Source organism: Miscanthus floridulus, chromosome 18 (assembly GCF_019320115.1).
Source record: "Miscanthus floridulus cultivar M001 chromosome 18, ASM1932011v1, whole genome shotgun sequence".
Lineage (NCBI taxonomy): Eukaryota > Viridiplantae > Streptophyta > Magnoliopsida > Poales > Poaceae > Miscanthus > Miscanthus floridulus.
Window position 1 is genome coordinate 123,880,929 of NC_089597.1, and position 72,089 is coordinate 123,953,017.

At 48.6% G+C, this 72,089-nt stretch overlaps 1 protein-coding gene, 1 long non-coding RNA gene and 3 pseudogenes across 4 annotated transcripts; 2 read left to right on the forward strand and 3 right to left on the reverse strand.

Moving 5' to 3' along the window:
- The first annotated feature begins 3,420 nt into the window (after window positions 1–3,420).
- LOC136521011 (uncharacterized) lies at window positions 3,421–6,657 on the forward strand (annotated as a pseudogene).
- Window positions 6,658–30,710: 24,053 nt separating this feature from the next.
- On the reverse strand, window positions 30,711–31,993 carry LOC136524575 (uncharacterized; annotated as a pseudogene).
- Window positions 31,994–32,052: 59 nt separating this feature from the next.
- On the forward strand, window positions 32,053–34,166 carry LOC136521882 (probable mediator of RNA polymerase II transcription subunit 26c). Of its 3 annotated transcripts, none has more exons than XM_066515652.1 (2): window positions 32,053–32,972; window positions 33,147–34,166. In XM_066515652.1, the coding sequence occupies exons 1-2, from the start codon at window positions 32,758–32,760 to the stop codon at window positions 33,979–33,981; spliced, it is 1,050 nt and encodes a 349-aa protein (XP_066371749.1). In that variant the 5' UTR covers window positions 32,053–32,757; the 3' UTR covers window positions 33,982–34,166. The 3 variants fall into 3 exon arrangements, with proteins under 3 accessions (XP_066371749.1, XP_066371750.1, XP_066371751.1); XM_066515653.1 differs by having other exon boundaries at window positions 32,054–32,982; XM_066515654.1 differs by having other exon boundaries at window positions 32,059–32,972; window positions 33,047–34,166.
- Window positions 34,143–40,293, reverse strand: LOC136524576 (pentatricopeptide repeat-containing protein At5g61990, mitochondrial-like; annotated as a pseudogene).
- A 421-nt stretch (window positions 40,294–40,714) lies between these two features.
- Window positions 40,715–42,192, reverse strand: LOC136522266 (uncharacterized). The gene is made up of 3 exons (XR_010775829.1): window positions 41,804–42,192; window positions 41,550–41,613; window positions 40,715–41,434 (listed from the first exon to the last, which is right to left on the reverse strand). It is a non-coding gene; the product is annotated as an uncharacterized lncRNA (long non-coding RNA).
- Window positions 42,193–72,089: the final 29,897 nt, after the last annotated feature.

Below are 72,089 nucleotides of genomic sequence, written 5' to 3' on the forward strand. Positions count from 1 at the left end.
GGTGGTTGGATGCGGGCTTGACGGTGGCTGCGATGCAGGTGCGGGAGGCTCAGGCGATTGGCGGCAGAGGTTGTAGATGCAAAGGCAAGTTGGCAAAGTACAAAACTCTGGGGGCGAACCCCTTAGTTTTATAGGGGTGACGGATGCTAGGAAGGCAACCGTCTACCTAGATCTCCTCACCTACCATGATATGCCACCACGTCACGTCGCGAGATATGTGCCCACAATCCTTATCCTTCCCCCCCAAAGTTGTGCCGAATGTTTCGCCTTCCTAGGCAGACCAGGACTCTTTTCCCGCAGAAGGGACATGGGTCAAAAAAGCGTTGCTTTGGCCCACCTAGGCTTAGGAGTTCGAGGGCTGGCCTAATGGTTTCGACGGCCATCCCAATGAAGGATGGGCCTGCGAGCGGCCAAAACTCAGGCACACAAACCTCAAGGGGGTCTCGATCCACCATCGAGTCTCAACTGGGCTGACCCTAGAGGAATCCCCATGAATAGGATACCAGGGTTCCCTTTAAACTATCCAGTTGATCAAAATGCCAAATCTCACAACCATACCCGCGGAGGGTCCGAATTACCCCCCGGGCGATTCTATTCGAATCACCTGGGGGCTCGGGGGCTACACCCGATGGGTGCGCTTGCGCGCACCGTCTAGCGAATCGAAACACCCCTAGGCTTTCTATCCGAATCACCTAGGGGCTCAGGGGCTACACCCGACGGGTGCGCTCAAGCGCACCCTCTGGCGAATCAAAACACCCCCGGGTGGTTCTATCCGAATCACCTGGGGGCTACACCCGTTGGGTGCGCTCACGCACACCCTCTGGCAAGTCAAATCACCCCTGGGTAATTCTGTCCAAATCACCCCCTAGGCGATTCTGTCCAAATCACCCGGGGCTCGGGGGCTACTGTCGGGGACCGAATACTGGGGTACCCAAAGAGGAGAAGCTAATAACCATCAAACATTGATGCTTCCGAACAGATAAGAATGCAACTACACTTCTTACCCAACGACCAAAGGATGGCTCCACCTCGCTCGACCCCTGGGGGAAGACTCTGCCTCACTTAAACGACTAAGGGTTGGCTCCACCTCGCCTGACCCTCGAGGGCTGGCTCCACGCTCACCCAACGTTCGAGGGCAGGCTCTGCCTCACCCAATGTCCGACGGCAGGCTCTGCCTCGCCCAACGTCCAGGGGCTAGGCTCTGCCTCGCCTAACATCTCAGGGCAGGCTCTGCCTCGCTCGACCCCCGAGGGCTGGCTCCGCCTCGCCCAACGTCCGAGGGCAGGCTCCGCCTCACCCAATGTGTTGGGGCGGGCTCTGCCTCACCCGATGTCTCAGGGCTGGCTTCGCCTCGCCCAACGTCTACACCCTGCTCCTTCATAATGATGAGTATAGGGTAAGACAACATACTCAAGTCAACCACAGTACCAAGGACCGTACCCTGCATGCCTATAGGAAAGTACTATCAGGATACGATAGGACAGACGCTTTAAGCCCTTCCAGGCATGACAGAGCCCGAACAGTGTTGTAGGTGCTGACTTTTGTCTTACAGTGTTGTGGGCGCCGCCATCAGCCCTCGGACACAGATCCTAACATAAGCATATGACAACGACTATGATCCAGGAGGGAACTCACATCATCTACAGTAATGAACATATGGTCACTTCCCCATCTACCCCCGTAGGGTCATGGCTCGGCACCCTAGTGCGTCGCGCCATCTGTCGGGGCAGGATAGGATGTGACCACTTGCTAAACAAAGCCAGAGCATGGCCCTATCAAGATCAGCAAACGTGCTATCCCTGGCACCGTCTGCCATGTCAGCGGGGCTGGCTTAGAGGAAAAGGAAGACCCAACACTTTCGAAGGACCTTCTTGGCCTCTGGTTTTTCTTCTTTCTCCCATCTATAACCCCTGCTCCCCCTTGATCTATAAAAGGGAAGGCAGGGCACCCCACTAAAGGGAGGGATCAATTCAACACACCATGCACCACAAAACACACAGCTGAGCAGCAACCGAGCTCTTAGTACTCGTTCGACCTTTCCATCAGAGACTTGGGACATGTCCCTCTCTCGACCGTTTGTACCCCCTACTACGAACCTTTTTTCAGTGCTAATAACATGAGCAGCAGCAAACTTGACGTAGGTACATTCTGCCCGAACCAGTATAAACCTTATGTCTTTTAGCACACCATCTAGGCCTAACGCGCAACAAATATAAATTTACTAGTTGGTGTTTATTCGAAACACCGACAGTAGTGCTCACTAGAGTTGGGGAAGATGGCGGTGGCAGGAGGGGGGAGGGAAGAAGGAGGCCACTGCTGGCGTAGTAGGGTCTCACTGAAGCTTTGCGGCCGCGGTGGTGGAGCTCCGGTGAGACCCTACCGCACGTGCGGTGGGGTGGTGGTCAGTGGGGGAGGGCGAGGGAGGAGCAGTCAGGCATAGGCGTAGGAGGATGGGCGGGGGTAGGCCGAGCATGGGAAAGAAGAAGCAGGAGCCAGTGCACCGGCGTCCGGGCGCAAGCGGCGTCGATAAATTTAATGAAGTGTGGTAACACTACACCTTTAAGTGTTTTTTTGCTACTTTTGCTTTTGTGTTCACTTCATAGAGCCATGCACTGTGCACCCACGCAAAATGTGTGTGTTGAACTGGATCTCTTCCTGGGGATACCCAAAAAGGAACCTTCTTCTCAGCGTTATATAATGAGAAAAACAAAACAAGAAAGTGATTTTTCTATAGAATAAAAGAACTTCTTACTCAACTTTCTAGCTATATAAAAATAGTAAGCAATATGAAACGAGTAACTACTAGCGATAAGAACTTTCACCTGGCTAGCACTTAGCAAGGTTAGTTTGCTTGGAGGGCGTCTGGATAACTGACAAGAGAAGTTGAGTGCCATCTAGCATGATGAACTGCTTGAGAAAGGCTTTGGGTCAAGTATGGAAGAAATCTTTCTTGGTATCAATCCCCTTGCCCCTCATTTTTTTAGAATCAGAAGGATCCTTTTCATTGTTGATGCTACATATTCATAGTTACGGTGCCATGGCTTTCTTCAACTTTGCTCAAATTTTGATAAAACTTTATCAAACTATAAATTTTTGACTAGTCAAAATAATTGACTGAATTTTCCAAAATCCGTCCATTTCTTGGCCACCAATTTTTTTTTACTTTTGATTAAATCCATCCGTGGTTCCTGCTTTAATCTATTCTTGGATCACAAATGAATGAGAGAGAAAAGAATACTACTCGCGCGTGTATCCGACTCGACCGTGCATCCGATTCTATTTTTTTGCGACAGCGTATCTAACTCGAACTCACATACTCATGGTCCTATAATCACTGCTCATGCTGCTCTCTCATCTCCCCATCTAATCCACCACCCATCCACGAGACCTTGCACGATGCATCCCACGCCCACCGCCGCCATGGCCAACGAGCAGAGCGGGAGCCCCCTCCGACACTAGAGCAGTCCCGGTGCTGAGTTTACTAGGACATAGAGTGACACTCTGAAATCGAGGCCCTTATTATGAATATCATATCAATAATACTCATATTTATGTAATAATGTTACCAATAAATATATGAAATATATACAAAAGCATTTTTATAAACTAGATTGAATAAAGTTGTTCCTCAATGCATGTAGTTGTCAACCATTTAATTTCTCTTGAGACAAATTTCTTGATTACGCGAGGAATTGAACAATTATTAACTGAAACTAACATAGTTGAAACAAGATTGTATTTGTTGGAAACTTGCGTTCCGAACATGTTAAGCGGGTAGAGAGAGGAGAGTTGGTGATTAGGATTTGCAAATGAGTGAGAGAGGAGAGTTTCTTATCGTCATGCTCTTGGCATTATATATAGGCAACGACATTTTGCAACCTAGTTTATAAGGGGGAGTTTGGCCTATATGAATATGGGCTCCCCTAACAGTAGCCCCTTAGCTACTAGGTTATGGCTGGTACTACATGACCTAGTAGATGCTCATACAAGAAGAGGCACAATACAACTCAACCTTGGTTGCAAGGATCGCCCTTCGTAACTTGCACGTGCGTGGCTCACTAAAAACTCCATTCAAAAACCCTATGGGAAAAAAGGGCATGGAGAAAAGAGCACGAGCACGACTCTAACTTATACATGCTCCAATTCCCAAGGCTTTGATTCTAGCTCCAAGCACCTTGATCTTCCGGACATCTTCATCTTTGGGCTTTGGCTCCTTCTGCTGTGTCTGTAACATGGTTCATCGGCTTCGCTCGGGGCGTAGGTCTTCATCTCTAGAACCTTCTCGATGTGCGGGCCTTCGTTTTTGAGGCCTTCACCTTGCTTCTTGCATACCAAATTGCCCACATAGTTACCAACACCCGAATAAGATCGGCATGGGACATTGTTTCAAACATGTTCGCCAACCAACCTCTTGAGCTTTCCTCCTGCATCTTGCTGGGGTATTCGACGATTTTCTCGCTCTCCAATGCCCATACACATCTCGCCATATTACACTCAAGCAAGGAATGTTTCCAAGAATCAAGGGCTCCACATAAAGCACATTGGTCATGTTCAGCCATATTTCTACAGCGAAGAATATCTGCTGATGGCAATGAGTGCTTTGCGAGCCACCAAATAAAAATTCATACCTTTGAAGGCACCATGACCTACCACAAGGACGGCCACTCCTTCTCTTCCTCTCTCCTATTAGACCTTGTTGCATTCTCTGACAAAGCACGCCGCATAATAAGCATTCTATATGCGAATCTCACTGTGAAAACTCTCGCCTTGTCATGATGCCAAGCCCGGAAACCCGGTTGGCTCTGATGACATAGAGGGATATTAAGAATCACATCAATATCAGTTTGTATGAATAATTCCTGAAGCTTTATTCGTTCCCAAGCTATCAATGTGCTGTCAATGTGCTCGCTCACAAGTTGTGGGCGAGCGCTGGGTACTGGCCGCCGCATACTATCACTCGGTAGCCAGTCCATATTCCAAACTAACCTAGCCAAACCTAAGTCGATTCTCCTGATCAGGCCGAGCTGAGGCAGTTCCCTGCCATCAAAAATTGATCACCAGATTTTAGAGGGGGCGGAGCCAAGATTGATCACCTTGTGGAAAATAAACCGTCTTTAAAATCCAGGCACTCAAAGATGTCGGTTCCTGAAGGATCCGCCAAACCTACTTCTCAAGCAAAGTAAGATTGAATAGCTCAATATCTTAGAAGCCCATTCCGCCAAGAAACTTTGGCATAATCATATCATCCCATGCCACCCAGCGTGTCTTCCTCTCTCCCGCCTATGTACCTCTACGTGCAACCTATCTACATTAAGTTCATCCACTTTTAGACAAATTAGAACCAAAAGCCATACAAAGTATAATATACATCCCTAGTGGGGACCTTTGGCGTGGAGCCATGGAGGGCCTTGAGCGGCCGCCCCGCTCGCCCTGCCCTAGGGCCGAGCCTGTGCCGGAGGCCGTTCTACAGCGCTTTCGGTGCCATTGACGAAGCAATCAAGGCAGCCGACCACCTACGCGCCGCGTTCCGAGAAGTGGGGGTCCGGATCGTCCAGCTCCTACATCGCGCCACGGACGACGACGTGGCCAAGTAGCTCTACGTCGCGCTTGATGATGTTATGGTGGAAGCGCTCGAGACTCTACGGCTGGCGCCTGTCCTACACAGCGCGTTGGCGTCCACTGACCTCGCAAGGGCCATCGGCGCCCTCGGGAACCACGGCTCGGCCTAGATCTGGACCCTCGCAGGCGACGTAGTGCACGGGTGGAAGGCGGCCAACATCGCCACAGCTACATCAGTGAAGGATGAGCTTGTCATGCTCTCTGTTGATCGGATCCCACGCCAGGGCATCTCTACAGCAATCAAGAAGGTTGTCGCTCAAAGTGAGAAGATGGAGGCCAAGAAGCCGATCCTCACTCAAAGCGAGAAGATGGAGGCCAAGAAGTCGATCGTCACCCAAAGCGAGAAGATGGAGGCCAAGAAGCCGGTTGCCGCTCAAAGCGAGAAGATGGAGGCTAAGAAGCCGGTCATCACTCAAAGCAAGAAGATGGAGAATACTAAACGGAAGCTACGGAAGCTACGTGAAGGTTACCAAGAAGCCGAGAAGGTGAAGCGTCAACACATGATTAAGAAGATCGAGGACAAGGGGGCGCCAAATGTTAGAAATGTGTCGAATATTTATTTGTATTAATGGGGTTATAGTGGATTTGTGTTGTAATTAGTAGTATATGGTTAAGTGAGTTAGGTATTGACTCTTGTAACTCAGCCCCTTTATAAAAGGAGGAGGAGGGTGCACTTGTAACCCACCACTTGAGAGTAGCAACACAAAGGTGACAGGCTCGAAAGGGGTGCCATGGTTTTGGCCGGCGCCTCGGGCGGCCAGTGTCGTGGTTTCGGGGAGCAGCGCCCGTAAGCAATGCCCTGGGGACGTAGGCTTCGGCTGAACCTTGTTACCAAACATCGAGTCTCCTACGTGGTGTGTGCGATCTCTCGGGAGCATCTCGCGGTAGATTCAAGCAATCGCTTCCGCATGAGACGCCAATATCACAACACCAAAGCATTTGGAGCAAAGCCAACGGAAGATGCATAGAGGCCCAGCAAGATGTAGGACCTCCTCAGGCGTTCGTCGTTCTTTGCTTCCCTCTCTTCAGTTGATATAGGGCTCGGTCTAGTTCTTTAATGACTATTACTAGTGTATTGACATCAGTTATGTCTATTTATGTATAATGAGGTGTAATCATCAATATTGGGAAAGAGCATTTTTTTTCCTGCTACATGTCGAAGCGAAACTGTATTGATGTAGTTATATCTGCTGTTTAGCCGTGCTCCATGTCACCCGCAAAGCGATTCTTTTTTCTTTTTGAAAGTAATGGCAGGAAGCTCGTCTTTCAATTAAGATAAATAGAATTGGCCTAGTTTATAAGAGGAAACCTATGGCTGAAAACTTTACAGTAGGCATAGATTAAAACAGCAGAAAATATCCACAACACCAGAACATCATAGCCCTAACGACTAACCACAAAGTGATTCTCGACCGAGTATTTAGCTCCAAATGTGCTACCCCTTCCCACCGACACCTGCCCATTCGGGCATCAGTGTCGACGAAAACATATTACTTCGATTTGGTTCTTTGCAGATCAAGATAGGATCGATATGATAATGTCAGCGACGTGGTCAGCCAAACTGACAGGCAAATCGGCATATTACTTCGATTTGGTTCCTTGCCTGTTGCCGTGGACCTCACCGATAAGATCACTAAAACAATTGTAGCTCTAGCACGAAGGCAGCTCGAATGCTCAATTATATGGACCACCGATGGAGCATGTTACTAGAGCAGACATGCATTACACAGGTGGTAGGATCAAAAGAAACGCCAACAGGACGTACCTTATTCCCTGCTAAACTCAATTCTCAAGTCTCAACGTCTCGGAGTGAGAGCATCTTAAGAAAAATTGAACATCATGACTATAGATTCAATAATCCACATGGAAGAAACCAGAGGCTACTGGTAGCAGTTTTCACTTTTCATTCGTGCCTCCACCACGGAAGCTCGTCAGGACAAGATAACCTTACCACCAAGCCCCAGCAGTCCAGCACAAGTAAATGAAGCACTGGACGGGGCATGTAGCTTTCCAGATTAGACAACTGTCTGAAGAGGCCAGGGGAGAAGTTTCAACTCGTGAACACAAAACAGACACGATTAAGCCCAAGACGGTGTGTCTTATCCGGTGTCTTCTCAGGAAAACACATACCACATCTGCAATGCACGGCTCAGAAGCCCTCATCTGAAGCACTACACAGCGAGACAGAAGTCTTGAAACAAAACCTTTAAGAGCGTACTGAAGTTATGTTTTCAAAAAAAAAAAAGAGCGTACTGAAGTTTGTTTCAGGTTTTTATGTAAAACTGTGCTACACCAAAGAAGCATTCCAAAAAGAACTTTGTTTTTTTTTTCTCGTATACGCAAAAGATTTACGTATCATTATATTAAAAAGAATAGTTTAAACATACAGACAACGCGCATCTACTGAGTGCCAAGGAGGTCGACCTAAAACAGCTGTAGCTGGACCATCATAGTAGAAGATCTCTAGTTTCAATATTACATAAAAGAAAACAACCACTATCGACGCAGCGGTGCGACCTAGGCCGAATTTTTTATTTTTAGCCTCTTTTTTGAAAAAATTTCACAAATATGTTCATGGAGGAAAGATTTTGAAATTTGGACTCTTAGCTTGGCGACATAGTTGCTGGCGCCGAGCTTACACGTCTCGGCGCCATTATTGCTGGTGCTGAGCACTTGGACTCGACGCTGACGTGAGGTAATTTGGCAAGCAGCTCGACACCGTAGATCTTAACACCGAGCTCGAGATCGTAGATCTTGACGTAAGGTCGGAGCCGTGGTTACCGGCGGCAAACCTTTTACGTTGGTGCAATTGTAGGATTAGAAGGCTGCATTCACTGCCGTCTCCGATGGGACTGTTCAGCTGGAAAAACACACAGCGCCCCGTGGCGTCGCGTCCACTGTCCACAGTGGCCATCGCTGCCGCGGGTGCCCATACCTCTGTGTGCCGTGCGGCCAAGCAAAAGCAAAAAGGCATCCTACCACATAGCTGCCGGCCTGCTTCTGACGTCTGCCACTCTGCCCTGCCCTCGTGGGTCGTGGGTGCGCCATCAGTGGCATTGCTGCGAGCCTGCCAGCCTGCAACGATGAAAACCGAGCCCTGCGTTCCCGGCTTCCCCAGGAAAAGCAAAGCAGTACTCTCTTGTCTCTCTGGTCTTTCATTAACTTGCATTGCTGTACTCCGCCTAATAAAGCTGTACTTATCCGGGCCTTGTTTAGATCACCTCCAAATTCTAAGTTTTTTCACTCTTTCTTTGTCACATCAATTTTTGGATGCATGAATGGAGCATTAAATGTAGGTAAAAAAAATAACTAATTGCACAGTTTGATTGTAAATCACGAGACGAATCTTTTAAGCCTAGTTAGTCCATGATCGAACAAAGTTTATCAAATACAAATAAAACGTGCTACAGTATCTATATTAAAAAATTTACAATCTAACCAAGGCCCTAGACCCAGTGATCACTCGTCGATCGAGCAGTACTCGTCATGTTTTGTTTTGTGGTATCGTCTCCCGAGTCTGGATGCATGGCATTTCCGCTTCAAAATTTGAATCCGGTTCTCGTTGTTCATAAACATATGCTGCACTTGGGGTGCTGTTTTACACTTTTACAACGTTCTTATATGAAATCTTTGCTGCCTGCTCAGCCTCCTGCTGTTCTGCTATGATGCTCAATTGAAATGCTGATTAAGCCCCCTCAAGAGCGTGCTGACAGTTCAAAAAGAAAAAAAAAAGCGTGCAGAACTCGGCATATATTACCACCAATTTGTCGCTGGACGGTTCGTCGCTCTACTCACGGTCTCAACTCTCTTTGGAGTGCTCGTGGGCAGTCGAGTTGGTAGCCGGCCCTGTTTGTTTGAACTTATCGGTCATGGACAGTGTTTTTCTTTCACAGCAAATCAGCGAATGGTACTTCTCGACGTAAAGAACATGGCCATAGCCTGCATACCACGACTCGTGTGCACATACATGGCATTTACACATACAAAGCTAAAGCACAGTGTAATCTAAATATATGGCGAGAAAAAAATATGCACTATTATGATTCTCGGTGAGTCATGTAATTTTAACTTTAACCAAATATATATATAAAAAATAAATACCCTAAAAAATTTAACTCTTATATACTCCTTATAAAAAGTCAAACAATTTTAACTCTCCTTTATAAAAAAGTATTAATAATTTTTGTATTAAATAAGCATCATTGATTGATCATGAAATATATTTTCGTAGTAAATGTATACAGAGACATACTTTTTTTTCTATGAAATAGGTCTGACCTAAGAAAGTTTGACTAGTCTCCAATCTAGAGTTACATTCTTTTTTGAAAGTATATAGGGTAAATATTTATGACATATAATAAGCATCGCCAAATTAGTTATGGAATATATTTTTCTATGATCGACTATTTAAAGATATAAACATTAATATCATTTTTATAAATCTATTCAAATTTGGAATGACTCATTGAAAAACGGAGGTTTTATTATAAAAAACCCCTTTAACGAATAGTATCTGTGGCAGACTGACGGTGTTACTTAACGCGCTTATTAATCGAAGAGCATTGAGCTGTAAAACATGTTTATTAGTACAGTATATATTCGTTCACGATGTCGACGAGGAGGGAGCCGAAATGGCATGGCAAGTTGGCAGTCGTGCGACGGGACAGCTCCGTAGACCGTAGCCCGTGAGCTTTGCTTTTCCTGGGGAAGCCGAGAACGCAGGGCTGTCCGACCGACGTGACGGGAGCTCCGTAGACCGATGCCCGCTGTGAACAGTGGATGCGACGCCACGCGACGGTGCGTGTTTTTCCTGCTGAACAGTCCCATCGGAGACGGCAGTGAGTGCAGCGTTCTACTCATACAGTTGCACCAACGTAAGAGGCTCGGCACCGGTGACCACGACACCGAGTTCGACGGCAAAATCTACGGTGTCGAGCTGTCTACTAAATCACCATCACATCAGCGTTGAGCCCAAGAGCTCGGCACCACCAACGATGACGCCAAGACGTGTAACCTCAGCGTCAGCAACGATGACGCCGAGCTAAGGGTCCAGATTTTAAAATCTTTCCTCCAGGGGCATATTTGTGAAAAAATTTCAAGAAAAAAGGCTAGAAAATAAAAAATTTGGCGACCTAGGAGGTACCCTTGCGTCTTCGCGGCTGGCTGGATGAGCCCTTTCCACTGTCCGAGAAAAGCGCGCCCAGCGCTTCGACATTGGATGCAGTCAAGTTGTCGTCGAAGATCTTGTCAAAGGCCTCCAGCTCCGACGCGGATAGCGCTGCTGGACACTCGGTGTAGCCCAAACGCTGCATGATCAGCACCTCACCTCGCTTGGAAGCAGGTACTCGAGAGAGCCCCCGAGCCACCAACCGTCTGCTCCGCCATGGCATCATCGGCTTAGCAGGAGGCTGCTTGGGAGGCTCACGAATAAGCGGAGAGTCGACCTTCTTCAGCACGCGCCTGGTGAAGCTCTCTTGAGGCGGCGCGCGGCGGAGCTACTGCTGACGTCGACCGTGCGGTCCTCCCGAGGCGGCATACTGAACATGTCAGCATCCACCGTGGCCTCGGGCAGACCAATGCCAAGTGGACCGCCCTCCTCATCCTCTGCAGGGGCAGCAACTCTTGAGGGGGTGTTCTGCGCCACCCAAAGTGGCGTGACCTAAGCCTGACCGTGTTCAGGCGGCCATGGAGCGAAGCCTATTGCTGTCTGAGCAGGGATACCAAGGCGGCCACTGGTGGCCATCCGACAGACCACGAGCGAGGCAGCAATCTCCTCCGTCATCGGGTCCTCTAAGATGTCGTGTGTGGTGTGCGTGGTGTCCGAGTACTTTGTGAGCAACATATCGAGCTCGAAAAGGCTCCATACCTCACTGGTGGGCTCAGATACAGCAGCGGTCGACGTAAGCATAGCTCCTCCTGGCTCACCGTGACTATCCTGGATAGCACTATCGTTGGCAGTGACAGTGTTGTTTGGCGCCGCAGCGTTGCCGTAATCTCTTGGTCATTCCCGACGCCTACGACGTCGTCGGTGTCAGCGTCTTTTGCCGCGTCGCCCTCTGGTGTCCGCCACGGCTTTGTCCGAGCCCCACGCACCTCCATCCGCGTGCAAGCCACATGTACCGCCGTGAGTGTGTGACTAGACGTGTCGATGGGGTGCACCCAACTCATCAGGCACGCTGGTCCTTGTCGAGCCTACTCGAGGCCTCTTGTAGTCGCATTCATGGTGGCGGAAGCCCCGGCAACGTAGGCAGCGCTAGGGTAGTCTGCAGGTCGACACCCTGTGCATGGAGGAGAGGCAATTGAGGCATTTCCTGAGCAGCTATGGTGGAAAACGGGGCACTGGGCGTGGTGGCAGAGCCTCATCGTGGCCTCCAGATGACCCACACGATAGGACCTTGCGCTAGCCTTCTGCGTCTGGAGCAAAGAAGTGCCGTCGGACGTCGAAAGTAGGTTGTGGTCCAAGCCTCCGATGGACCGGGCGTCGACACCACGCACGATCATGGGCACTATGGCTAGGCCCGCTTGTCCCTATCTTGGCCATGGACTGGGAGCCCATGGATGAGCCACGGACGTGGCTGGCGAGGGCGCTTGTGTCGCACACCGACAGCGTCGGCCCCCGCAGCATAGCCGCACTCGCCTCCGACGATGACTAAGCGTGGCTGGGCTTTCTCGGCTGGTGCGACCTCAGCCGTTGCTGGCCTCGATGAGCTGCATCGAGGTAGGTGGTTGGGGAGGAGGTTGATGTTCACTCCGCATCTGAGACATCGAGGAGGTCATCCTCATCCTCAGCCCAGTGATGAGCCTTGGAGCGTCCCCTAGAGCACTCCCGTGGGTGGAAGGGTTGGGCGAAGGGAGAGATCGAGGATGGCGAGGTTGCGGCAGGGCGTCCCGAGGCCACCTATGGCGCTAGGCTAAGCTCGCCACGAACTATGCCCATGATGGACGTTGACCCAGAGGCAGGGGGCCCTCCCTCATCATCGGGCCGCGTAGCCCTAGATCCGGGCCCGCCAGCCCTCGACAGCTGGACCGGAGGCGCGGATCCCACGGGTGGCGGCGCTGTTGGCCGCCCCACCGCTGGTGGAGGCGCAGACCCCGCAGGTGGCGGCACGGGTGGCGTTGTTGGTCGAGCAACCGTCCCATGGCCATCAACGCCAGCTTCTTCGCTCGGTGGTGCCGGGGCAACAGCGTCAAGGAGGGGGCACATCTGCGGCCTGGTGTAGGAGAGAAGGCAAGGCTTCTAGTGGGCGAGGAGGGAGTAGGGAGGGGGAGGGAGAGGGGGCCGCCGGTGCCTGGGTGGCTACCGGCAGTGGTGGTGGCTAGGGGAGGGGGGCGGCTGCTAGGGGCGTCGCCGGCCCATGATGGACGGTGACCTAGAGGCAGGGGACCCTCCCCTATCATCGGGCCGCGCAGCCCTAGATCTGGGCCCGCCAGCCCCCGACGGCTAGGTCGGAGGCGCGGATCCTAGGGGCGGCGCCGCCATTGGCTGCCCCGCTGCTAGTGGAGGCGCAGACCCCATAGGCAGCGTCGTGGGTGGCGCTATTGGCCAGGCAGCCGCCCCATGGCCATTAACGCTAGCTTCTTCGCTCGGCGGTGTCGGGGCGACGGCGTCAGGGAGGGGGCGCATCTGCGGCCTGGTGTAGGGGAGAAGGCGGGGCTTCTAGTGGGCGAGGAGGGAGTAGGGAGGGAGAGGGGGCTGCCGGGCGGTGGTGGCGGCTGGGGAAGGGGGCGGCCGCTAGGGGCATCGCTAGCCCTATCCCTAGATCCAAGTCGGGTTCAGGATGTCAACATCCTAATAGATGGGTGCTAAATGTATACAAAATAAAACTAGGATGATGAGGCCTATTTCAGAAAGAACAGCGGGGTTCTGTTGCTAGTTTTTATGCACAGATAAGTTTAAACTTCAGCAGCACCTACCGAGGACAGTGGAAAAGAAATTCAATGTGGGAGGTACAATGTTATGTTGATCGATACATTGCATAACAGCTATTCCTTTTTTTACTACAGATTCTATGCATCAACGTCCATCTCTTGTATCCCTACATCCATAGAAGAAGCATATGAAAAGAGTCAGATTTGAAAATTGAATTGAATTTTATCAGAGTTCCATTAATAGATGCAAATACTATCAACAGATAACGTTGATTCTATAGAACAGATCTAAATATTCCCTCAAGGGTGTAAACAAAATTCTAGCATTTTTGGGTGATGCATACCTAAACAACAAACATTAAACTTCTACCCCACGAAAATGCAATAGACAGAATAAATATTGTGATCCGGATGAAGCATTCATCATGCACATTAACACCAGCAGGTGTAGTAGGAAACATGCCAAAGAGTAAGATATGATTAAATATATGTATACATGTCGGGTTCATAAATCCGGGGTCCCCAATGGACCCGCTTCCCTACAATACTTGGCCCAGCAAGCAGCGCAGCGACAGCGCTCGTCTGGGACGGCCTAGATACACAATGATAGGCTGAGACCACGATCCGGTCCCCGACTGGCACCTCCGCCTAGGAGACCTGGTTGAAGCCCCAATCGGAAGGCCTGGCCACGGTGGGACCACAGTCCAACTCTGACCCCGTTCCTCCGACCGAGGATATGCCAGACCTTTGCTCGCCTCTCTTATCCGACCAACATAGTCGGGGCCGATTGGGAACAATCGACCAGGACGCCTGCTCGGTGTGGGTACAGGGAGCAGGCGAAGCAGATAAGGTAAGGCGCTCAAGTCAACCGCAATACCGAGGACCGTATCCTACCATGCCCTGTGCACCCACAAGACGGTGCCGTCAGGCCATGTCAGACGGACACTATACAACCTGCCAGACGCGTCAGAGCACAAACAATATTGTGGGAGCCAACGTTTGCCGTCCCTAGCGAACACTGTGCAGTCTGCTAGGTCATGAATAGTAAGGTGGGCGAACACTGTGTTGCCTGTCTGATACAACATGTCATGAACAGTAAGGTGGCGATGGCATGCCATACCCGATGGCATGAGCAACAAGACTAGGTAGCACCCGTACACACTCTCTCCCATTCCGTCTTTGACTTGTAAGGCCATCCCCTTCATCTATAAAAGGGGATGCGCTCTCTCCTAAAAAGGGAGAGGACAACAGCTCAACAGCTCTAGAGCTCGACAGCTGATAAGCTCGGACACACAGAGCATACACTATAATACTTAGCGCACATTTGAGCATCCATCACTCTCTTCCACTTGGTTCAGAGTTCGACCGGGCCTCTAACACCCCCTTCTCATTCCTTACTCGTTTGTAACCCCACAGCAAACTTCGAGCACCTAGGCTCAGGAATAAAGTCACCGACCGACTGAAATTGGATGTAGGGCACGTTGCCTGAACTAGTATAAATCCTATGTCATCGCGTGCTAGGCCACATCCGATCACAGCGCACGGCAAAACTATAAATATTTACTTGTCAGCCATATTTTGCACCGACAGTTGGCGCCGTCCGTGGGGAGAGACACCGTGAGTTCATGCTTTTGGTCATCGGAAGGCCCACCTTTTCACCATCTTCGGCATGGCGGGCTCGAGCGATACGATTCGCTTTGGCTCACTGGAGTTTCCCACGCTCCCACTTGCTAGGATGTAGGCTCCTCCCATCTTTGTGCCACTCCAGACCTTCCTCTTTGGGAGTCTGGACTTCATAGCCGACTAGCTCGGTGTACTCTGCCTCTGTGAGGAGGCGCTTGTCCCGACGCCCACTGGAAGAGGAGCGCCCTCTACCGGCCCCGGGCCACTCGACGACCTCAACATCGAGACACCCGCGCTTCATCTCGAGCCCATGCTGGGCTCAAACCCCATGGTGAGTGATGTACATATTGTCCTTTACTCACTACTTAACACCTTCTGCCAACTCTCTAGAGGGACCCTGTTGTCCCCACCATGACCGCCGTGCGACCGGTTCCCCTATGGCTTCGCATCCCCCGTGGACGTGTGCGCATGGGGGCTCCAAAGGATGCTGATGCCGCCTCCTCTCACATCCGAGTTTGAGGGGATAGTGGGCTACGCTCCCGCCTCCTTCCACGATCTTGTCGACGACGAGGTCGAAAGCGATGGCTCCAGCATCAGTGATGTCATGGCACCTAGACACCCTTTGTCCTGGGAGTGCGCTATGGCGGACGCCTCGGGATAGCTACCGAAGGTAGTGGAGTCTCTATAGACTCACACCCCTCCGAACCCCCATGCGCAGGCCCTGGCATGTGTGCAGAAGCATGATAAGGAGTTATGACAAAGGCGGCAGAGCCAGCCGCTGCTTGCGCCGACGCGCCTGACGCATCATGCTGCGCCTCATGCGCGTAACCCGATGAGCGCCGCTCGGGGTCGTGCCCGTCAGGTCTAGCGTAACATACTAGACAGAGGGGACGACACCCCTTAGTTTGCTTGGGCTAGCCAAAACACCACTGCTGTGGCGATGCTTCTGCACGGCCTCCCCGAGCCTGCCGACTTCCAGGAGCAGGCAATCCACCAAAACCTCTAGGCGCTGGTGGAGAGCTCCGCATCGTGACACTAGCCTGCGGCCTCATGCCTAATTGGGGGACTGGGGCCGCACCAGTCGAATAGCTCCGTCCACTCACCGCAACAGTTGTTGGCCGTGAAGCAGGAAGCGCGGCTGCACCGTAGCCTGACCCAGCGCCCGCTCCACACCGACCACTTGTGCGTGAGTGGCTCGGGCCGAACCGTGACGCTAGCAGCGTCATCAACAATTGGCCCCATACTCAGCATGATGATGACGTCCATCGAATGGCGGCAAGAGCGGGCGGCGTGGGCCCTGACTGGACCGCCGAGGAGTATGAGGACACGCACCCTAGGCGTGGTAGCCTATCGAACGATCGAAGCCCCAGCCCTGATGGCCTGGGACCATGGGCCTTTGGTCGCCGCATCCAGAAAGCGTTGTTCCCACAGCATTTGTGACCGCCCACCAACATCACTAAGTACACTGGGGAGACGAACCCCGATGTATGGCTCGAGGACTTTCAGGTCACCTATCGAGCTGGTGGAGTGGATGATGACTACTTCATCATCTAGTACCTCCCCATCTACGTGGGGGAGCATGTTCGGGCATGGCTCAAATTCCTTTTGCCCAACAGCATCCTCCACTGGGTGGACCTCAAGAGGGTCTTCATCAGGAACTTTCAGGGGATGTATGTCTGTCCTAGGAATTCCTAGGACCTCAAGAGTTGCCAACAGGAGCCCAACGAGTCCCTATGGGATTACATTCGCAGGTTCTCAAAACAAGGCAACTCCCTTATGGATGTCATCGATGCAGATGTCGTTAGCGCATTCCTCTCCGGGACAACCTGCCAGTCCCTAGTTCACAAGCTCGGCTGTGTGATGCCCCGTACCACCCACGCCCTACTCGACATTGCCACAAACCATGCCTCCGGTGAGGAGGCAGTCGGGGCGGTATTTAGTAGCGGTCGGGACAAGGGTAAGGCCAAGCATGAGGACCAAGGCGATGGCCCCTCCACACAACAGGGCATGAAGAATAAGAAGGATCAGCGCCAATCGGCCAACCCAGCTTTGGTCACCGCTGCCGATCGCGCGGGCAAACAGCCCCAGCAGGGCTAGTCCGACCACTTTGACAAGCTCATGAAGAACCCATGCACCAACCATGCCTACCCTATCAAGCACCTCTACAAGGACTGCGAGCTCCTTAAGCGCTTCCTGTTGCAAGCCGGCAAGCCAAAGGAAGGGAAAGGCAAGGAGGAGGTGGCCAAGAAGGGAGGCGCGGTGGGTAAGGATGAAGATAGCTTCCCCAACCCCGAGGAATGCCTCATGATCTTTGGGGGATGCGACTCCATCCACTCTAAGCGCTAGCATAAGGTAGGCTACCGAGAGGCGTGCGCTGCCGAGTGGGCCATTCCCTCTTTCCTTAGCTGGTCGGACTCCCCGATCACTTTTGATCAAAGAGACCATCCTTCCCACATCGTTCGACTGGGTCACCACCCGCTCGTCGTCGACCCCATCATCTGTAAGAAGCACCTCACCAAGGTGCTGATGGACGGAGGCAGCGGCCTCAACATTCTGTACGTCGACACCCTCGACGCCGTGCGCATCCCCTGGTCGGAGCTCCATCCCGTGAGCTCTCCCTTCCACGGTGTGACCCTGGGGACATAGGCATACCCACTCGGGTAGATCGACCTGCCCATCACATTTGGTGACCGAGCCTACTTCCGCTCAGAGGTGGTGGACTTTCTGGGGTCCTACCACGCCATCTTAGGGCGGCCATGCTACGCCAAGTTCATCGTGATCCCCAAATATACCTACCTCAAGCTAAAGATGCCGGGACCGAATGACATCATCACTATGGGTGGCACCTTCTCGCACGCCTACATATGTGACCGCGAGCATTACGAGCTCGCCACTGCCTTCATCAACTCCACCGAGCTCCCGGAGCTTGGGAATTCGGTGACTCCAGCAGTCTCCAACTACAACGGGTCGACCTCCTCGAGTACCTTCCATCCGACCGAGGAAACCAAGGCGGTGGAGATCGACCCGCCAAGCAACACGTGCGTCACTTTGATGATGAGAAACGTAGAGCCATAGGTGAAGAGATCGCCAAACTTCTAATAGCCGGATTCATTAAAGAGGTATACCACTCCGACTGGCTAGCCAACCCTGTTCTTATGAAAAAAAGAATGGGAAATGGAGAATGTGTGTTGAGTATACTGGCCTCAATAAGACATGCCAAAAGGACCATTTTCCTTTTCCATGCATAGATCAGATAGTCGACTCCACCTTAGGATGTGAAATCCTCTCCTTTCTGGATGCCAACTCAGGCTACCACCAGATCGCGATGAAAGAGTCCGGCCAGGTCATGACCTCATTCATCACCCCGTATGGTTCGTATTGTTATGTAACCATGCCTTTCGGTCTGAAGAACACGGGTGCCACCTACCAACGGTGCATGCAGCGATGCTTCACTGACCAAATTGACTCGCCCGACCAACTTGACCAAGTCAAGCGGCCAAAACCGAGAATCACCGTCTATGTAGATAACATAGTGGTCAAAACGGCTCAAGCTAGCGACCTAATCGCAAACTTGGCCGCCACATTCGTGAACCTCCGAAGGTTCAGCGTCAAATTAAATCTAGAAAAATATGTTTTTGGGGTTCCGAAGGGGAAGCTGTTCGGAGACATCGTGTCCGAGCATGGCATCGCAGCCAACCCTAAAAAATCATAGCCATTCCAACATAGGCCCTATACGCAATGTCAAGGGCGTGCAGAGGCTCATCGGCTGTTGGCCGCTCTAAGCTAGTTCTTCACCCGACTAGGCAAACAAGGGATGCCTATCTACAAACTTCTCAAGAAGATAGACGCATTCATCTGGACAAAGGAGGCACAACAGGCTTTGGAAAGCCTCAATGCGTCACTGACGTCGGCCCCAATGCTCGTTGCTCCCGAATGGGGAGAACCTCTCCTCCTCTACATCATGACAATCAACCACGTGGTAGGCGCCACCCTCGTCATCGAGAGGGAGGAGTCAAGACACCCCCTGAAGGTCCAACGACCAATGTACTTCATCAATGAGGTACTCGCTGATGCCAAGGTTCGCTACCCCTAGGTCCAGAAGCTTCTATATGCCATTTTGATGGTGACCCGAAAGCTCCGGTGCTACTTCACCGATCATGAGGTCATCGTCGTCACTTTGTACCCGCTGGGAGACATCATCCACAACTATGATGCCATGGGACAAATCTCCAAATGGGCACTCGAGCTCATGGGCCATGACATCAGGTATGTCCCCCGCACCGCTATTAAGTCTCAGGCTTTTGCCAACTTCGTCGTCGAATGGACGGAAGTCCAGCTCCCGACCCCATACGTCACCCACGAGTACTGGATGATGTACTACGATAGGTCGGTCATGGCGTCCGGCTTGGGGGCTGGAGTGGTTCTGATCTCCCCAGATGGGAGCAGGCTCCGCTACCTAATCCATCTCCATTTTTTATCCTCAAACAATGCCATGGAGTATGAGGCCCTCTTCAATGGGCTACCCATCGCCATCAAGCTCGATGCAACGTAGCTATATGTCTACGGTGACTCGGAGCTAGTCGTTGACCAAGTCATGAAGGAATCCTCCTACAAAAGCCTTCTCATGGTGGCGTACTGCCAAGAGGTGCGCAAGCTTGAGGGTAAGTTCTAAGGGATCGAGCTGCATTATGTCCCCTGAAAGGACAACGATGCCACTGACTTCCTCACGAAATTGGCTGCCAGGTGGGTTTTGTCTCTAGATGGGGTCTTCATCAATGATCTTCACAAGTCGTCTGCCCATATTCTAGAGGACCCAACTTTGTTACGGCTCAACCCCGACCAAGCGTTCGGGGGCTCCAGCGCTTCGACGCGATCTGACCCCGACCAGGTGCTCGGGGGCTCAGGTCCTAACATTCCTATCACAACGTCGATAGGCGACACCACCATGATGATGCTTGACCCGGCTGATTAGAGAGCGCCGCTACTTGCCTACATCCTCGAAGAAGTCCTCCCACCAGAAAAAGACTGAAGCACGATGATTCACTCGACACGACAAGACATTTGTCGCCATCGGTAACAAACTTTACAAACGAAGTCCGTCGGGAGTACTCATGAAGTGCATCTTGACTGACCAGGGGAAACAACTCCTCCTCAAGGTCCACGCTGGAATCTATGAACATCACGCGGCCCTGAGGTTGCTGGTCTAGAAAGCCTTTTGCCAAGGTTTATACTAGCCCACTTTACTCCGAGACGTAGAGGAGGTTGTCCGTAGGTGTGAAGGATGCCATTTCTATGCTCGACAAACTCACTTGCCAATGCAGGAGCTGCAAACCATCCCCACCACCTTGCCATTTGTGGTCTGGGGCCTTGACATGGCTGGGGCCCTCAAAAAGGCCCTAGGTGATTGTGATAGTGATGATGATGAATTTGAATCACCTTCATATGATGAACTTGTCAAATTGCTAAACAAATATACTAGGATCATTAGAAAGACTAGAGCTAAGAATGATAAGCTAGAAGCTAAGAATGATTCTCTTTTAGCTAAATGTGATATAGCCGAAAAGGCTAGTGTTGAGCTTAGAGAAGCAAATGATGCTATATCATCCAAACTCAAGGAGCTCAAATCTTCTAAGAAAGAGCTTAAACATAAACATGATAAACTTGAGAGGATACACAATGAGCTCATCACTAACCACAACAAGCTAAAAGAAGAATATACTACTCTTAAGATTAATCATGATAATCTTGTCATTGCTCAAGAATTTCTATCTAATGAGCCACATGATGCTACTAACAATGTTGTTAAGATTGATATAGCTATATCATGTGATGATTTGATCATTGAGAGCATTGAGCAAAGTTCTAGCAAGGGCAAGCAAGTGGTTGAGGCCGATGATTATGATGAGTTTGTCAAGCCTAAGAATGACAATGAAAAGCTCAACAAAGATCTTGAAGAGATCAAAAGCCACAACACTGTTGTGCTAGAAACTCTTGATCATGATAGTGATTTGATTCTTGAAAATGAGAAGCTCAAAGAAGAGAACAAGAAGCTTAAGGAAGAGAAAAATAATAATGCTCTCAAGGAAGAGAACAAGAAGTTCAAGTTGGAGAAAGAGCATCTCAAGATTGGATTGAGCAAGTTCACAAGAGGCAAGCATCTTCAAAGTGAGCTACTAATGAACACTGTCATGAAGATGGATAGAAGTGGCATTGGGTACATGGCAAACAAAGAGAAGATGGCTCAAGCTCAACAAAAACAAAAGCCAAAGCCAAAGAAGTGTTTTGAGTGTGGACAAGAAGGCCACTTTACCCATGAGTGCCAAACTCCATCACCACAACCCTTGTCCAAGCATGCTAGACCTTTTGCCTTCAATGCTCATTATATGCTTAGAAAGAATTCTAGTGGAAAGATGAAAGTCATGTTCTTAGGACCTCCAAACAAGAATAGGCCTAAGAAAATTTGGGTTGCAAAGTCATCTGTTGAGAAGGTGAAGGGCCCTCATCAAGTTTGGGTTCCTAAAGCTTGATCTTTTGTGTGTAGGTGAACTACAAGATCGGTGGAAGTCATTGGGTTATCGATAGTGGTTGCACACAACATATGACCGGTGATCCTCATATGTTTACATCACTAGATGAAGAAGTAGATGGACAAGAAAGAATCACATTTGGAGATAATTCAAAGGGCAAGGTTAAAGGATTGGGCAAAGTGGCAATATCAAATGATCATTCTATCTCAAATGTGCTATATGTTGCTTCATTGAGCTTCAACTTGCTATCCGTTGGACAATTGTGTGATCTTGGCTTCCAATGCTTGTTTACCGAGAAGGAAGTTGTTGTATCTAAGAAGGATGATGATCAAGTGATATTCAAAGGATTTAGATACAACAACCTATATCTAGTGGACTTCACCTTCAAAGATGCTAACTTGAAGACATGCCTATTCACCAAAACAATTCTTGAGTGGCTATGGCATAGAAGACTTGCTCATGTTGGGATGAGCTCACTCAAGAAGCTAATGAAGAATGATTTGGTGAGAGGGTTGAAGGATGTGAAGTTTGAGAAGGACAAGCTTTGTAGTGCATGTCATGCCGGCAAGCAAGTTGGAAATACTCATCCAACAAAAGCTTTCATGTCAACCACAAGAGTGCTAGAACTCCTTCATATGGACTTATTTGGACCAACTACATATAAGAGTTTGGGAGGAAATCTTTATTGTCTTGTGATTGTTGATGACTATTCAAGATACACATGGGTATTCTTCCTTCATGACAAATCTGAAGTTGCATCTTGCTTCAAGAAGTTTGCCAAGAGAGCACAAAATGAGTTTGAAGTGAAGCTCAAAAAGATTAGAAGTGACAACGGTAAAGAATTTGACTACACAAACATAGAAGCCTATTGTGATGAAGTTGGGATCAAGCATGAGGTCTCCGCAACATATACTCCTCAACAAAATGGTGTAGTTGAGAGAAAGAATCGGACATTGATCACTCTTGCAAGAACAATGCTAGATGAGTACAACACCCCCAAAGCTCTATGGGTGGAAGCTATCAACACCGCATGCTATGCATCCAACCGCCTATTCCTTCAAAAGTTCCTTGGCAAGACACCTTATGAGTTGCTCAATGGGAAGAGGTCAGATGTCTCCTTCTTTAGGGTGTTTGGTTGCAAATGCTACATCTACAAGAAGCGACAACACCTAGGGAAGTTTCAAAGACGTTGTGATATTGGTTTTCTTGTTGGTTACTCATCAAAGTCCAAAGCATATAGAGTATTTAATCATACCACCGGCTTGGTTGAAGAAACATATGATGTGAAATTTGATGAATCTAACGGCTCCCAAGGAGCACATGAGAATCTTGATGATGTAGGCGATGAACCATTGAGGGAGGCTGTGAAGAACATTTCAGTTGGAGACATCAAGCCTAAAGATGATGAAGATGATGTACAAGTGATTGATCCACCTTCTTCATCAAATGTGCCATAAGATGGTGATAAAGATGGGAGAGTAGAAAATGAAGATACTCATGTCTCCCATGATCAAATGATGATGCAAGTACAAGATGTTGATGCTCCACAACCTCCCCCTCAAGTGGTCAATAGAAGAAATACACCTCTACTACAAGATCATCCACAAGATCTCATCATAGGGAGTCCATCAAAGGGTGTAATAACTCGCTCACAAAAGCTTGCTATATTTATTACACATCACTCTTTTGTCTCTTGCTTTGAGCCTACTAAGGTAGAATAAGCTCTTCAAGATCTGGATTGGATAAATGCCATGTATGAAGAGTTGAACAACTTCACCCACAATGAAGTTTGTACTCTTGAAGAGCAGCCAAAAGGTGCAAGAGTTATTGGAACAAAATGGGTGTTCCGCAACAAGCAAGATGATCAATGCATAGTTGTGAGGAACAAGGCAAGACTAGTTGCAAAGGGGTTCTCTCAAGTTGAAAGTTTGGATTTTGGAGAGACCTTTGCACCGGTTGCAAGACTAGAAGCCATTCGTATCCTCCTTGCATATGCATCACATCATGAAATGAAATTATATCAAATGTATGTGAAAAGTGTATTTTTAAATGGCTTTATTAATGAACTAGTCTATGTTGATCAACCTCCTAGGTTTGAGGACCCTAGATATCCTAATCATGTTTATAGGTTGTCCAAGGCGTTATATGGACTTAAGCAAGCCCTAAGAGCTTGGTATGAGCGCCTTCGGGACTTCCTCATTAAGAGGGGTTTCACCATTGGGAAGGTCGACGCCACACTATTCACCAAAAAGCTTGATGGACATATCTTCATTTGTCAAGTGTATGTTGATGATATCATCTTTGGATCATCAAATGAAGATTCTTGCAAAGAGTTTGGTAAATTGATGTTGAAAGAGTTTGAGATGTCAATGATTGGAGAGCTTACATTCTTTCTTGGTTTTCAAGTTAAGCAAATGAGAGAAGGGATTTTCATCTCTCAAGAGAAATATACAAATGATCTTCTCAAGAGATTCAAGATGGATGACTGTAAGCCAATCAAGACACTAATGCCAACTAATGGACATCTTGACCTAGATGAGAGAGGTAACACAGTTCATCAAACTCTCTACCGCTCTATGATTGGTAGCTTGTTATATTTAACCGCATCTAGGCCTGACATCATGTTTAGTGTGTGTATGTGTACTAGATTTCAAGCTAATCCTAAGGAAACTCATTTGATTGCCGTTAAAAGAATCCTTAGGTATCTTAAGCACACACCAAGCATTGGCCGTTGATATTCCAAAGGAGCTATATTACAATTAGTTGGCTATTCCAATTTGGATTATGCCAGTTGTAAAGTGGATAGAAAAAGCACATCCGGAGGGTGCCATTTGTTTGGTAGATCACTTGTGTCTTGGTCCTCCAAGAAACAAAATAGTGTGGCTTTGTCCACTGCCGAAGCAGAATACATTGCCATGGGTGCTTGTTGTGCATAAATTCTTTATATGAAACAAACTTTGCTTGACTATGGTGTAGTTCTAGAAAAAAGTACCTCTTTTGTGTGACAATGAAAGTGCGGTAAAACTTACAAATAATCCGGTTCAACACTCTCGCACCAAGCACATAGATATCCGCCATCACTTTCTTAGAGATCATGTTGCAAAGAATGATATTTCATTAGAAGGTGTAAGGACAGAGGATCAATTGGCTGATATCTTCACTAAACCGCTAGATAATGCCACTTTTTGTCGATTGCAGAATGAGCTCAATGTTCTTGATTTTAGTAACTTCACTAAAAAATGAGCTTATGTTGTCCCTTGCATTGTATTGTAATATACAACATGTTTACTTTATGATAATGCATATAGGGCTTGTCTAAAATGGTTAAGATAACCGCCGAAAAGCGTGTGAAGAAGCTTAACCTTGGATCAAACTCGACAAGCAACTAGATTTACTTTTAAGTATTGCATTGCATATGCATGAATGTTGCTTTGTCGTTTATCTTCAATTGTCCTCTTATTGCCTATTTTCTTAAAAAGAATTATAGCCTAAGGCAAAATATTTTGAAAAAATTGAGGGTTTAAGAGAGGTCATTCACATCAGTCCCAATTGGTGTTTATTTGGATCTTATTGAAGTTGGGACTTGATTGGGAACAGGCAGCACGAAGGACTTTGAAGATTTGCTAGAAAAAGAGTGACCGGACGCTACACCGGACTCTGAAGTCCAGTGTCCAGTCAGTTCACAGGAGGTGAACCTGCTGCGATGGAGTGACCGTACTCTGCTGTTCAGCGTCCGGTCAGATGGTGGTTCAGCGTCCGGTCGATCAAAGACGAAGGAGACAGCTTGCACCGAACTCTGGCTTCGTCCTGTCGGGGTTCATCGGACGCGTCCGATCGTGATTCTAGAGGTTTTGGATCTCTCTGGAATCGACCAGACGCTGGGTGGCAGCGTCCAGTCGCTGCCACCGGAGTGTCCGGTCCGTAGATAACGTGTGGTTTCTAGAGTCTTTTCTCCGTTTCCTTTTCCATCACGTGTGGACCACCATATAACCGCCGTACGCGTCATGACCTAACCATGCATTGCTCCTGCCCGCGCCACCCTGCTCTAGCGCCCGTACGCCGCCGCCGCTTGCCACGCCCACGCCATCCACGCTCCCCGCACCACTATGCGGCACAGCCCCACGCACCACCACATCCACACCGCCACGCCTCTGCTCTGCCCGCCGAGCCCATGCCGCCAGCAACACTTTCACACCGTGCCCTAGCACCACTCTACTCTGCCATCCACACGCCAGCACCGCCACCAGACTCATCGGAACCCTAGCTATCCTCCACGCCGGAGACCCTACTGCCATCCTTGTGCTCATGTCCTTATTGCATTGCTCAGCTGCCGAACTTTGCCACAACCCTAACCCTAGACATCCAGTTGCCGACCCGGTGGTTCCCCGATTCGTTCCTCTTCTCGTCGATTCGCCGGTTCGTAAGGTAGCAAGCCCTTGTTTCCAATTCCATATCTATTACTTGCTTTCTTAGGGTTTCGTATCTCTAGATATATTGTATTTATTTGTATATCCTATCTATTCTATCGTGCAGCGAGTCGATGCCATTGTGGTCCCTTTGGCAGTTGTCAGTTAACTCGGGGCCAAGCTCACGAGTACGGATCAAGGCCAAGCCTCGAAAGTGACAGTTGGCAGTTGATTCTTGTTAGGGTAGTTGTTCTTTTTAGCTTCATCAGATGGCTCGTGTCAAGAATGTCAGAGGAGGTCCCAGTGACGAGGATCCAAGGCCCTTGCCTCACCAATCTACAGATGCAAAAGGCAAGGCGACAAAGAAGCTAGCAATGAGGAAGCGCAAGTACCCTAATGCAGATACAATGAGAGCAGCCGTAGTTGCAGTGGCCGCAGAGCACGTAGAGAGAGGAGGTGCTCAGAGTGGTGTTGTTATTGCAGATCAGCTTTCTCCATCTACAAGGGCTGCACTTGAGTAGGTTGAGCGCCGTCATGGTGGTCTAGCTGGGACTGTCAAGGTTGGAGGACGGCATGTGGCTATTAATGAGAGTCAGCCTCAGGGGGAGTCACAGCAGCAGCCATAGCCAGTAGAGCAGACTCAGGAGGGAGAGCAGGCCGAGGAGACAGAGCAGGCACCTCAGCCATAGCTTCGCCGCTCTGGTCGTGCCCGTGCTCTAGTCACACCAAGGTTAGAGACACAGCGGAGGGGTTCTCGTCCACCGCCTAGACCACAGGGTCTGCCTCTAGTGACTCACTTGGATTTGAGGGCCACCACGGCCAAGCAGGTGCAGCAGCTCAGATTTGTGGACTTTGAGCAGTGGTTCTCGCTGAGGAGGGATGACCGAGCTTCAGAGGATTTCTACACACCACGGCAAGAAGATTTTTATAATGCATATCTTAACAGTGGAACAATATTTATATCTTAGAGGGTGTGCAACATTGAGTCCATTGTAGCAGCAGCTAGAGAGCATATTCGCCCTTACCTAGCTTACCTACCAGGGCTGACAGATTTACTTGGACGGACAGGCTTATATGTTCCATCTTGGGTCCATCAGTTCTTTGCTACACTCTGGATTGACCCGCGGCACAGATTCATTCACTTTGCTTTCAGAGGCAGAGATTATAGGCTGATGAGCTCTAGGGTCAGAGAGATACTCAGGCTTTAGGAGCAGCCAGTCCGGCTTCATGAGGTTTGCTATGGACAGACAGTGCCTCCCAGACGCCCTCATGGCGGTATGGTACCCCCTATAGATCTAGTCTGCCATTGCTTCACATAGCCTTTCAGCGAGGGGTCGAGCAGGACACCCAGTGATCTCACTCCTACTGCTAGAGTGCTTGATGCTATTATGAGAACACTGCTTCCGAGGATGAGGTATCACAAGGGATTGACTCGCATACAGCTATGGCTACTGAACTCTCTGATGCAGCAGATAGTGTTTGACATTTGGGATCTCCTTCTATCAGAGATGGAGGATACTATTGCAGAGGGGTTTAGGGGTCATAGGCAGCTGTCATATGCTCATTGGATTACATTCTTGATCTACAGGGCAGTTACTGTGAGGCCACCAGATATGCTGGCAGAGTATAGTGGTGCTACTACAGAGTTCCCTATATACAACATGACTCAGATGATCTGACATAGTGCAGTGAGGACACCCAGCCAGCCGAGCCGATGTCCAGAGATGCTAGAGACTACAGCTCAGCAGGATGAGACCATCAGGGGCATAGCAGTTATAGAGGAGGAGGAGCTTGATGCTCAGTAGGAGGGGATGGTCAAGAGCGACCCCAGCGACAGCTCAGATGAGGATTGCTGGGATATTCCTCAGATGCCTCCTCGATGACATGACCATGAGGTCGGTAGCTCCAGTTCAGCTCCACCTGCACCACAGACAGATCCCACTCTACTTGCCATACTTGAGCGGATGAGGTAGGATCAGGCTCGCTAGGCACAGGAGACCGCTGCTACTTTCGCACAGTTTCAGACTAGGCAGGATGAGTTCCAGCGACAGCAACAGGCGATCCAGTAGCAGTAGCAGGCTATACAGCAGCAGCAGGCCATGCATTAGCAGCAGCTTCTCATACAGCAGCAGCTACTTGGGTTTATGCGGCATGTTGTGATAGCTATTGGGGCTCCACCATCACAACCTTCGCCCCAGCTTGCTCAGCCTGCCACCACTTCTATGACTCTAGCTTTACAGCCCAGTGGGCTTCAGAGTCAGGGACCGCCAGTGCCATAGTTTCCTTCACCTACAGAGCAGGTGTCCTAGTGGTTTGCTTCGCCAGTGCCAGCCCCACAGTTCACACATCTTCATACGGACTTTACTCCGCCTTAGAGTTCGTCAGTGCTCACACTAGTTTCTAGGAGCCTTGGTGCTTCATTCAGTGAGTTGATAGGGCAGCCTACTCTGCCAGAGCTACATGTCCCAGGTCCTTCCATAGTTGCACCTATTACTAGGACTACAGAGACGCTCCATTCGTTAGTTGCATCATCAGAGCAGGCAGCGCCAGTTCAACATCTGACCCATACCGCTTCAGCATCGCTTCTAGCTACAGAGGGTCAGACTGCTTAGAGCTCTGGTTCAGATGATGATGGCACACAGTTCTAGCTCGCTCCTCGTACCTCAGCGCCTGACTCGTTCGCTGCAGCCCCACCGATCGACCCTTAGGTTTTGGTGTTTGACGCCAAAGGGGCAGAGGGATCGAGTATGTTAGACTTAGGGGGAGCGACTTATTTAGGAAGAGTCTATCTATTAGCTTATCTACCATTTAGAGTTTTATGTGTGATACATTATGCATTCATGTTTACTATTATGCATTGAACTACTTAAGTGTGATCGTAATCGTGATAATAATGTGATCGTGATATTCGTGATATTTGACATGTGTGCTCTCTACTTTGAATCATTTATGTCATATTACTTGTGTTATGCTCATTTGCTTTGCTTCCACGTTTAACTTCGATGCAAATGAGCTTTATTACTTGTACTCATGTTTATTTCATATCTTTTGAGTACATCATGTTGGCTTGGGTTATATAAGCTTGCCTAACTCTTTTATTTTTATTGTTAAAAGCTTATATAAACCAAGCATGTTAAAAACCTCAACTCTTTCACATACTCGAGGTGGTATTGTCATCAATCACCACAAAGGAGAAGATTGAAAGCATCTAGGCCCCTAGTTGGATTTCGGTGATTAATGACAATACGTGATTACTGTGACTAACATGTGTTTTGCAGAGGTAATTAAGTTAGGTCATGATAATGGAGATCGATTGGGCTATCAAGGTGGTCATGCCCCTATGATGGAAATCGTTTTGATTCTCAAAGGATGGACGACAAGGTTAAGGATGGACTAGTTCTAAGTGTCGTTTGGTGTTGAAGAGACACTTAGAGTAGTTTATGACTTTGTTTTTCCTTTGGCCGTACTATTAAGGGGGTATGGACGGGTAACTTGACCTAGGTGAGTCTAGTGGGTTAGGTGTGGTGCACACTTGCTAAATCTAGCACTAGGTAGCTCCTAAAAAGCCCTTAGATCCATTGGAGCAAACTTCATTCACGTACGATCGAGAGTTGAAAGTGAATGGAGGGTTAAATACTGACCGGACGCTGATTCCGGTGTGATCGGACGCTGGCACAGAGTCCGGTCAGTTCATTTGACCAAGGTGAAATCGTCTGGTGCGGCCAGACGCTGAGAGATGAAGTGACCGGACGCTGAGTCCCAGCGTCCGGTCGACTCCAATAAGGTTCCAGAGAGGGAAAATCACGACCGGACGCGTCCGGTCACAACTTAAACACTGGAGTTCGGGGAGAACTGATCGGAGTGTCCGGTCAACATGACCGGAGCATCCGGTCACCTCGTAGAGGCACATAACGGTTCGTTTTTCAGCCATGGTTATAAATACTTCCTCCATTCATATGTGGGGATATTTTTGCTCATTCCAACAGCTGAGAAACACCTTTGAGAGTGCCAAGAAGAGCAAGGTCCTAGTGAGGTGATTGAGATTTGAGAATCTCAAAGAGAGCCCTCATTAGTGAGATCAAGAGTAGCATAGTGTGCATCCACCCTTCTCATTAGGCTTATCATGGTCAAGTGAGAGTTCGTGCTTGTTACTCTTGGTGATCGTCATCACTTAGATGGCTTGGTGGTGATTGGAAGTTTGGTGATCATCCGACGAAGCTTGTGGATGACCCAACTCAAGTTGTGAGCGGTTGTGGGTGATTCACCGCGACGGAGTGTCAAAGAATCAACCCGTAAAGAGCACTTGATACTTGCGCGGATCAAGAGGGAGCTACACCCTTGCGCGGGTGCTCCAACGAGGACTAGTGGGGAGTGGCGACTCTCCGATACTTTGGCAAAACATCGCCGCGTTCCTCCTCTCTTTACTTTGAGCATTTACTTTGAGCAATTTAATTCTTGTCATTTATATTTGTAGAATTGTCATACTAGAGTAGGATTGGAACACAGGTTGCTAAACTTTTGTGCGATAGATCAATAGAAACACTTTCTAGACACAAGAGGTTAATTGGGCTAACCGTAGGACTTAATTATTGCAAAAAAATTTAGAATTAGTCCAATTCACCTCCTCCTCTTGGGCATCTTGATCCTTCACCTCTAACACCCCTTCTCATTCCTTACTCGTCTGTAACCCCACAGCAAACTTCAAACATCTGGGTTCAGGAATAAAGTCACCGACCGACTGAAACTGGATGTAGGGCACGTTGCCTGAACCAGTATAAATCCTGTATCATCGCGTGTTAGGCCACATCCGATTACAGCGCACGTCAAAACTATAAATATTTACTTTTCGACCACATTTTACACCAACAATACATACAGCTGAACAGCTCACCGGCTCAGGTAGGCATCATAGATGTACGACGAGAACAAAATAAAATAAAATAAAACATGCTTATGCTTGTCTTTCATGTTTCGTATTGTAGATCATCTGTGTTTTATTTGGTTTATTCGGAATAGCATGAGCACGTTGTGCAACTGTGTGAGTTTTCTCTTTTGGAATGACCCTTGGTTCTTAGTACTACACATTTGTAATAGCATACTCCAACAGATGTGAGGAAAATTGAAAAAAAGATTACTTCTGCATACCTGTAATGGAAACTGGCCATTCTTCCAGGTTCTGCAATACTAGGAATAGCCCCTATGAGTATATATTCATCATCAATTTCATCAAATCTAATTTCCCTTAATTCAACATATTGTATTGGAACCTCGAGATTAAAATTTTCCAGATTAGCCTGGTTCCATTCCTCCTTCCACTGCCTCTTCTTTCCCTTGCTCTTGCTCTTCTACGATTTCTTAGATCATGAAAATGCCTTGCAGAATATACATGACCACCAGTTCACTCTAACCCTGCGGAAAACTTCATAGTCCTCACCAGTGTCATCATCCCCATACTGAATCAGTCTCCCAGAACTTGTGCATGTATTGTGCTCATGACATCTACAATATCAGTAGGTTGCTGGAAATTCTCCCAATCAACTTGCCTAGCATGATTCCAGGATCAATCTCTGAAGGGCGTGAATCTGGATGCTTTTGTTGCGTGTGCTTCTGAAGCTCATTGAAGTTACCAACAAACATGCAGCACTCCTCTTCACAGCACCTTTTCTTCTGATTAAGATGCAGCTGAACCTCACCAATAACAATCCACCCAATAACATCACCTCTACACAGAGGGCAGCTGGGGCGGTTGTTTGCATTAGATGGCACAATATGAAAAATGCTATCAAGAGGAGGCACAGTTAACGATGAAACTTTCACATTGGAAGGCAGTTCATATGCAAATTTAATTCTCTCAAGACAGTTTGAGCGGGTCTGGTCTTCACAAACAAACGGCCTGCATCCTTTCTCATAAGACGTGCATCTCAGTAGGACTGCATTGTGAGGGTACATATATATGCATGATATTACAGTTGAAGTTCATGTTCACATCAATATTTGAAAAAAAAAACAGAGTTGGTAAATCTATGGTGGTACTTACGCTACTGCAAGTCCCTTTTCTAAAATTCTTTTACATAAATTAAGTTGTGAGAGAATAGAATGACTGGTTACTGATACAGAATAAGAGAATGCGACTCTGGGGGACAGGAGCATCAATTTTGAACTAAATCCATAAAGAATGCACGATCAAATGAGAATGCCCTGGATGGTGAAAGTAGACTGTATGTAATGAGAAGATTAGCCTAGATATCAGAGATATCAAAATATACAGATTTCATTTATCTAATTCCAAGTCACAAGTAGCTGAACAATGTTGATCCATATACCTTAATGCAATATGCACTATTGAGAGGAGAAAAATCAAATCATAGAAGCATACCAGTTTGGGCAACAATCTTAGGCTGGTCTATGGATGATGATGTCTCTACAACCGCCACAATTTTCTTGCAAAACAGTAGCCGCAGAAAACAAAATCGGAATGAATGGACCGAAACTAGTTGGGTTTGCTTGGCCGCAATCAATCACATCAAGACAAGGGAATCACACTCCGCATGAATTAGTACCAGAGGCGAAGTGCGGAGGCACACGTCGTGGTGCGTGCGGCCACCGGTGGTGGCGCTGGATCTGGCAGCACCTCAGGCCGACGGAATCAAACACAGGGACGGGGAGGGGGATTCCGTCTCCGCTTGCACTGGGGTAGGGAACCATCGGGGAGGATGAGCATAGAGTTGTCGTCTGCGAGGAGGATGGCGGCGGCTGTGTCGCGTCAATCCCGGTTGGATGGGCACCCGTCCCGTGGCGAGGATCCCCGATGGCGAGCGCTAGAGGCATGGCTCAGCTGGAGGAGGACGGAGATGCTGATGGGGCAATGGTCGATGGATCTAGCGCCCCCAGCCCCCATCCTGGCCCGGTGCAGTGCCGCCTTCACCAAGTATGGCGCGGTGCGTATGTACTGGACTTTTTTTTGAGGAAAAAAAAGCATTTTTGCGTATTTTTTTGGCGCAGAGAGAGTCGGATTCGATTTCGAAACGCGTCCACGCACCCAGTCGGACTCGATCCCACCTTCTCATATATTCACTCCAATCCACGACTCGAATCTCGCAAGGTTACGCTCTTACGCTGCTTGCTCGCATCCCGCCGCCGCCATGGCCAACGAGGAGAGCGGGAGCCCGCTCCGACGCTGGAGGCCGTTCTACAGTGCTTTCGGCGCCATCGACGAAGCAATCGAGGCAGCCGGCCACCCGCGCGCCGCGTTCCGGGAGGTGAGGGTCCGGATCGTCCAGCTGCTCCGGGGCGCCGTGGACGACGGCGTGGCCGAGCAGCTCTGCGCCGCGCTCGACGACGCCATGGTGGAAGCGCTCCAGACTCTGCGGGTGGCGCCCGTCCCGCACGGTGCGCTGGCGTCCACCGACCTCGCAAGGGCCGTCGGCGCCCTCGGGAAGCACGGGTCGGCCCGGATCAGCACCCTCGCGGGCGACGTCGTGCGCGGGTGGAGCACAGCCATTGACGGCGCTAAAGCTACAGCAGAGGAGGAGCTCGACAAGCTCTCTGATGATCGGATCCCACGCCAGGGCATCTCTACAGCAGTCAAGAAGCCGGTCGACGCTCAAAGCGAGAAGATGAAGGCCAAGAAGCTGATTGTCACTCAAAGCGAGAAGATCGAGGCTAAGAAGCCGGTCGCTGCTCAAAGCGAGAAGATGGAGACCAAGAAGCTGATCGTCACTCAAAGCGAGAAGATGGAGAATACTAAACGGAAGCTACGTGAGGGTTACGAAGAAGCCAAGAAGATCAAACGTCTTCACACGATTCAGAAGATCGAGGATAAGGAGGCACCAAAGCTTTTGGAGCAAAGCCAACGGAAGATGCATAGAGTTCCAGCAAGATGTAGGATCTCCTCAGGCGTTCGTCGTTCTTTGCTTCCCTCTCTTCAGCTGATTTAGGGCTCGGTCTAGTTCTTTGAATAACTATTATTAGTTTATTGATGTCTGTTTACTCCAAGGCGCTCTAATGCGCCTGATGACTTCAGTCAGGCATGCGTGCATCATTCAGCACATAAACGTATCATATAATTCTAAGCGGGCACGGTGCATAACACTTGACATGCTGAAATGAAAATGATTCAGTACAGGATTTGTTGAAACAGCGCTACTCAGACGTTATAACCATTACAGTAAGCAAATTCGTGTTTCTCGAATATAACCGAAATAATAGATACAAACTGCAGCCAGCGTGATTTCTTCGGTTGCCGGTGTACTGCAGTAGTGATAGATAATCTGCTCGGCCCAAACTGCTTGGGCTAGGAAGGCCTAGATAAGTGCATGGGAAATCCTTGACCGGGCATGACAGAATTTCTGAAGTGAGTAGCAAATCAGTTTCAGAACAATGAATAGGAGAAACTGAACTTTTTGCCCAATTTATTCGGAGACCAGAGGCGTGCCCAAAATAATCAAGGATGAGTTTGATGGTCTGAAGATCAGTGCAGGATGGTCTCAGAAACATCACAGCATCATCCACAAAGAAAGAAACCCGGTGACTGACATGGTGCATGGCAAGCTGCTGCAAGAGATGAGGCGACGGGAGCATTCCAGTTCTGCTGAACAGCATCCAGAAAGCCAGGGATTTTTGTCCAGAAACTTCCGAAATGAAAACACCGCTTGCCATTTGTGCTAACCTTCAAACCGAGAATAAGAGGGCAATGATCAGAAACAACTGAGGCGGTGCTCTGCAGAACAGCATCAGGGAAAATGTCCTCCCATTCTGAGCAACAGAAAGCCCGATCCAACCTAACGGGCGTTGAAGACCTTTCATTTGACCAAGTATATTTGCGTCCCAGGAAGGGGATTTCCTTGACTTCGAAATCATCTAAGAATCATCGAAATCTTCCCATCAAAGCCCTGTCCAGATTAGCAAAGATGAGAGATCAATTTACTGAGGGGGTCCACGCATTAAGCATCTGCATTTTTTGCAAATAAATAAATGAATAGAAATTGGCAGGCCTACATCTACAACATGAAGAACTGCTTGTTTTCTGGTTGATCAAAGGCATCACCAAACTCAGTAGTCACTAGCACTGATGCATCTGGAAATCAATTGATCAGAATGAAGCTGAGAAATAGTAGTTATTTTTTTTCTTGATCACGCAGTAGAGCTATGTATCTTTGTATTAAAGAGAGAAAAATGGGAAAGAATCCCATACAAGGCAATCCTATAGTTGGACAACAAACGAAATCAGTTAACCAAACTAATTACACGGGTAAATCAAAGCAAGAAAATTTGTTAATCTGCAGTTATGTCCCTTCTCTGATTATCAATTCTAGCATCATTGTTATGCAGTTGCACTCTTTGCATTACTCACAGACACAGCCTCCTCTCACCATCCACCAGTAATACCTGAACCAGAAGTGCAGGACCACTAAACAGATTAACCTATGCACAGGCATATAGTTTCTGATTTGCAACAAGAAGAAAGCAGATGGATTCTATGGAGTGAACTAATCCGTTCAAACTATTATCTATCAAAAAGGGGTTCATAAATTTACAGTCTTTAGTTATTCTGCATTCACAGCTTCCTGACTATTACAAACCGAATTACAGAATTTGCTTTCCTTTTGTAACCACTGGTAAGACAGCATAGTATCAAACACTTTATTGTATTCTTGGATGAATCCTGATGAGTGAAGACTATTTAAGAGTGTCATACACTGATCCTCAGAAGGACAAATACCCATCTCTTTCATTTCTTTTAGCAAATTTAAAGCTTCAATCAGTTTGCTCTTCCTGCAAAGGCCATCTAATAAAGCAAGATAAGATGCGCAGCCCACAATAGCACCTTTTGCAACAAGAGCATCATGTAGCATCAAAGCCTTATCCAAATAGCCTTGTTTGCAATGAGACTGGATCATGTTATGTATCACATCTAGAGGAACTAGTCCATGATCTATCATGTCTGTAAACAATGAGGACAAATGATCTGTATCACTATGTGAAGCATTCTTCTGTTGCAGCTCAACAAAAATTGTGTGCGCTTCACTGAGTTTCCCAGCCTCACCGAGTCCACTCACAATATTTTCAACAGTCAGCAGGCTAGGTACTATGTCTTTGTCCATCATCACATGGAGAAACTTCACAGTTTCCTGTAATTTTCCACGTTTACAGAAGCCATGGACCAAGGTGTTGAAAGAAGAAATACTTGCATATCCCCGAAAAATCATTTCCTCAGTTATAAACAGAGCTTGTTGAAGGTCTCCGGAGTTTGAGCAGCCAGCAGCAAGCACACTATAGACAAAAGCATCTGGAGTTACCCCATCTGTAAGCATTTCATTATACAGATCAATTGCATCACGGATATCACCAGCTTTGCAGTATCCATCCATCAAAGTTGTATATGTCACACAATTTGGGAGTAATCCCTGACGTGATATGCTATTGAAGATATTACGGGCATGAGAAATATCATCAGACTTACAAAACCCATCGATCAGGGCATTATAGCATGAAATACCAGGCTCTATACCTTTTTTAGCCGTCTCATCAAGAAGACCAACAGCTTTCTCCATGTCAGCTGCCTTGCAAAAACCAGATATCAAGGAACCGTATATAAGCGAATCAGGAACTAATCCATTCTTCTCAATCACTGAGAGAACACTAACAGCAGCTTGCATATGTCCAGAGCTGGACAGATTGTGAATCACGATTCCATATAAACGGTTGTCTGGCATTAACCCCTTTTCTAACATGGATTCAAGACTAGAGGAAACCTTTTCAAGATTGTCTGATTTGAAGTAAGCTTCTAGGATGTGGGCATAGATAAAATCCTTGGGGTTTAGTCCACTGTTTCGCATCTGATGGAGTAACTGTTCAGCCTTTTCTAGATCCCCAGTCATACTATAGCCATGAATCAGACCATCATATGTGAATTCATTAGGCTGAAACCCTTTCTCCAGCATCTGGTCGTAGTACTCTATGGCTTCATCCATCTTTCCCACCTTAGACAGTCCAATTATAAGAGAATTGTAGCAGTACAAATCAGGGGTTAAGTTTGCCCTAGTCATCTTTTTGAGAGTTTCACAAGCCAATGAGAAACTACCTTCCCTGCAATAGCCTGAGATAAGAGGTGCATAAACAAACGCATTGGGCTTTAAACCATCTGCAATCATTTGCTCAAGGAGACCACTTGCTCTTTCTGATTCACCAATTTGGCATAGCCCGTTGATGATTATGCTGTAAGTGTATACATTAGGTGAAATACCACCCTTCCTCATTTCATTAAGCAGCGAAAAAGCTTCTTCTTTGTTATGCTGTAGGAGATGACCTTCAATGATCAGATTATAAGTCATAGTGTCAGCCATATAACCAATCTTAGCCATTTGCTTCAGAATCCTGGAAGCCCTGCCCATCTGCCCCAGTTTACAGAGACCCCGGATGAGATTGTCATAGGTGATCTTGTTCGGCTGCACCCCAGCAGCAGACATCTCCTTGACTATCTTAAAAGCTTCGTCTGCATTGCCCTGCCTCATGAACCCATCAATCAGAGTTGAATAAACAACCACGTTAGGCATCAACCCAGCACAAGACATCTCGTCCAGCAAGCACTTTGCCTGATCCGGCCTGCCACGCTTGCACAGACCGTTAATGATTGCGCCATAAGTGAACCCATCTGGAACCAGCCCATAATCCTCCATCTCCTTCTTGTATCCAAACGCCTCTTCAACGGCTCCAGTTCTGCACAGACCACCAATCAATGTATTGTGTAGGTCACTACATTCAGGCTACATCCCGTCTCACGCATTTCCTCAACCACCTTCTTGGCAGACTCAGTCCCAGACCTTGCAGTAAGCCTCGATCAGCGTCGAGTACGTGTAGACATCGGGCGAAATCCCGGCGCCGTCCATGAAACCGCGCGCCTTCCAGAGCAGATCCAGGGCGTCAGTGCGCAGCAGGTCCTTGAGCAGCCCGTTGCAGCAGCGAAGGCTGGGCGCCAAGCCGAGATCTTTCATCAGCAGGACAACCTCGGCGCTTTCCCGGACCCTCCGGGTCTTCTTGTAGGTGTCGACGAGCACGTCGAGGATGACAGGCCGGCGTTCCTGGTCGGAACCAGAGAGCGCGCGGTGGACGGAGCTGAGGACGAGGGGAGGGGTGGGGTAGGCGCGGATCATCTGGTCGAGGAGCCCGCTGGCCTGAGGGTAGAGGCCGGCGGCGCAGAGGGAGACGGCGAGGTGGGCGAAGACGTCGGGGGCCGGTGCCGACGGCGCGAGGCGGGAGCGGGACCAGTAGAAGAAATCCAGCAGGAGCTTGGGGTGGAGGCGAGGGGAGGAGGTGTGGCGGCGGAGAAGGGAGGATAAGGCATCGGGAGAGAGGCGGGAGGGGATGTCGGAGGCGGCGATGGCGAGCTTCCAGTCGCCGGAGCAGCGGGAAAGGAGGGTGGCCACGTCCGCGGCCACGCCGTCCGGGTCGGGGGCCGTGGACGAAGATGTATCGGTGGTGGAAGTGGTGGTTGTGAAGGGCGCGGGAGGCGGCCGGATTGGGCGGATGGACGAGACGGCGGCGCCGGCGGCTGGACGCCGCACTAGAAACAGAGGATGCGAAGGATTGTTTGGGGGAGCACTCGCTTGATCGTATTGATACAGTGTTTTTTTCTTTCGTGACAAAATAGTATCAACAGGCTTATGAGGGACAGAATCGATCACACCAGCATGATGCGATCGGTGCTGCTTGCTGCAGCAGCGCAGCGCTGTGGCTGCTGCGGCAGCAAGCCTGAGAAACACCTTGATTCCGTCACAAAATGTCAAAATCCAACCTGCAAGGGCTGCTTACAAACTTACTTTTTTTTTTTGAAAAGTGGCTGCTTACAAACTTGATTTGCAATTTTGCATGGATGATGCTCCTTTTTGGATCAGTTATTTGGCAGGGAGGCGGTTGCCTTGTTCCCCTCTGTCGGTTTATTTGAACTAGTCCATTACGCGCGCCCTCGCGCGCGTCAGCGGTCGTTTGGAAATGCAATCACAGATCTAAACATGTTTATATATTTTATTAAGATCGGAGCATGGAATTAGGCAGTATAGAGAAACTGAATGAAATAAAAATTGATCACATTGATATAGTAGTATGTACCTGGTACTCTTTCAATTGAAGTAAAAAGATGTGATCATAACTGAAAAGGTAAATATAATAGAAAAGTCCAGCATGCCAGCACAAGCACTGTCAATAAAGCTGAGGGTCACCGAACCATAGTGCTGAGGCAGGAAAAAAGGTCATGAAACAACAATCGCTAAAAAATCACTGTTCATTCTAACACATGAAGTTGTCAAATGTGCATGGAAAGGGATACAATGAACATAGAATTTATGGATGTGCTAAAATACAGGAGAAATGATGCTACAAATAGCGGACTGTATTTATCAAGGTAAACAAACACGATGCATCGACGTGGCAGAAAAGGATCCACTAAAGTAATATATAAGCAAAATAAGACGATAACCCTAGAAACCGATCTGAACAAATTCTCTATCTTCCAATAGTTACTAAGAGGAAATTCAATATTTACCTAAGAAGTTATCTAGTTGCAGCAGTTTAACCTCATAGTTCAAAAATAATAGCATACTCAGTCCTTGTCCTTAGGATTCAATTACAGTCTACAATGAAAGCAAAAATAAAATTTGTAACAGGCATATAAGCTATGCACCTAGCTGCAAAGAAGAGAAGAATGATAAAGGAAATAGCAGAAATCAGAACAACTAAAGAAAGAGCAAGAATCATAATACCTTAATAGTCAATCGTAGCAATTTTTGCAGATAGCAGTGAAGCGCGGGAAACAAAATTGGATCGTTGTCAGGGAGAAGTAGGTCATCATTGCATATGGCAAAGTGCTTCAGTTCATTAAGAATGCAAAACAGGAACATGCATATGTAATGGTTCGTATCACCGCATAGGCTAAACGCCTCAGTTTAAAAAAAAAAGCGGAATAGAAACATCATAAAACAGTGGAAGGTGTTTAGGATGTGGTGCCTTCACCAGCTGTTATTAGCAATGATGTTGGTAGAGTAGGAAGCTGGCTGGATGGCTGGAGTGGTACCGGTCTTGGCGCAGGCACCTGTCTCTGGAAATCTTTGACAATGCTTTTGACTAAACACGCTCTTGCACTGCTTGAATGATATGACTCGTTTGTGTGTGTATTGTTCACCATTACTCTGATCATCCAAAAAAACTGGAAGCCAAATAGATGGAAAAAGCAAATCATCCTGGACACCTGCCATTTGTGCTCAAAATTAACCTTTTTTGGTACCCCTAAAGTTCGCTATTCTAAGCTTTCTCCATACAGATATCGAAACAATCCAAGAAAAAGAGAATTCACAATGTCTAATTTGTATATTAGCATGGAAAACATCTGTTATATAAAATAGAATAATTTTATTGGCAGGTAGGCAGTGATTAATTATTTTGGCAAACTTTTTTGCACAAGACAGTGTGCCTGTTGTACACTGTACATAATTTCTTCAAACATTACCAGTTGGAAATATTAGTGCCTGCAATATCAGGCTCTCAGCTAATAGTATGGTGCTTCAGGATTTTGTGGCTTGCCAAAAATGCTCTATAAATATTAAGAACTATTTAAAAGAATTAAAATATGGTCATACATTTTGAAGCTGATCATTTAAGACACAAGGAAACGAAGGACTATTTCACAGTTATGATCCCCTTAACCTATCAAAAAGGCTTGTCTCTGTCACAAGACTGGTATAATATAAGAGCATTGTCTTATATATTGACTGAAATAAGAAAGAAGCACTATGTTTTTTAATTTTGCAAAAAAATGGGATGAAGAAACATTGTTGGCTTTACTTTTTCTACATCATCACTAATCCACAGGCGGAGCACATATGCCAAGATGCAGCACCTGATTACTCAAGGTGGTGCCTACTGGCCGGTGCATCCATGTAGACATTTCATCAATCATCTTGAAGGCATTTCCCCAAATGTTGTACGGCAGAACACATGTCAGTAGTTGTCAAACACATTAAGGGCTGAGGAGGCACCACAAATGAACCAGCACACTAATGGACTCATTCAGCACGTGGTTTGATTTGTGTTCGAATCATAAACTGTATGTAACCTTTATTGAAATTGGAAAACATAGAGAAGATAAACCATCTTACAAAACACATGTTCTCCGTACACATGAACCCAGAATACATAGCTAATCTAAGAGTAAGCTAACAATGGCATCATGTCAGGTTAAAACAAAAATGCGTAGTTAATATAAGAGGAAACTAACAATGGCACATACAATAGCATTAAACAAATATTTCAGGAGAAATGAAGTCACTAACTAATCCTGAGATCCCCTGGGGAGCGATGCATCCACAGGAATTCAGATCGAGATGATCAAATTCAGACCTGTAAAGACTAACTGTAAGCAATCTGATGGCAAACACACAGCACTAGATACAACATGGGAAATCTAAACGAATAAGAACAAACATAGAGCAATCGAAAGGAAGGACCAGCTCACCTCGGATTCTGCTAGGCTGTACGAATTCATTTCTGGAAAGAACCCCTTCTCTTCCTTGACCACCCTGCATCACAGTACACAGGGGAAATAAGCATCAACAATCATGAAAGAATATATCCTCGCTTGTCTCTACAGCAGTAGACCTGGGCGGTTTGTCCCTGCCTCAGTCTAGGCCGTGAAAGAATATATTCCAACTATTTCTACCATGAAGTTGTAAAAAAATAGCAGAGGAGAAAACCAAAAAGAATCCATACCACATCTATCCATGAAATGGGCTCTGGTTGGCATCCTCCCTTCTCTATGCAGGAGTAGACCTGCAATGTTTGTTTCTGCTTCAATCTAGGCAATGAACGATCAAATCATTTGACACAAATAACATAGTTCATGACTCTTCAGTGATGCATGGCAATATGGCATTAAAATGTATATACTGCAATCTTTTTTTTATTAATATAGTATCTTAATAAAGACTCCATTTCACCTGGTGTGGAAAATTTCTAAAATCTGGTCATGGTAACAACTGGGAACCCAAGAAATTGGCAAATCCTGGTAGGAGGCAGGGAGGGAAGCTGCCGCTGTTTCCCGCTGAACAGGAAACGTTGGATGCCATTGTTCTCCCTGAATTCATGACATTAACTTTTGTTTGGGCTGCAGGTAGAATAATAACATTGTTAATTACAGAATGGGCAGCTTACTTGATGAGCATTGAAGAATTGTACATCAGTAAAGAAGAGCTTCAGGCTAGGATGATTATTGCATAATGCTTGGGCATAAAATTTGTGAAAGTTTTCTGTACAGAACACTTCCTAAATTCATGAGATTAACTTTTCTATGGGCTGCAGGCAGAATAATATTTTTTTTATTTTACAGAATGGGCAGCTTGCTTGATGAACATTGAAGAGGGTACATCAGTAAAGAACTTCAGGCTAGGATGATTATTGCGTAATGCTTAGGCATAAAATTGGTCACAGTTTTCAGTGGAGAACGCACAAAACCATAAGATTATTATAACATACAGTTAATGCTCATATCATGAACCTACAACCTCAAGTTTAATTGGAAGCAACATGCATTCTCGTAAACTTTGTTGTATTTCAATTTTGTGGGAGCTATGGCAAGTAGAGTAATGTTATCAAATCGTCTAATCGATCCTAGTCGCCATGGCACCAATCAGCCCGACTAATCACGATAGTTGCAATTACTCATGAGCAGCTGATTGCCATGGCACCAATCAGGCCGACTAATCACGATTAGTTGACCGACTTGCTAACATTTATGCATGAGCATAAATGTAGAGTATATGGTTCAGCATATTCACAAGATAAAGAGGAATTCACACACGCTCACGAGAATGATGCTGGACATGTATTTAATATGTATTTAGATTCTATACAGGGAAATGCATCTGAGTCGGTCAGATGACTGTTCCAATTGACAAACTATGCTAACAACTGAAGCGCAAGAAAGGTACATTTGAGACTGTGGAACAATTGATTAAAGCTTAGAACTGTAAAATAATTTCTGTAAACTTGTCAAACATGGTACATTGGTTGGGTTCAACCTTCGAAAAATGACACCTTAAATTTAGCAAATAAATTGGCAAATAGTAATTGCATCGAAATATGGTCAGACTTATCAGATGCACCTCATAGGCACTGTCATGGTAAAATTGTTTTCCCAATACACGATCAGCAATGGCACATGCATCGAAAATGGCATATCATGAGGACTAAATACATAAATGAGTAGCATAGGCATGGTACATCACATGCACTGACATATGGTAAAATTGGAATGACTACATCATCGGCAACGGCATATGCTCAGCATAAAATAAACAACTCAGTAGCATGGATAAGACAATTCGGATGAGATGTCGATCCAGATTTAGGGCTAGCTTACCGCGCAGGCTGCTGTAGGGATCACTGTCATCACACGTACTGCTATAGGGATCTGAGAGAAGAAAACAAACAAACTTAGGGATCGTGTCCACGTAGGGCGCTGCCACCGGGGGTGGTACCGGCGCTAGGCGGTGGCGATGTGGAGCACAGGAAGTTAGGGTTTCATCGGGAAGACACGCGGCGCTTCGGGAGGAGGTAGCAGGGGGTCGCAGCGATGGCGGCGGCCACCAGCAGGGCCTGGTCACGTCGCGCCGTGGGCAGGAGGGCCACGCAGCATTGCGCTGCAGGTCCGCCAGGGCCTCGCGTGGTGAGCCGACAGCATTGACCCGGCCGGCATGCGGTGACACGAGGGGAGGAGGAGGAGGAGGGCCTCGCCGTGTGGGGAGAGAGGGCGAGGGAGAGGAAGGGCTGGAAGGGGGCGGCGCGTGCGCGCGGCGCATGAGCAGGAGGGGGCGGCGAGCGTCGTGGAGAGGTCGAGGGAGACGGGGTTTGGTTTCTGTTTTTTTACTGTACGACGGGAGGCTTCAAGAGGCAGCGAGCGCGATGGGCGCAGATATTTCAAGGCAGGCACTGTACGAACCAGTGGGGGCAACCAGGACCGTTGATCTTAAAATCCAACGGCTGACACAATTTGGGTGACGTGGATGGGTTGAGAGCTGGCCAAAGCTCCCTGCTTTGATAAGAAGAAATTCTGCGCACTCCTACGATAACCTAAGTTTCAGCGCACTGATACTAGTAGAATAATCGTCCTCTTGTATTTGATATACATTTCAGAGTTTACGGTAGCGAGTTCGTGCGTTGCTACGGGATAACTAAACTGTCGACATAAAATTTTTGTCTCTGTGCCGAGAACACACGCAGCAAGCCAAAAGAGTCCGCTCGATGGAGCAGATCCGCCTAGCTTCAGCGTAAGGGTGGTCGATCCTACGCAATCCTCCCGAGACGTGCCAGTCAATTTGACCCTGCAATTGACAAGGAGAGAAAGCTCATCAGTAATTAAAGGACGGAACGTGCCGGTGTTGCCAGACAGTCCCGAATGTGCGGCTCTGAGAGCCGATATAAGAGGAGATCGACTAAATAGTCGATCCCAGCATATTTACAAGAATGAATCGGTTAAAGCTCATGGGGTTGTATAAGAAGAATCGGTTATCATTCAAGATAAATGTTATTTAAGCAAATATTATGGCGATAAGGTATCAGCAGTGATCGGTGTGTACTGAGCCAATGATTATAAGTAACCGAACTCCTTTTTATATAAAGAAATAATTCAACATCACTTAACCATTTAATAAAGATAAATCTAATGAACATGTTAGATCTCATCTATCGTCATGACCAGTGGGGCATGAGGCAGAATCATGCAGGCCGTAGAAACAACGATAGACTCGACGACCCTAACTCATTACTAATATCAGTGGGGCATGAGGCAGAATCACGCAGGCCGTAATACAATAACAAGATCATAGGGCTAACATATCTTTCAACTTATCTCTACTTCAACGATCTCGTAATGCGAACTATTCATGAAAGCATTCGATATCGGCTAAACAGCCGATTCAGGCATAGCGCACAGTTAAAGTCATGCCTTCTCAGGAACGGGTCTACCAACTAACGATCCCCGCTCCATGGTGCCAAGAGTGGGGTGAGAGACAAAATCCCACAGGCCGTGATGGCGGGCCATGGAACAGTTTTATTAGCTAATAGATCTACTCAAGATCGGACATGCCTTAACCGCACGCTATGCACGATTAAGATTGACGCAAAACAACCAATAAAACATAACTCATCACTTAAGATGTAGATTAGATCAGTTTTAAATTAGCAAACGATGAGTTAAGCAAGATGTAAGGCCGATCCAGAACAATCTCAATCGAGCATAATGATATTGTTGTAATTAGATAAACAATGAAAGCAATAAGCAATATCGGTAACTTAATGAATCTACCAAAGACTGTCATGCTAAGGTAGAGCCGATAACTTGACCTTGATCTAATTCAAGCAATGGGGTGTGAGGCAGAATCACACAGGCCATACTTGAATTAGACAAGAGTCGATAACTAGTCTATACTAGAGTCGCAGTGGGGGTCGACCGGATCGATGCAGCCATACGAACAGAGGTATAAACCATGACGGTACTTACAGACAAGCAGTGCAGGTCGACCGGATCGATGCAGCCGTACTTGCTGAAGAACTCGCCGAGATCTACTCTACTCCTACCCCTAAGGGGTGGCCAGAGCTAAAAAAAGTAATTGACTTTGTATTTGATTGGTTGATGATTTACAATAGCCGGGGTTTGGTATTTATACCCGGAGCCTAAAACGAACCTTACTCGAGTACGACTCAATACAATCTTTGGTATAATGAAAACATTCCTAATTTAAGATAACTTGTACTCTAATCTTTCTCTTTTTGTAGAGTCCAGCATGTCTCGTCCCACCACCAATCATAGTTTCTGTCGTTATCTGCTGGCGCTATCTGAAGAAAGCCGATTCTAGTGCTACATCCGAATCAGCTGGTTTTGATCTGCACGCAATTGGTCCCTTGCTGACATGATCTTGGGAGCGCTCGAGCTTCTGAGATTCTTCTTCCAAATTCTGGTGTAAACATAAACTTTTGTATTAAAAACACACGGATCGCACGATAAGATAATAATACTGTAAAATTAAATACCGACGCTAAAGCGATATTTAATCCAAAAAGCAGAATCCATGAAATTAACGCAGTCATGAAGAGCACGGTGTCGCAGGCTAACTGTCGGGGACCTAATACCGGGGTACCCCAGGAGGTGGAACCAATAACCATCGAACGTTAAAAACTCCTGGACGGACAAGGGCGCCGCTGCGTTTCTTGCCCGAATGATGGAGTTTGGTTCCGCCTCGCTCGACGCCCTTAGGCTAGCTCCGCCTGTAGGGTCGAGATGGCGTACTAGAGGGGGGGGGTGAATAGTCCTTTCTAAAATTAATCGCGTCGGCTAACCGAAACAAGTGCAGAATTAGAACTATTGGTCTAGCCAAGACTACACCCCTCTATCTATGTTCTCTAGCACCTTCCAAAGATACTAATTAAGCAACAAAGGTGCCGAGCTAGCTAGAACTCACCTAACTAATTCTTGGAGCAAGGTCACACAAACCTATGCCACTAGTACTTTAAGCAACAAGGGAGCTCCTACACATGCTAGTAAGCAAAAGCACAAAGCCAACTAAGCTCACTAGCAATGCTCAATAACAAGGCAACCAATGCCAAATTAGAGGGCAGAATTACTTAGCTATACAAACTAAGTAATATGACTAACAAGGTTACACAAACCAAATTAGCCACGCAAGGGAGCTACTTCTATGCTACACAAGCAAGAAGGTAACTAGTAAGCTACACAAGCTAACTAGTTACAAGAGCAACTATACAAGCACAATGTATATGAAAGTAATTATAAGCTTGTGTAACGAGGATGCAAACCGACGAGAAGAACAAGGTTGACACGATGATTTTTCTCCCGAGGTTCACGTGCTTGCCAACACGCTATGTCCCTGTTGTGTCGACCGCTCACTTGGTGGTTCGGCGGCTAATTGGCATCACCCGCCAAGCCCACACGTCGGGCACCGCAAGAACCTACCTCGAAAGTGAGGGTAGCTCAATGACACGCTCAACTAGAGTTGCTCTTCATGGCTCCCGCGGGGCGAGCACAATGCCCCTCATAAAGCTCTTCTCCGAAGCACCGCACAAGCTTCTTGCGGGCTTCAACGGAGACCACCACCAAGCCGTCTAGGAGGTGGCAACCTCCAAGAGTAACAAGCACCACTTGCTTGCAACTCAATCACCTAGTGCCACTCGATGCAACCTCACGATGCAATTGCACTAGAATCGCTCTCTCACACAATCGAATGATCACTATCAAGTATATGTGAGATGGAGGGCTCCTAAGCACTACTACACAAGCCATCAAGGCTCTAGTGTCCTCAGCTACCGGCCCAAGGCCGACTATGGCTTCTATTTATAACCCCACGAACAAATAGAGTCGTTACCCCTTCACTGGGCAAAACTCAGGACGACCGGACGCTCCGGTCAGATCGATCGGACGCTAGACCTCAGCGTCCGGTCGTGCGATGCATGACATGTGTCCCCTGCTTCAAATACTATTCGCTCGATCTCAACAGTCATCTGTCGACCGGACGTAGTAGCTTGAACTGACCGGACGCAACAACCCCAGCATTCGGTCGTTTCCAGTAAGATACCAGACATGACCAAACGCGTCCGGTCGGTCGCGATCGGATGCAGCACCAGCGTCCGATCACCTCCAGCAACATTGCTCTGCCTGTGTCATCACACGTCACCTTGACCGGATGCACCCTATCAGTGTCCGGTCACTTCCAGTGCCAGCGTCCGGTCGAAGACCGACGCCTGCCCGCTGACTGCCACTACTGACCGGACGCTGGAACCCAGCGTCCGGTCACTACATGACCAGTGTCCGGTCCACTCTGTGAGACCCTATCTTTTTGGAACAGGGCACTGGTGGCATCGTCGGACTGTCCACACTCTACGGGTGGACACTCCACCGGTGGAGTTCCGAACCCTTCTCACCTCCGTTCCATCGCCAAGTTGATCCACATCAACTCTAACTTCATCTCCTTTGTAAATGTGCCAACACCACCAAGTGTACACCACCATGTGTATGTGTGTTAGCATTTTCACAATCATTTTTCAAAGGATTAGCCACTCAACTTGCCACGCCACTCAATCCTAGCGACGATGCAAAGTTAGATCACTCGAGTGGCACTAGATGACTGATATGCAAACAAGTTTGCCCCTCTTGATAGTACGGCCATCTATCCTAAACCTGGTCATAAACTTCTCTACACACCTATGACCGGTGAAATGAAATGCCCTAGGTTATACCTTTGCCTTGCGCATTCCATTCCATCTCCTCCAATGTCGATGCAACACATGCACCAACACGATCAACAATGATATGATCCACTTCATATCATCACGTGATCATATTGGTTCATCGATCTTGACTTCACTTGCTTTTCACCGTTGCCTTCGTCCATCGGCGCCAAGTCTTGCTCAAGCTTCACCGCCACACGGTCCATCGCTCCAAAGCCTCCTACTTGCCCTTCACGCTTGCAACCGGTCCATCAAGCCAAGTCTTGTCTTGATCTTCTTCACCTTGATCACATGACTCAATGTCATGTCTCATGTGCAATGAGCTCCTTCATCATCACATGTGTGAGCTTTGCAACATCTCCAAGCCATTTTCACCTTCATGGCATATGTTGCTCACACACATGTACCTATGGACTAATCACCTGTGTATCTCACATAAACACAATTAGTCCACCTAGGTTGTCACTCAATTACCAAAACCACACAAGGACCTTTCAATCTCCCCCTTTTTGGTAATTGGTGACAACTCTACAAAGATATGGAAATTAAGCTCTTTTGGATTCATGTTGCTTGCCCAAGCAATTTTACCATGTGAAAATGATTTTGGACAAGTACCACAAACCCGAGATGGTAGTATTAGCTCCCCCTACATATGTGCTAGAGTGTTTGTTTTAAAGCTCGCACATATGCATAGATTTAAATTGTGGAAGAGTAATTACTACCAAATGGTGCTAAGGTGTATAGAATAAACCTTTGAAGCGTGTACCAATCAGAGTTGCACCTTTAAGTTCATCCTTAGCACCATGGTTAGCTAGATATCACTTGGAAATAAAAGCACTAGATACCTTTGTGAGATCAACATTAAAAGTAAGGTACTAGCGTTACTTGAAAAACATACCAAGTGTCTAGCTATCATCCTATGCATGCTAATTATCAAATCATCATTCAAGTTCTACAACTAGCATACACCACACAAGCATGCATATTGAATTTGAAAGCTTATGCAATGCAAGCAAGCACATGAATATGCACATATCAAATGCAATCAATCGAAGTTCATGAGCTTGCTCCCCCTACTCGTGTGCTTCTCTTGTCCAAGAATTTTGATCCATCTCTTTTCTTCAATGTTGCTTCCTCTTTGTCCATGTCCATGTCCAACCTCTACTTCTTTGAGCTTTTATATCTTATCTCTCCCCCTTGTACAATCTCAATCTCAAAGCTTTCATATCTTTGTACAATCTCTCCCCCTTTGTCATCAATTTCCATAAAAGGTGTGCTTCTCATTGATGCAAATGTATGCATTTGGGGTAGATGGTTGAGGCTTGAATCTTGCATTTTTGATGGACATCACTTGATTGTTGGAATGACACCATTTGTAGATACCACTTGTAACTTGTACCACTTGTATCTTGTGTAGGGCTTCTTGAGATACCATACATAAGATTTTTGATCTTGATATCAATTTGTGGGACACCTCCCCCTATGTGATAGCATGGGTCATCCATTTGATACACTTGAGCTCTTGTAGGTGAATGATGCATTCTTCATTTGATGATCACTTAAAGTTGAGGATCACTTGTGGAACCATCGTCTTTCATGGTTGATATCATATATAGATGTAATACCACTTGTATGAAGTAGATACCACTTGAAAGAATCTTCTAGTTTGGAACCACTTGTTGGATTTATCAATAAAGACCATTTCTTGAACATTTGCTATCTTTATGAGTACCACTTATAGGATATCACTTGTGAGTTGATCTAGACATCACTTATGAAATCTTGATGAAATACTTGAGTCTAGATACCACTTGAAACAAACAATGTAGATATCCACTTGCATTGTTGTCTAGTGTTTGTACTCTTGTTACTTATCATGAGCTTCTAAGTTGACTTGAACTAAATTGATTTGCCTAAGCTTCCAAGTCCGGTTTGAACCAATGACAAGCTTCTTCACACCTCTTGCAAGGGTTATCTTGCCAATGTTGTACTTGTCACTTGTTAGCAATCCAAATTAGATCAAGTACTTGGGATCACTAGCTCATGAACAAATTCATATACTAACCACTAGATCAAGTAATAATTCAAGCAATAGTGGTAGGTTATGAATTTAAACATTTCATTTGTTATGCATGATCCTATGAAGTATGAACTATATGCACTAACCGCATACTAGTAAGGGATGAAATGATCATGCACATTACAATGATACCTTTGCTATGTTGGAGTAGAGGATAGTCACATAGATTCCAATTCATTACTCCAATAGCAATGTGAAGTCCAATTATAAGCTTGGTGAAGACCAATAGATACCATTTTGAATTCCATTCTTCACCCATATGAAATGAATATCACTTATGATCAAGTGCACCTTCTTGTTGTGGTTGGCTTGCTTTATCTTTTGATCTTTGCTTGCATGAGAGTATCAATTTGAGAATACTACTTGAAATATCATGACTAGCTCTCTTTTGGGTGTTGCTTGCTTTTCTTGATCAACCCTTTTGATTGCTTCAACTAAGCATCTCAAATGTTCCTCGGATCACCACTTCCATGTTAGCCTTCCAAGTACCACACTTGGTTTACCTACGCATAGGCGGCAAGCCCCTACACTAGGGAGAAGTGACCTCTCTCCAAGAACCATTCTTGACACTCACTTGAAATAACTTGATTGATTGATCCAAGTGATGGACTTAACTTGATGAGTAACCTTGATTCATTCTTTAAGTCCTTTTCTTTCTACTAAATGATCTCCAATCATATCTAGAACTTAAATTTCATCTTCAACTTTGAGTTTGATCTTGATCTTCATCTTGAGTACCGAATGTGTGCAAAGTACACTCTACAATCAAATAGCCTTGTACTCTTTGCTTGTCATGCTTCTAAATCATCTCAAAACCAAACTTAGGTACCTCAAACACTTGTAAACATGTTTCCAACTTGAGGACCTTTCAATCAAAGTGACTCTAGATCAATCCAACATTTGTCACTTTTCTGACAGATATTGTACCCTTCAAGGAAATAAGCATATCTCCCAAAGTACAAATCTAAATACCACTAAATTTGGTGGAGGTGTGCAATACTGAGTTACCTAGCAGCTGTAAAAATTTTAGCTTCATTTGACTTCTAGATTGCTACCAGATTTCAATTCTTCGACCACTGCTACATGCTGAAAACAGCTGCACTATAGCTGACAAGATCCACTCCAAAACTGAAGCATTTCTTATCCAATTCTCATGAAAATTGTACAGCACCTTATACCATAAGTCTAGAGCATGTACACCAATTTTTATGCCAATCCAATAAGTTTTGATTACTCAAACATGGCTAAGATCACAGCTCACTCAGATTTTTAATATAGGACATATTTCAACAATTGAGCTATACTTCATCAAATGTGAATCAAACTTAAAACTAACTTGTTTGAATATTTCCATAAGACATATATCCATTCAAATCACTTACTAAGAGTCATCTCATGAATTTATTCAATACAAATCAATCCAACCTTGATTACTTAATCAATTATCCATTCAATCAACTTATAGCAAGCAACTTTGCATATTTATCCAATTCAATCAACTCATATGCACCCAAATAAAATGATCAACAAGAGATATACCTTGGTTAGCTCATGATCATCCAACTAGCAAGCTTCAACTTAATTATTTGCAAGTCATGAAATATATCCAATGAATCACCAACAAGTTGAATATGACACTTGTATGTTGATAGTACTTGGACTACACTCAATTTTCACTTGGAATTGGGTTTGGATGTGCACTAGGCTTCATATCTTGACTCAACATATGATGATCAATATGAAATCAATTGAATCAAGTCTCCAATGCCGATGGTACCTACAAACAATCATCCACTTTTTGATGGTACCTAAACAATTTTGGGTCCTCTCAAGTTAGGTGCAACATACTTAGACAACACCTTAGTATGAGTAGCGGGATGTTTTGCAATAGCAACCATAGAGGTACCATTACCATCCTTTCTAAGCACATTATTATCAACAATTGAAATAGGCTTAGAAATGTCACCTAGGGGACATGAATGTGCCATGTGTCCCCTTTCCTGGCATGAGTAGCACTTTCTCTTTGCTTGAGCCTTCTCTTCTTTGCTCATGTGGTGCTTCTCATTGCCTTGCCTCTCATGGATTGCTTGAGCCTTCTTCTCAAGCTTGGTAGGGCACTTAGAGGAAAAGTGTCCCATACTTCCACACTTGAAGCACTTGATGTGAGCATAATCTTTCTTCTCATCTTCATTCTTGCTCATCATCTTGACATCTTGAGTTTGCATTGGATGCCTTGCCTTTCCACTCCTTCTTGTTTTCTTCTTCTTTATCATCAAATCACCACCATCTTCATGGTTGATCTTGATTTGCTCTTGGGGTGTCTTCTCTTGCTCAACTTGTGGCTTTGGTTGAGGCTTCACTTGTTGCTTCACCAATTGCTTAGTTGGGCACATTGAGGTAAGATGACCCCAAGTGCGGCACTTGAAGCACTTAACTTGCTTTAGCCTCTCTTCTTCTTTTATCTTCTTAAGCTTCTCAATATTAGGGCAACCATTTGCAAGGTGTCCCACTTCATGACACCGGTAGCACATGGTATGAGAAAGCTTTCTTTGTTGTAGCTTCTTCATCTTTTTTTCTCTCTTTCTTTCACCCTTTGTCATCTTCTTCTTGAAGCCAAGGCCACACTTGTCACCATAGTTTCTTTGAGTCTTCAACATGTGCTCAAAGGTGACTTTTGAGTTGTAGCACCTCTCTAGCTTGTTGCTCAATTTCTTCACTTCATTTTTGAGCTCATTGTTCTCCTTCAAAAGGTTAGTCTCACAAGACATAGAAGTAGAATAAACATCTAATTGTGAAGAGCATGGCATATCTAATAAATCATCACAAGAGGTGGATACATGCTTCTTGCCTACATCACAAGGGTTAGCAATATTTTGCAATTTATCATTTGATCCATGTGATGAGCTCTCATTATTTTTAAGTTTCTTTGTAAACACTTTAATGAGAGAAGCATGTTGTTCTAATAATTCATCATGAGATACAAGTAGTGTCTCATGATTCAATTTTAGCTCATCATGTGAAAATTTATAAGCATCAAGTAATTTCTTATGTTCTTCACAAGAGTTCTTTAGAAATGAGTTTTTATTTTCTAAGTTCAATGTTTTAGCTTTCTCATTTTCTAAAGACATGGTCATGCTAGCAAGTCTACTAACAAGCTCATCATATGAATCAACATGATCAACCACATTATCATTTGTTACCTTAGTGTCACCTTGTGACATGAAGCAATGTGGCGATGTAGTTGGAGAGCTTGTAGTAGCATCTTCATCATGGCTTGAGCATGAACCACCATCACCATCAAGTGTGCATGGGGTAGCATCATCACTTGCAACACTTGTGGCATCATCATCAACCTTGTCAAGTGAACTTGTAGTAGATCGATCATCATCATCATCACTTGACCATGAGGTGGAGCAATCTTCCACAATCACCAAATTATGGTTATGCTCAACACACTCATGTGCCTCTATCTTGAACTCATCATCATCGGAGACCGTCCCATATTTCTCATTGAGAAAACTCCAAATCTCATGGGCGGTCTTCATGTCAATGATCTCTCTAAATATACAATCATGCAAAGATCTATACATGATGTTAGTAGCTTGGATGTCGAGATCTAGGCATTTCTCTTGTGCTTGAGTTAGATTATCTTCATCCAACATATGAGAAAAGCCTACATCTACCATCCACCACATTTGAGGGCAAATAAACTTAAAATTGCTTATCATCCAATTTTTCCATCGTATAAAGTGTGTGCCATCAAAAATATGTGGACAATCAACATCTAGCCCATAAACCGCCATCCTCTCGGGTCGGTGAAGACCACAAATGAGAGACCTAGCTCTGATACCACTTGTAGGGTCGAGATGGCGGACTAGAGGGGGGGTGAATAGTCCTTTCTAAAATTAATCGCGTCGGCTAACCGAAACAAGTGCGGAATTAGAACTATCGGTTTAGCCAAGACTACACCCCTCTATCTATGTTCTCTAGCACCTTTCAAAGATACTAATTAAGCAACAAAGGTGCAAAGCTAGCTAGAACTCACCTAACTAATTCTAGGAGCAAGGTCACACAAACCTATGCCACTAGTACTTTAAGCAACAAGGGAGCTCCTACAAATGCTAGTAAGCAAAAGCACAAAGCCAACTAAGCTCACTAGCAATGCTCAATAACAAGGCAACCAATGCCAAATTAGAGAGTGGAATTACTTAGCTACACAAACTAAGTAATATGACTAACAAGGTTACACAAACCAAATTAGCCATGCAAGGGAGCTACCTCTATGCTACACAAGCAAGAAGGTAACTAGTAAGCTACACAAGCTAACTAGTTACAAGAGCAACTACACAAGCACAATGTATATGAAAGTAATTACAAGATTGTGTAACAAGGATGCAAACCAATGGGAAGAACAAGGTTGACATGATGATGTTTCTCCCGAGGTTCACATGCTTGCCAACACGCTACGTCCCCGTTGTGTCGACCGCCCACTTGGTGGTTTGGCGGCTAATTGGCATCACCCGCCAAGCCTACACGCTGGGCACCGCAAGAACCTACCCCGAAAGTGAGGGTAGCTCAATGACACACTCAACTAGAGTTGCTCTTCGTGGCTCCCACGGGGCGAGCACAATGTCCCTCACAAAGCTCTTCTTCGGAGCACCACACAAGCTTCTTGCGGGCTTCAACGGAGACCACCACCAAGCCATCTAGGAGGTGGCAACCTCCAAGAGTAACAAGCACCACTTGCTTGCAACTCAATCACCTAGTGCCACTCGATGCAACTTCATGATGCAATTGCACTAGAATCACTCTCTCACACAATCGAATGATCACTATCAAGTATATGTGAGATGGAGGGCTCCTAAGCACTACTACACAAGCCACCAAGGCTCTAGTGTGCTCAGCTACCGGCCCAAGGCTGACCATGCCTTCTATTTATAACCCCACGAACAAATAGAGTCGTTACCCCTTCACTGGGCAAAACTCAGGACGACCGGACGCTCCGGTCAGATCGACCAGACGCTGGACCTCAGCGTCCGGTCGTGCGATGCACGACACGTGTCCCCTGCTCCAAATACTGTTCGCCCAATCTCAATGGTCATCTGTCGACCAGATGCAGCAGCTTGAACTAACCGGACGCAGCAACCCCAGCGTCCGGTCGTTTCCAGTAAGATACCGAACATGACCGGACGCGTCCGGTCGGTCGTGATCGGACGCAGCACCAGCGTCCGGTCACCTCCAGCAACACTGCTCTGCCTACGTCATCACACATCACCTTGACCGGATGCACCCTATCAGCGTCCGGTCACTTCCAGTTCCAGCGTCTGGTCAAAGACCAACGCCTGCCCACTGAGTGCCACTACTGACCTGACGCTGGAACCCAGCGTCCGGTGACTACGTGACCAGTGTCCGGTCCACTCTGTGAGACCCTATCTTTTTGGAACATAGCGCTAGTGGCACTGTCGGACTGTCCGCACTCTACGGGTGGACACTCTGCCGGTGGAGTTCCAAACCCTTCTCACCTCCGTTCCATCGCCGAGTTGATCCACATCAACTCTAACTTCATCTCCTTTGTAAATGTGCCAACACCACCAAGTGTACACCACCATGTGTATGTGTGTTAGCATTTTCACAATCATTTTTCAAAGGATTAGCCACTCAACTTGCCACGCCACTCAATCCTAGCGACGACGCAAAGTTAGATCACTCGAGTGGCACTAGATGACCGATATGCAAACAAGTTTGCCCCTCTTGATAGTACGGCCATCTATCCTAAACCCGGTCATAAACTTCTCTACACACCTATGACCGGTGAAATGAAATGCCCTAGGTTATACCTTTGCCTTGCGCATTCCATTCCATCTCCTCCAATGTCGATGCAACACATGCACCAACACGATCAACAATGATATGATCCACTTCATATCATCACGTGATCATATTGGTTCATCGATCTTGACTTCACTTGCTTTTCACCGTTGCCTTCGTCCATCGACGCCAAGTCTTGCTCAAGCTTCACCACCACGCGGTCCATCGCTCCAAAGCCTCCGACTTGCCCTTCACGCTTGCAACCGGTCCATCAAGCCAAGTCTTGTCTTGATCTTCTCCACCTTGATCACATGACTCAATGTCATGTCTCATGTGCAATGAACTCCTTCATCATCACATGTGTGAGCTTTGCAACATCTCCAAGCCATTTTCACCTTCATGGCATATGTTGCTCACACACATGTACCTATGGACTAATAACCTGTGTATCTCACATAAACATAATTAGTCCACCTAGGTTGTCACTCAATTACCAAAACCACACAAGGACCTTTCACCGCCTCACCCGAGGGTTAAGGGCTAGACTCCGCCTCGCCCGACGCCTTTGGATCAGCTCCGCCTTGCTCGAGGGCTGGGCTCGGCCCTGCCTCGCTCGACGCCCTTGGGCCAGCTCCGCCTCGCCCGAGGGCTGGGCTCAACTCCTCCTCGCCCGATGCCTTTGGGTCAGCTCCACCTCGCCCGAGGGCTAAGGGCTAGACTCCGCCTCGCCCGACCCCCGAGGGCTAGGCTCGGTCTCGTCCGATGGATAAAGGCTAGGTGCCCCCTCACCCGACGTCCGAGGACAGACCTCGTCTCGCTCGATGTCCGAAGACTGGTTTCATCTCACCTAACAACCTCTCCCCACTCCCTCATGATGATAGGTACAGGGTAGGACAAGACGTTTGGGTCAACCGTGACTTTGAGGACCATACCCTATGCCCTGACAGGAAAAGTACTGCTGGGGAATGACGGAATGGGTGCTTTAAACCCTTCTAGGCGTGGCAGAGCCTGAATAGTGTTGCGGGGGCGTGCTCTTCACCCTACAGAGTTGTAGGCACCACCTTTAGTCCTCAGACGCGGAACCCGACATAGACATATGACAACCACTACGGTCTAGGAAAGGGCCCGCGCCCTCCACAATGATGGATGTGCTGTCGCTGTACTGTGGTCTCAACGGAGCGGCGCCCGCTCCACGATCCCTCGGGCCCGCTAGATCGGAGCACTCGCTTCGGCCTCCGGATGCCCTCTCCAACCGGAAGGCCTTGCCCACAGCGCTACTTCAAACCCCGACCCCGCGTCCCTCCGACGGGGACTCATAGGAATCAAAAGGCATGCAGAGCAAGGCTGGGCAAGGCTCGTAAGTCAAAACCACTATATCAGAGTCCATACCCTACGCAGAGCAGTACTCTGTAGCCACCCTGACATTCTATAGTAGCATTGATAGTATTGTAGGTGCTTACCATTATCTCGTACCCGTCGAAATGGACGACGAGGCTCGGTAGACGTGAACAACAAGGCTTGGAAGCATACGCACGCTTTCCCTCTCACTTGTAAGGTCGTCCCCTTCATCTATAAAAGGGGATGTGTTTCCTCCAACAAAGGGAATGACTTTTGACAACACAACACACATCACACATAGTCAAGCTGCTACCAAGCTCTTGGCATCCTTTCGACCCTTCCATCAGACTCTTGGGATGAGTCCCTCTCTTGACCATTTGTACCCCCTACTATGAACCATTTTTGGTGCTAATAACATGAGCAGCAATAGACTGGATGTAGGGACATTTAGCCCGAACCAGTATAAATCTTGTGTCCTTTAGCGCACCATCCAGGCCTAACATGCATCACTATAAATTTACTTACCGGTGCTTGTTCGAAACACCGATAGTTGGCATGCCAGGTAGGGTTCTTTGCACATTCCAAATCAGGCCTTGGATGGCAAACCATGCAATCAGCTAGGTCCTGGGCGCACACATGCGTTTCGATGACCTATATTTCATCGTCACACTGTGAGGACAGCTGGCGCTGGCCCACACGGCCATCCAGTCTTTCTCTTCCGTCAACTTCAGCCACCGAAGGCTTGAGGGCTAGCCCAGCGACTCCCTTGGACTCCAGTCATCTAAGGAGGCCCCGCGCTGCATCACCCTCTCTCCGAAACGCCACGTGCGGAGCGCCCCGACAGCGTTTCCATTCAGTCTCTGCAACGCCGTGGCGACCGCTGGCCACCTTCTGGCACTACACATGGTTCAGCCGCCCACGGACAACGAGTTCATGGGGGCAATTGAACATGATACAGAGACTCTCCATAGGCTCCTCACAGAGGAGCCAGGATCATCCTCTAGCTCTAACTCTAGCAGGGAGAGCCATCACCCTTCCCGAGAATGCTTCATGGCACAAACCCCCGAGGGGCACATCGAAAGCATCTCCGGGGAAGAGGCTACCCTGACAAGCAACCCTGACGGCAGGTCCGGGGGGGAGCCAACGGCCCCATCTCGCTTGAGGACAGAGCAGCTGAGAGCCCGCAAGCTAGAAATCGATGAGGCCAGACAAGGGCTCGTCCGGGAGTACGTGGACATCAATCACGAGATCGAACGCCATGAAGACGGCGGGCGCAAGCGTGCCATGGCACGCACTGTACACCAGAGGATCCTCACCGATGACGGGACCCTCCCTCACTTCACTCGGGCAAGCCAAAACATCGCCGCTGCGATGGCCTTGCTGCACGACCTTCCAGAGGCCGTGACGTCCGAGGATCGCCGGGCCCGCTGAGAAATTCGCACGTTGCTCGAGCGTGCGGTGATGCAGCAGGCATAAAGCTCATTGTCTCGGCGACGCGAGCCTGACGCTAGCCAGTGCACGCCCTCAGTGCGCCCCACCAAGGACGTGTCCATTCACCAGACACAGCTAGGCGGCAGGCAGCACACCACTGTCCCGGTACAGCAATGTCTTGGTCACGACCGCGACGTGCGCAGCACCATCGACGCCCGTAGGCGCACCCATGACGATGCAAGAGAGGGAGCCCACCGTGGCTACCATCCTCGACACGGCGGATGCTACGACAGCAGCGAGGACTGGAGCCCGAGCCCTAGCCTGCCAGGCCCTCAGGCCTTCGGCCCACACATCCTCAATGCTGCCTTCCCACCAAGGTACCGACTGCCTACCAATATCCCTAAATATTCTAGGGAAACAAACCCCGGGCTTTGGCTTGAAGACTATCGGCTTGCTTGTCAAGCCGGTGGTGTGAGTGATGACGATTTCATTATTCACAATCTCCCACTATTCTTGGCCGACTCGACACGAGCGTGGTTGGAGCACCTACCGTCTAATGCCATTCAAAGTTGGGCAGATCTGATGGAGATCTTTGTGGGGAACTTCCAGTGCACGTACAAACGCCCCAAAAACCCATGGGATCTCAAGAACTACCGCCAAAAGGCCGATGAAACCCTCCGCAGGTACATCCAGCGCTTCTCCCGGTAGTGCAGCGAGCTCCCTAACATCGCCGACACCAACATGATAGGAGCCTTCCTATCCGGGACAACCTGCGAGTCTTTGGTTCACAAGTTGGGGCACAGGGGCCCACGGACCACCAAGGAACTCCTGGACATCGCCACCAGCCACGCCTCAGGAGAGGAGGTGGTCGGAGCCATCTTTGACCGTTCTGACGATAAGGCGAGGCAGGATGAGGATGCTGACGAAGGTGCCTCCAACCGTCCCGCCAAAAGAAAGAATAAGAAGCAATGGCGCGACAACTCGCTCGTGGCCACTGCCAACCGCAAGGGTGGTCGGAAGCCCACGGAGGGCGCTCTGAACCACTTTGATAAAATGCTCGAGGGGCCATGTCCAAACCATGCTTTCCCAGCCAAGCATCTATACAAGGATTGTGGCCTCATGTGCAAATACATGTCCGGAGGCCTCAACAAAGGGGTGCAGGGGAAGGAACCTGGCCCCACCACAGACAACGCCGAGGAGAAGGACGATGCCTTCCCAATGCCGAATGGCACCCTCATGATCTTCAGAGGATCAGCGGCCTATGACTCCAAGCGCCGCTAGAAGGTCGCACGCCACAAGGTCTATACAGCCGGACCGGCCATGCCTGCCTTCCTCCGGTGGTCAGAATCTGCCATAACCTTCGACCGGACTGACCATCCGGATGCTATCCCACACCTGGGAAGGTACCCACTTGTTGTTGATCCGATCGTCGGCCCAAAGCGACTCATGAAAGTACTGATGGATGGAGGCAGCGGCCTCAACATCATGTACGCCAAGACGTTTGGCGAGATGGGCGTCGATCGAATGAACCTCCACCCCATCCGAGCGTCTTTCCATGGCGTCGTGCCTAGCAGACAGGCCATACCACTAGGATAGATCGATCTGCCCATCACTTTCAGGGATCAGTCCAATTACAGGACTGAGACCCTCACCTTTGCCGTGGTAGGGTTCCCTAGAACCTTCCACGCCATCCTGGGACATCCATGCTACGTGAAGTTCATGGCCGTCCCCAACTATACATACCTCAAGCTGAAGATGCCAGGTCCCCACGGGGTCATCACCGTCGGCACCTCCTTCTGCCGCGCTTACGAGTGCGAAGTCAAATGCTGCGGCCACGCCACAGCAGTCGTCGCCTCCGAAAAGCTCGCCACCCTCAGGGAGGAGGTCGTTGAAGAAGTGCCCAACGCGAAGAGGTCATCCAGATCGTTCGAATCGGCGAAAGGGTCCAAGGAGGTCCTCGTGGACCCCAGCAGCTTCGAGGGCAAAAAGGTCCACATCGAAACCACGCTCTCCTCCAAATAGGAAAGCGCGCTCATTGACTTCCTCCGCGATAACAAAGACATCTTTGCATGGAAACCCTCGGATATGCCAGGCATCCCGAGGGAGGTCGCCGAGCATACCTTGAAAATCCACCTAGGCTCCAAGCCGGTGAAGCAACACCTACGCCGCTTCAACGAGGAAAAACGCAGGGCCATCAGTGAAGAGATAGCAAAACTGTTGGCTGCTGGGTTTATCAGGGAAGTACACCACCCAGAGTGGTTAGCAAATCCCGTTCTTGTGCAAAAGAAGAGCGAGAAATGGAGGGTGTGTGTCAACTACACGGGCCTCAACAAGGCATGCCCGAAGGACCCATTTCCTTTGCCATGCATAGACCAAATAATCGATTCTACCTCAGGGTGCGAAACCCTCTGTTTCCTTGATGCATATTCTGTCTACCACCAGATCGTGATGAAAGAGTCCGACCAGCTCGCGACGTCTTTCATCACCCCCTTTAGATCATTCTGCTACATTTCGATGCCGTTCGGTCTGAAGAATGCTGGGGCAACTTACCAATGTTGTATGCTCAACTGCTTTGGGGATCTCATCGGGTGGACCGTTGAGGCCTATGTCGACGACATCGTAGTTAAGTCCAAATAGGCTGACCACCTTGTCACTGACCTTGAACGAACCTTTACGAAACTCTGGGCAAATGGCATCAAACTCAATCCCAAAAAGTGTGTTTTTGGGGTCCCGAGGGGCATGCTGCTCGGCTTCATTGTCTCTGAGCGTGGCATCGAAGCCAACCCAGAGAAAATCTCAGCCATCACAAGGATGGGCCTGATCTAGAACATAAAGGGGGTTCAGCGGATCATGGGGTGCCTCGCCGTCCTCAGCCGATTCATTTCGTGCCTCGATGAATGAGGACTCCCCCTTTATCGACTCCTGAAGAAATCTAACTGCTTCGAGTGGACAACCGAGGCCTAGGAGGCGCTTGACATGGTCAAGCTATTTCTAACCAAACCCCTGGTCCTGGTTCCTCCAAGCAACGGAGAATCCCTCCTGCTGTACATAGCGGCCACCACGCAAGTGGTTAGTGCCGCCTTAGTAGTAGAGCAAGAAGAAGAGGGGCATGCTTTCAAGGTGCAGCGCCCTATATATTTCATCAGCGAGGTATTATCCGACTCCAAAACCCGCTACTCCCAAATCCAGAAACTCCTCTACACCGTCCTCATCACCAAAAGGAAGTTACGCCACTACTTCAAGTCACACCCTGTGACAGTCGTGACGTCATTCCCCCTCGGTGAGGTCATCCATAGCCAGGATGCTATGGGAAGAACCGCAAAGTGGGCGCTCGAGCTGATGGATTAGGGCATTACTTATGCCTCCCAAATGGCGATCAAATCCCAGGTGCTGGCTGATTTCATCGCGGAGTGGACCGAAGTCCAAATGCCACCAGCAGTCGTCGATCAAGAATACTGGACGATGTACTTCGACGGATCACTGATGAAAAAGGGCATCGGCATGAGACTAGTCTTCGTATCACCCCTTGGGGTCCACATGAGGTACATGGTTTGGCTCCATTTCCCCTCATCAAACAATATCATAGAATACGAAGCACTCATCAATGGCCTATGAATCGCCATCGAGCTGGGCATCTGACGCCTCAACATTAGGGGCGACTCCTAGCTAGTCATTGACCAGGTCATGAAGGAGTCAAGCTGCCACAACACCAAGATGGCAGCGTATTGCCAAGAAGTCCAATGACTGGAAGACAGATTCGATGGCCTCGAGCTCAATCACATCCCAAGGCGCCTCAACAAAGCAGCCGACGCACTCACAAAAGCAACATCTGGCCAAGAGCTAGTGCCGATGAGTGTCTTCGCCAGCAATCAACACAAGCCCTCGGTACGCTATGAGGGGTCAGAACAGGCCGACGATGGCCCATCTGATCCGACCCCGGAGGCCGACCCACCTACTGCTCTCCCTGACCCCGAGGTCATGGAGCTTGAAGAGGATCCAGCAACAGAGCCCGACCCTCACAACGACTGGAGAATGCCTTACCTCAACTACCTCCTCTGCGACACACTATCGATGGACAAGACAAAAGCCCGATGGCTCACATGCCGCGCCAAGTCCTTCATTCTTGTAGAAGAGAACTCTACAAACGGAGCCACATTGGGATCCTACAGCTCTGCATCCCCAGCGAACAGGGAAGACTTCTGCTGAGCGACATCCACGATGGGGTTTGCGGTCACCATGCCACACCAAGGACCTTGGTCGAAAATGTGTTCCGACAGGGCTTCTACTGGCCCACCGCAGTAGCTGACGCCGAGCAAATTGTATGCACCTACGAAAGGTGTCAATACTATGCTCGGCAGACTCACCTCCTAGCCCAGGCACTCCAGATGATCCCCATCACATGGCCCTTCATGGTCTAGGGTTTGACCTGGTTGGGCCACTCAAAAAGGCACCCGAGGGCTTCACCCATCTACTTGTCACCATAGACAAGTTTACGAAGTGGATCGAAGCTCGACCGATCTTCATGATCAAATCTGAGCAAGCTGTGTTGTTCTTCCTTGACATCATCCATTGCTTTGGAGTACTGAACTCCATCATCATAGACAATGGCACACAGTTCACCGGTAGGAAATTCATTTGATTCTGCGATGAACAACACATCCGGATCGATTGGGTAGACCCCGGACGAACGGGCAGGTCGAGCGCGCAAATGGCATGCTCCTGCAAGGCCATAAGCCTAGGATCTTCAACCGGTTGAACAAGTTCGGCACGTGCTGGCTCACTGAGCTCCCAACGGTGCTCTGGAGCCTAAGGACAACTCCTAGCCGGTCTATCGGCTACACACCCTTCTTCATGGTCTACGGTTCTGAGGCCATTCTCCCAACGGACCTTGACTATGGAGCACCAAAAATTAGTGCATACGATGAACATGGGGCCGAGGCATCCCACCAAGACACCATGGACTAGCTAGACGAAGCCCGCGACATCGCCCTCCTCCATTCGACTAAGTACCAGTAGGCGTTGCGACAGTACCACAGCCAACAGGTGCGGGACCGAGCCTTCAACGTCGGGGACCTCGTCCTTCGCCTCGTGTAGAGCAACAAGGACCGCCACAAGCTCTCCCCGCCCTGGGAGGGGCCGTACATCATCGTGGAAGTACTCCGCCTAGGCGCCTACAAGCTAAAAACCATCAACGGTGAGGTCTTCACCAACGCCTAGAACATTGAGCAGCTACGTCATTTTTACCCTTAAATAAATGCATGTTTTTTCTTATCAGTTTTTGCCTTTACAAATCCCCGATCTTTAGTGACATCCAATCCCTGCAAATCGCGAGGGGCCGGACCTCACTCGGGGGCTGATACAAATAATACAAGTACATTTTGCAAACACCTCCTGTGATTATCTTTGCAAACTTTATCTAAGTTTTTTGGTTCTCCTCATAACAAGTCCTAAAAACTAAGATTTTGGGAACAAATTCTGAGTACAACTGGTAGGACTGCGGGAGACCCACGCACCAGCGGCTACAACCTCTTTGCTCACCAGCATAATCAGAACTAATTCACCCGCATTCCTAGTTTTTTGCAACTTGGGCCATGGGAAGGCATCGAAACCTCTTCACAAAAAGAGGAAACTGAAAAACTATTTGCCATAACAAAAGATGGAAAATTTGTTCATTTTTGCACAAATTCACCACTTACAAAGTGATTTTATCACGCAAAGAACTAATGTACTCCTAAAATTCAAAGGACTGTTCACTCGGGGGCTCCAAACTTATTCGATTACAGTCTCTGCTTAGCTTTACTACAAGTACTACTGCGGTCGCCACGCCAAGCTCTCCATCGGCAATGTCCGGGCACGTACACGGCCCCATTCATCTACTGTGGCCGCCGTGCCAAGCTCTCCATCGGCAACGTCTGGGCACGTACACGGCCCAGTTCGTCTACTGCGGCCGCCGCGCCAAGCTCTCCATCGGCAATGACTGGGCACGTACACGGCCCAGTTCGTCTACTATGGCCGCTGCGTACTGCTCCCCATCGGCGACGTCCTATCGCTTTACGGGATCCTCGAAGGCGCCGTCATCTACAACGATGAACGCCACGTCGACGACTGTGGTGTCCCTCCGTCGGGGCACCCAGGGACTATGCCATCGTCATCAGCCGCGACCCCAACAACGGCGCCTCCGCTGGGATGCTCAGGGACTACACCATCATCATCGGCTGCAACCCTAACAATGGCATCAGGGCAGGAAGTGCCTCCCACTGAAGGAAGGCTGCAACCAACGATGGCAAAATCGACAACGCTCAGCACCCTCCGGCGCCTTTCCTCCTTCGACAGCGGTGACCCCTCCTCAGCACAGGCAAACCATGCCATCTCATCTACGTTGGATGACCTCCAGCTCGACATCATGCTCTAGATTCATGAGCGGATCTATGAGTTCTTCTCTCCCTGGCATTACCCTCTCTTACTTGGGGGCCGATGCATTCAGTGAAAAGAAAGAAGAGGTGGCGGCTCAGAGGCTGGAAGGGAGGTGGGGTGAGAACTCTCCCCCCTATTTAAAGAGAGAGCTTAGCAGCTAAGGAAAGGCGAAAGGTTCGGACAAAAAACTCTCTGCCTTCCCCTATTCAATACAAATGTGAAATCAATGCTGACAGAAATCCGAGGGGACACGCTGGAAACGACAGGACGCGCTCTGGTTGACGGGACGCCGCCTGGTAAGCCAGAACGTCACCCAGGCATGGCCCGCCACTAATGCACCCCGGACGCGAGAACCGGGGCACGCTCACCTGCAGGCGACTCTCCGCTTCCCCAGGTAGGACCATGGAATGACCCAACGATGGAACCTCCCTCCAGGGGGAGCCCAGCGGGCCTCCTAGGTCGATCGAGTTGCCCAGCAAAACAACAAACGGACGACCAATTGAAAGATAAGCACCCCTGTTTACTTACTTTGTGTGTTGAATTCTTTACCAAGCCTCCGACCCTAGCAATGGCAGGGCACGAACATCGCTCGGGGGCTACCGAGGGCGCCTGTTTGTTTAAACACCCCTTAGCCCGACCCCTCCTTATGTTTAAAAAACTAGAAGCATGGCGTGTGGGAATAAAACGTTGAATACAACTAGACAAACCAACAGACCCTACGCCCCGACGCTATGGTGTTTTTTGTTCACCAGTATAATCACATTAACAATTCTTCACATTACTAGCCTTAGCTCCTGCCTTCCCGCAAGGAGTTTGGAGGGGTCCACCTGCAGAGCCCCCCTTCGGGGGGAAGCTGACAGATTGCTTAAAAATCAATCAAGCGGCTCGAATCACCGCCAAGAGACAAAAACAAAAGTAGCGATACTTATGCAGGTTATGCCGGCCTCATCAAAAACATCGGACCCGAACCTAGCACGGACATGTCTAGTAGGAGCTTCCCCCGGCTCATACCACCAAGGTAATGTTACCAACCCCCACTTTCATTTCAATTAAACTATATGCTAAATCCATACATCCAAACGTTGCATATGTAAATTCTTGCATCCCAACGCTTCGTGTCGCGTCACGAAGTGGAAGCCGCCTCATTCAATATGAGTGACGCTTGACCGGGGTTCAAAGGCCGGCCTGCGAAGGGCTCGAGGCTGCCTCGTGTCAAACAGAGCCAGGGGAGGAAAACCGAAATGAGCCCCAGCGGCCTCGCCCGACCTCGTTCAGAAATGGACAGGGACATTTCGACCTTTCTCATTCGATTCTAACCTCGAGCTAGACCCATAGAATCTCCATCGAGGAGAGGCCAACGGGCCACCTGAGCCTAGTGAACAGCTCGGGCATCTGCCAGGAGGCGGGTTAAGAAGTAGTGGAATGCCACATGAGGGCCCTGCCGACCCCGTCAGCGAACGATGGATCCGGATTCCACACAAACATACCCATTACCGAGCTCATTGAGCGTGACACTCGAGCCATCAAGGCAAGTGTCGTCAACTTAGCCCCTCCAGTCATGAAAATCGAGGATGGGGTAGCACGCAAAAACATGGCCGACCCCTAATAGACCCTAAGGGGCTCGGGGGCTCGAGTTGCTCGATCCAAGATCGAGAGACCGAGGTTCGAAGGCTGACCAGTGAAGGGTCCAGGGCCACCTCACGTCAAACAAGAGCTAGGAGAGAAAACACAGATGAGCCTCGACAGCCTTAGCCCGACCCGCATTAATGCGAATAGGGTCATCTCAACCTTCTTGTTCAATCCGGCCTCTAGTCGAGCCCATAGAAACCCCATTGAGGGGGAATCTGTTGGAAGGCAGGCAAAGGAGTAACGGAACACCACCCGAGGGCTTCGCCGACCCTGCCGTGAAGCAAATGGGATCAGATTCCATCCGAACATCCCCGTTTGCGAGCTCATAACGCACGGTCATGCTGCGATCATCAAAGTCCTAGGTAAGGGGTACGAATAAATACAAACGTAAGTTCACCTCCCTCGGTCCGGTCTCTAGTAACATCCGACCCCACCAACCGCAAGGGATCGGATCTCACTCGGGGGCTGATAAAGGTATGGGTACCTCCTTTCTTTTTTTGAAAAAACATTACAGAGAGAAGAAGGTAAAATCAAACAAACGAAACAAAAATTACAAAAATGTTTCCAGGAAACAAAAGTACTGACACTTGTTCACATATTACACATAAGTGTTTATCAAGCTAACTACTTTTGCGAAGGGAGAACCTCTTATTTCAGCTTGTCCGCTAGGTTCCGCACGAGGGGAGCCACTGCCTTTTCCATCTCATCCAGCTCATCGTCATCATAGATAGGCACAAAGCCATGGCTCATTACCTCCAAATTAATCTCCTGATCGTAATGGGAATGGGCGACAGCAAAGGCTTGGGTGATCCCAGCATGAAAGGCGTCCTCCTCAAGTTGGCCTACCCGCACCATGATTCCTACAGCACGAGCTACAAGCGAGCTGGATCCTTCTGGCTACGCCACCCTCAAGGCGTCAGTGATCACTCCGACAGTGGCTTGCAGAAGGTCGTGCTCGTCGCTCTCAACCCAGAGGATCCCTCGCACTTCGGTAAGCTCCTTCTCCAGCCTAGCAACAACATTCTCAACGTCCAACCTTGGTTCACCATGTCTCCAAGATCTACCCGGAGGGAATCAGCCACCCCACGCGCCTCATCATGCTCTCGGATGGCCTGGTCACGACCCTCATGGGCTGCACTGCGTTCCGAGTGAAGTCTTTCCTCGGTCCGGCGTAGCTCGTCCCCCTCCTCGTGCAACCGGGTGATCGTCTCGACGTCCCAGTCTGCCCTCTACTGCAACGCCGTGGACCTCTCCTCAGCTTTCAGTTTGAGGTCTTACATTGTCTCTAGCTCTGCCAGGAGCTCACCGGCCCACTCACTGGCCGTGGCATCCTTCTGTAGCAGCTCGTCCTGCTCCTTTCAAAGCTTGGTAGCACCCTCCTCGTCCAGCTTCACCCTCGCTGACAGGTCCTCAAACATTCCATGAGCCTCCTCCGCGTCTCGACGCGCCTTGGCCTCCTGCTGCTGGGCGGCAGCGAGTTGCGCGCCCACATCTCCTCATGGCCTAGCCTCCTCGGTAAGGCGGTCCCATTCCACCTTTAGCTCATGAAGGAACCAGGACTTGTCCCAGCTACGAGCAATAATATTCTGAAAGGAGGATCGAAATCAGAAGACACAAAAACATAGAAATGTGTGAAGAAAGAAGAAAACAAGCGAGAAGATCAAGTGGATACCCGGCTAGAAGGAACGAGGATTTCGCGCAAGGCACCACTGGCCTCATTCAAGGCATTCAACACAGCCGAGAACCCAATGTCTAGATTTTCCCGCTCTAGGCTCTCAGCAGCATCATCGAGCGAGAACAGAGCCGATGTTGGGTCCTTGGCGGCCATCCACTGAAGCAGTAGCTCCCCCCTCGCGGGAGAGCGGTTGCCCCCCAACAACAAGGCCAAAGGCGGCTCCCTTCTGGTCCTTCCCACCACCACCACGATGCCCGAAGACCTTCCGATCGTGTCCACCTCCATCCGGCCTACCCCGGGCGCCATGGCCTGGACCGCTGGTGGCGTGGATTGCGCCACCCCCTCGGATGCCACCACGGCAGTATCCAACCCCACCGGGCTTGTCGCGGTCGCGACCACCTTTGTCTGGGCCACCAGCGCCGTAAACTGCGCTGCTCCGTCAGACACCGCCACGGTGCCATCCAACTCCGCCCGGCCCACGTCAGGCGCCGTCACCTGGGCTGTCAGGGGCACGGAATGCGCCACCCCCTCGGACGCCACCGCGGCTGCATCCAGCTGCTCTTGGCTTGTCACGGTCACGGCCATCTGCTCGACAACCACCAAGGGCATGGGCGCCACCACAGGCGCCGCCGGACCAACCAACGAGGCCACAGCGGCAGCGTCACTTCTACCCGAAACAGGGGTGATGCCGGGTAGCGTGATCTGCCCTGCCCCGTCGCAAGAATCTACAAAATGGAAAAAGGGCATAAGGTCGGAACGGAGAAATAAAGGAAGAAAACGAGGGGAATCAGTGGCGTACTCTGACGCTTTCGGTCGACGGGTACATTTCAGGGATGAACCCTCGGACCCCTGCTCCAACTCATGTGGGTGGGACCATTTCGAGCCTGCCCCCTACTCCGATGCAGGGGGGTCATCTCTCTTGCCTCTAGGGGAGCGGCACTAGAGCCGCTCCCCTCCATCGGCTCATGGGGCGCGGTGCCAGAGCCACCCCCCTCCATTAGCTCACGGGGCGTGACGTCGGAACCGCCCCCCTCCGCTAGTACCTTGGGACAGCCTCGGTCTATCCCCTCCCATCCACCGATCCTTCGTCGGCACCCCGCGGGTGACAGTGAATCCTCTGGCTCCCGCCAGACCCAGAGGCAGGCCCGGCTCCACCGTCCCCGCGGACTCACTTCCCTCCGCATGGAATGGAAGGGGTCCCTACATGGATAGCGAGTCCTCGTTCACAAGGTCACCCCAATCCACGCCAGCTGCCGTCTCATCATCGTCGTCGTCGTCATCACTACTAGTCTCCTCTCCTCGATCACGAGCTTGCTGCTTCCGTATCGCCTTCTTCTTCGTGAGCCCCCTCGTCTTCTTGTCCCAACCGGCCAGGGCACAATTTGCTGCCACCTAGGCTAGGTCCTTCAGCAACGAAACCAGGCTGTTCTTAAAGAACAGTCCCTTCGCTGATCCTGCTATCCCACGGTTAGCATCAGAGGATCGGAAATTTCAAGTGAAAAGAAGAGCAAGGGAAAAGAAAACTTACAAAGTCAACAAACCCTAGCTCCGGCCGCATTGGGGGATGCCCCAGTACCGGGTACACAAAGTCAAGGACAGCGCCAATGGAGTCCTTTGTGGGCTCCATCGCCTCCTTAATGCGTTGTGCCACCTCAGAAGGAGGGAGCGCTTCGTCGGCGAGCGCCGTCCCTTCGAACGATGCTTCAGGCACCATCTGATACAGGGGAAGCGTGCGCCATCAGTGGCGCAACCCTCCTCGCGTGGTAGGCACCAATAATCCCCGACCCCTTCACGCCCCTCTCCTTCAAAGTTCAGAGGGCAGCGAGAAGGCCGTTGAGATGCTTCTTGTCCTTGGCCTGAACGCCCCACCCCCACGACTCTAGGGCCTCCAAGATGTAGCGCCCAGTGAAGGCTGGCAAGGGAGCGGTGGCGTCGTTCTTGACATAGAACCATTACAAATGCCACCCCTTGTTAGAGGTGGTCAGACGCGTCAACGGATACACCCTGTGGGGGTATTAACCCCTATACCCTTACGGCTAAGCTTGGGCCGGCCCGGATCGATGGGTTCGGTCCACCCGAAAGACGACGTGCGGCCCAGCCAACCTGATCGGAGTCCTGCACAAGGAGTCAAGGCGGATTTGGCGATCAAGCAGGATCCTGGTCGGTTAGAATAGGAATCCTTATCTGGCCACATATGGCAATTGTAACTGACTAGGATTAGTTTCCAGATCTGTAACCCTGCCCCCCGGACTATATAAGGCGGGCAGGGGATCCCTCTAAAAAACATCTCTCATTGACATACAGCAATACAAATCAGACGCAGGACGTAGGTATTACGCCTTCTTGGCGGCCGAACCTGGATAAAACCTCGTGTCTGTCTTGCGTCACCGTCTTGTTTGTGGCTTGCGCATCTGTCTGCCGACAATCTACTACCATGGGCATACCCCTAGGTAGATTGTCGACCATATTTCGTCGATAGTGGCGCGCCAGGTAGGGGGTGTGCGTACTGCTCTCCAAGCAAACAAGATGGTCATCATCTCCGGCTCCATGGCTACGCCGAACAGCCTCATGTTCACCATTAGTCAGATCACCTGGACCACCGGCTCCGACGACTTCATCGCCATGACCACGGAGGAGGCGTGGATTCAATCCGCGCCGACCACTGCTTCACCTGCATTGGCTACGGCTCCGACCATGACGGGTACGACTCCGACCACGATGGATCTGGCTCTGACCACGGTACATCTGGCTCCGACCATGCCTGCATCATCTTCAGCCACGCCGACAACTCGTCATCCGCTTCCTCGCTACAAAGGGAAGCAGATCGACAACACCGACCTGCTCGATTCCATCGATCGGGTCGACGCCAAACTCGCTGAAACCCTAGCTCTGGTAAGTACGATTCAAAGTCAACCTAACGAGTAGGTAACCGCTCCCCACAATAGATCTACCCGACCAGCTCAGACCAGTCATCCTGCATGACTTGGTACAGATCTCGTGGTCATATCTACTCCTGAAGGGCGCTCCGCTCGTCGCCGGCCAGCCTCCACGACGGGTCTCCGGCTCTCCAAGTACGAAGACTCGACGAAGAACCACCAGGTCTGGCCCTACAGCCTACGAAACGCTACCTCCAGCTATGTGTATAACCTACAACGCCGCTTGGATCTGTGTTTTATGCACCGACCTCAGCCGAAGCCGCGCAACTTCATCAACATGATCCGGACTAAAGATTATCAAGAAGGATCCGTCCACACAATCCAAGAGGGCGACTCCAGCTCCTCATCTGGCATCGCATCTAATGCATCTGTCCACATCGAGCTTCAACATCACAAAGACGACGGTGCCAAGTACGATCTAGATCTGCCAGACCATGCCCCGGGGTT

Coding starts and splice junctions, on each gene's coding strand:
- LOC136521882 (XM_066515652.1), top strand. CDS start 32,758: ATGAGCATAGAGTTGTCGTCTGCGAGGAGGATGGCGGCGGCTGTGTCG. Junction 32,973..33,146: donor TGCAGTGCCGCCTTCACCAA/GTATGGCGCGGT, acceptor GAATCTCGCAAG/GTTACGCTCTTACGCTGCTT.